Source organism: Salmo salar, unplaced genomic scaffold (genome assembly GCF_965601325.2).
Source record: "Salmo salar unplaced genomic scaffold, fSalSal1 ptg000257l, whole genome shotgun sequence".
Lineage (NCBI taxonomy): Eukaryota > Metazoa > Chordata > Actinopteri > Salmoniformes > Salmonidae > Salmo > Salmo salar.
Genome location: NW_027675339.1, coordinates 2,163,754 through 2,232,500, shown reverse-complemented (window position 1 = coordinate 2,232,500; position 68,747 = coordinate 2,163,754). Strand labels below are relative to the sequence as shown.

The window sequence follows — 68,747 nt, the reverse complement described above, 5'->3', positions numbered from 1 at the left end:
TGTATTTGTCCTGTGTGTGTGTATTTGTCCTGTGTGTGTGTATTTGTCCTGTGTGTGTCCGTGTGTTTGTGTGTCCTGTGTGTGTGTGTGTGTCCTGTGTGTGTGTGTGTTCTGTGTGTGTGTGTGTCCTGTGTGTGTGTGTGTGTCCTGTGTGTGTGTGTGTGTGTCCTGTGTGTGTGTGTGTGTGTGTCCTGTGTGTGTGTGTGTGTGTGTCCTGTGTGTGTGTGTGTGTGTGTGTGTGTGTGTGTGTCCTGTGTGTGTGTGTGTATGTCCTGTGTGTCCGTGTGTGTATGTCCTGTGTGTGTGTGTGTTTCACACTTGGACACACACAGGACATACACACACACACAGGACATACACACACGGACACACAGACAGGACACACACACACACACACACACAGTCACCATATAACTTTGTCCAAGTGGTGGTCAGAAGCCTGAAAAGTCAAACATGTCTGATATGAACATTGACATAAACCCTCTACATACTTGAGTTTCTCCAGTCTGCAGTGTGGATCCTCCAGTCCAGCAGAGAGCAGTCTGACTCCTGAGTCTCCTGGGTGATTGTAGCTCAGGTCCAGCTCTCTCAGGTGTGAGGGGTTTGACCTCAGAGCTGAGACCAGAGAAGCACAGCCTTCCTCTGTGACTAGACAGCCTGACAGCCTGCAAAGAGTCAAATCATATTAAAATCACACTGCTATTCTTTGGTGGTGAAAATAGTGGCAGTATATTTTTTCAACATATTCAGAAATATCAGTGTCCTGAAACCTGACATATCTATTCATAAATGTTTCATTATTATAAATGACACATTTTCCAAGTATTGCTTGTAGATAGAAAGATGCATATTATCAAATATTTGAGTAGACTGACCAGACCAGTTTAAAAGCAGTATCAGTCAAAAGACAGACAGTGAGGTATCAGATTTAGATTGTATTGAGTATACAGTCCACACCATATCTATTTTGACAGTGAAGATAACATTTTAAATGTGGCTCTAAACTCCAACATTTTACATTTCAGATCAAATGTTTCATATGAGGTGACAGTATATAATGTCACCTTTTATTTGAGGTTATTTTAATACATATCTGTTTTAACATTTAGAAAATGAAAAGCACTTTATGTATCTAGTCCCCCTATTTAAAGAAGTCATATGTTTTCTGACTAATTCACTCATAGTGTATTAAAGTAGTCAAAAGTTTAGTATTTGGTCCGATATTCCTTGAATGCAGCGACTACATCAAGTCTGTGTCACGCCCTGACCTTAGAGATCCTTTTATGTCTCTATTTTGGTTGGTCAGGGTGTGGGTGTGGGTGGGCATTCTATGTCCCTTTTTCTATGTTTGGTATTTCTTTGTTTTGGCCGGGTATGGCTCTCAATCAGGGACAGCTGTATATCGTTGTTGCTGATTGGGAGCCATACTTAGGCAGCCTGTTTTCCTTTGGGTTTTGTGGGTAGATGTTATTTTCTGTTTAGTTAATGTTCCTGACAGAACTGTTTAGCTGTTGCACTTTATTTTTTTGTTCATTCAAATAAGTTTCATGATGAGCACTAAACATGCTGCGCCTTGGTCCAATCCTTACGACACCCGTTACAGCCTGTGACTCAAACTCGTTGGTTACAATGCAGTTTGTTTTGGTTGTGTTTTGGGTTATATTTTGCTCATCAATAAAATGGTGGATGATGACTGGAGTAATTTTCTGTCTAAGTGATTTGGTAACATGTTTCTAAACACTACTAAATTAATCCTGATGATATCATGATTAAGAAAAATCATGAATGAATCATGAATAATAATGAGTGTGAAAGTTACAGAGGCTACAACAAAACACGCTAACCTCTCACCATTACCAATAACAGAGGCTACAACAAAACATGCTAACCTCTCACCATTACCAATAACAGAGGATACAACAAAACATGCTAACCTCTCACCATTACCAATAACAGAGGATACAACAAAACATGCTAACCTCTCACCATTACCAATAACAGAGGCTACAACAAAACATGCTAACTTCTCACCATTACCAATGTATTTATTTATAAGCACCTCACATTGTGGTTACTCACTACTTGGTGGATATTCCCTCAGCGAAGTATGGCAGTTCCATGCTGGTTTCCTCACCAAGTCCAAGGCAAGCACAGCTACCCATGCAGACAGTACTCCTTAGCCGTAACCGATATCCCCATGGCAACACGAACTCTTTAAGCTTCCCAAGCAATTATCTCCCGGTGTGACACGATGCTAGGCTAACCTCAATGCTGGCTAATACCTCCACAACGAGACGGTAGATTCAGTCTTTACTAAGTTTTAACTAAATTATAACAACTCTTTTATTAAATAAAACATGTATTTCCCTTCATGTCTTAGTAGCTATGGGTTTTGTTGTAGTTCTGTCGTCTTCTTTTATAATTTTTCTTCACCAACCGTCCTGAGGTAAAACGTCCATCCTTTCATCAACGTCTTTTTCCCTCCCGTTAACCAGGTCAACTCCCATTGGCCACAACTTAACAAGCGACCTTATTGGTCAAAACTTAAACTTCAAAGTAAAACAAACTATTCACTTATACATTAAATAAATATTTCTTCAAAAAGCATAATGCATTAACAACATTACAGTTTAGGAGCAATTCAATCATCTTTTAAATATAATACCAATTAATTATAACAAATAAACTCAATACTTGGTTCAAACAAGGGTATTACACAAACATACAGTCAATAATACAGTAGAAAAATAAGTCTATATACAATGTGAGCAAATTAAGTGAAATAAGGGAGGTAAAGGCAAAAAAAGGCCATGGTGGCAAAGTAAATACAATATAGCAAGTAAAACACTGGAATGGTAGATATGCAGTGGAAGAAAGTGCAAAGTAGAAATAATGGGGTGCAAAGGAGCTAAATAAATAAATAAATACAGTAGGGGAAGAAGTAGTTGGGCTAAGTTATAGATGGGCTATGTACAGGTGCAGTAATCTGTGAGCTGCTCTGACAGCTGGTGCTTAAAGCTAGTGAGGGAGATAAGTGTTTCCAGTTTTAGAGATTTTTGTAGTTCGTTCCAGTCATTGGCAGCAGAGAACTGGAAGAAGTGGCGGCCAAAGGAGGTGTTGGCTTTGGGGGTGACCAGAGAGATATACCTGCTGGAGCGCGTGCTACAGGTGGGTGCTGCTATGATGACCAGTGAGCTGAGATAAGGGGGGACTTTACCTAGCAGGGTCTTGTAGATGACCTGGAGCCAGTGGGTTTGGCGACGAGTATGAAGCGAGGGTCAACCAACGAGAGCGTACAGGTCGCAGTGGTGGGTAGTATATGGGGCTTTGGTGACAAAACGAATGGCACTGTGATAGACTGCATCCAATTTATTGAGTAGGGTATTGGAGGCTATTTTGTAAATGACATCGCAGAAGTCGAGGATCGGTAGGATGGTCAGTTTTATAAGGGTATGTTTGGCAGCATGAGTGAAGGATGCTATGTTGCGAAATAGGAAGCCAATTCTAGATTTATTTTTGGATTGGAGATGCTTATAGTGAGTCTGGAAGGAGAGTTTACAGTCTAACCAGACACCTAGGTATTTGTAGTTGTCCACATATTCTAAGTCACAACCTTCCAGAGTAGTGATGCTGGACAGGCGTGCAGGTGCAGGCAGCGATCGGTTGAAGAGCATGCATTTAGTTTTACTTGTATTTAAGAGCAGTTGGTGGCCACGGAAGGAGAGCTGTATGGCATTGAAGCTCGTCTAGAGGTTAGTTAACACCGTGTCCAAAGAAGGGCCAGAAGTATACAGAATAACACCAATAACAGAGGGGGTCTGATCTTTGTGCCTCTGTAAATTTCTCATTATTCACGATTCATTCATGATTATTCATAATCATGGTAGCATCCACATGAATGTAGAAGTGTTCAGAAACATCTTCTATTCTTACTGACAATACAAGTAAAGTGACTCCAAAATGACAGGACATTATTCACCAATCAGTTTCTATTTGGAAAAACATCATCCAAAACACAACCAAAACAAACTGAAAAATGAATTCAACAAGTTTGTAGAATCACAAGCTTGATGTAATCACTGCAGGCATGGAACATGGGACTAAATACTAAACTTACGACTACTTTAATACAATATAAGTGAATTTGTCCAAATAATTAAGACTTCTTCAAATGGGAGAACTACGTACAGAAAGTGCTTTAATTTCTAAATGGTAAAACAGATATGTATGAAAATACCCTCAAATAAAAGGTGACATTCTGTACTGTCACCTAATATGAAACATCTCAAATCCAAAAGGCTGGAGCATAGCACCACATTTAAAACTGTAAGCTTCACTGTCCAAACACATATGGTGTGGACTATGTGTGTCTGGTAAACACATGTGGATCTGGTGAACAGTTATCACTTGTTGACCAACTACAGGAATACTGACCTCAGAGTCTCCAGTTTACAGTGGGGATTCCCCAGTCCAGCAGAGAGCAGCTTCACTCCTGAATCCTTCAGGTCATTGTTACTCAGGTCCAGCTCTCTCAGGTGTGAGGGGTTTGACCTCAGAGCTGAGACCAGAGAAGCACAGCCTTCCTCTGTGACTAGACAGCCTGACAGCCTGCAAAGAGTCAAATCAAATTAAAATCACACTGCTATGCTTTGGTGGTGAAAATAGTGGCAGTATAATTTTTCAACATTTTTCAGATATCAGTGTCCTGAAACCTGCCATATCTATTCGTAAATTAATGTATCATCATTAAAAATGACAAATGATCAAAGTATTGCCTGCAGATAGAAACATGTATAGTACAAATATTTGAGTAGACTGCCCAGACCAGTTTAAAATCAATATCAGTCAAAAGACAGACAGTGAGGTATCAGATTTAGATTGTATTGAGTATACAGTCCACACATATCTATTTTGACAGTGAAGATAACATTTTAAATGTGGCTCTGTACTCCAACATTTTGGATTTCAGATCAAATGTTTCATATGAGGTGACAGTATATAATGTCACCTTTTATTTGAGGGTATTTTAATACATACAGTTGAAGTCAGAAGTTTACATACACCTTAGCCAAATACATTTAAACTCCATTTTTACAATTCCTGACATTTAATCCTAGTAAAAGTCCCCTGTCTTAAGTCAGTTAGGATCACCACTTTATTTTAAGAATGTGAAATGTTAGAATAATAGTAGAGAGAATGATTAATTTCAGCTTTTATTTCTTTCATCACATTCCCAGTGGGTCAGAAGTTTACATACACTCAATTAGTATTTGGTAGCATTGCCTTTAAATGGTTTAACTTGGGTTAAACGTTTCGGGTAGCCTTCTACAAGCTTCCCACAATAAGTTGGGTGAATTTTGGCCCATTCCTCCTGAAAGAGCTGGTGTAACTGAGTCAGGTTTGTAGGCCTCTTGCTCGCACACGCTTTTTCAGTTCTGCCCACAAATTTTCTATAGGATTGAGGTCAAGGTTTTGTGATGGCCACTCCAATACCTTGACTTTGTTGTCCTTAATCCATTTTGCCACAACTTTGGAAGTATGCTTGGGGTCATTGTCCATTTGGAAGACCCATTTGTGACCAAGCTTTAACTTCCTGACTGATGTCTCGAGATGTTGCTTCAATATATCCACAATTTTCCTGCCTCATGATGCCATCTATTTTGTGAAGTGCGCCAGTCCCTCCTGCAGCAAAGCACCCCCACAACATGATGCTGCCACCGCCGTGCTTCACAGTTGGGATGGTATGATGGCTGTGTGGTCCCATGGTGTTTAGACTTGCGTACTATTGATTTAACGTGTTACCTTCAGGCGTTTGGAAATTGCTCCCAAGGATGAAGCAGACTTGTGGAGGTCTACAATTTTTTTTCTGAGATTTTGGCTGATTCCTTTTCATTTTCCCATGATGTCAAGCAAAGAGGCACTGAGTTTGAAGGTAGGCCTTGAAATACATCCAAATTATGTCAATTAGTCTATCAGATGCTTCTAAAGCCATGACATAATTTTCTGGAATTTTCCAAGCTGTTTAAAGGCACAGTCAACTTAGTGTATGTAAACTTCTGACCCACTGGAATTGTGATACAGTGAATTATAAGTGAAATAATCTGTCTGTAATCAATTGTTTCAAAAATTACTTGTGTCATGCACAAAGTAGATGTCCTAAACGACTTGCCAAAACTATATAGTTTGTTAACAAGAAATTTGTGGAGAGGTTCAAAAACACGTTTTAATAACTCCAACCTAAGTGTATGTACACTTCCGACTTCAACTGTATGTGATTGACGATTAAAAATTAAATTCTGATGATGCCATGATTAAGAAAAATCATGAATAAATCATGAATCAGAATGAGTGAGAAAGTTACAGAGGCCACAACAGAACATGCTAACCTCTCACCATTACCAATAACAGAGGCTACAACAAAACATGCTAACCTCTCACCATTACCAATACCAGAGGCTACAACAAAACATGCTAACCTCTCACCATTACCAATAACAGAGGATACAACAAAACATGCTAACCTCTCACCATTACCAATAACAGAGGATACAACAAAACATGCTAACCTCTCACCATTACCAATAACAGAGTCTACAACAAAACAGCTAACCTCTCACCATTACCAATAACAGAGGCTACAACAAAACATGCTAACCTCTCACTATTACCAATAACAGAGGCTACAACAAAACATGCTAACCTCTCACCATTACCAATAACAGAGGATACAACAAAACATGCTAACCTCTCACCATTACCAATAACAGAGGCTACAACAAAACATGCTAACCTCTCACCATTACCAATAACAGAGGCTACAACAAAACATGCTAACCTCTCACCATTACCAATAACAGAGGCTACAACAAAACATGCTAACCTCTCACCATTACCAATAACAGAGGATACAACAAAACATGCTAACCTCTCACAATTACCAATAACAGAGGGGGTTTGATCTTTGTTAGTAGAATCACAAGCTTGATGTAATCACTGCAGGTGTCAGGAATCCCGCTTCCTGAGTCTGTTTCTGCCTGAGCTGACTGTTTTCTGTTTGGAGTCTAAGGGTGCGTTCAGAAACCTATCTGGTTGCTAGGCAACGAAGTTAGGCGGGAGATCTAGTGATATTATTACCCTGTCTGGTTGCCAGGCGACGAAGTTAGGCGGGAGATCTAGTGATTACCCTACACCTGCATCTCATCAACCTTCTGCACACCTGGTCCTGATCATCACCTCTTCATAAGCCCTGAGCTGACATCCATTCCCTGCTGGATCGTTAGCAACGAACAGCCTCATGTTTCCTGAGCTAGTCTTGTTGTTTTGTTCTTGTTACTGGTTACTCCCCCCCCCCGTTTACTCTGTCTACAGTCATCCTCCCGGAACATTCAACTCCCTTGCCTGGCCGTCGGTGGATACAGTGACGTCATTGAATCCTCCCATCTACTCTCATCAACTCACCTCCGCTTCGTCTCCTGGATCACTCAAATTACACATCAAGACTACCAATAAATACTCACCTTCATTTTACTCACCTTGTCCTGGTCTGCTTCTGGGTTCTGTCTTAGAGAAACGTGACAGCAGGCATGGAATATGGGACAACATGCTAAACTTATGACTACTTTAATACACTATAAGTAATATGTCCGAATAAACGACTTTTTCAAATGGGAGAACTACATGCATAAAGTACTTTCATATCTGATAATACTGACCTCAGAGTCTCCAGTTTACAGTGGGGATTCCCCAGTACAGCAGAGAGCAGCTTCACTCCTGAATCCTTCAGGTCATTGTTACTCAGGTCCAGCTCTCTCAGGTGTGAGGGGTTTGACCTCAGAGCTGAGACCAGAGAATCACAGCCTTCCTCTGTGACTCCACAGCCTGACAGCCTGCAAAGAGTCTAATCATATTAAAACCACACTGCTATTCTTTGGAGACAAAGAGATCATGACTTCAAACACATTGTTAATTTAGTGTAGAAGGACAATGGCAGATGCATTTGGTTAATTCTCCCAAACAACATATAGATTCTTCTTCTGTCTCCTAGAATTGTATGGTCATATTGTTATACTATACTAATGTGAAAATCAATGCATTTATTCAATGTTTTCAATATAATATTATACACATATTATAATGCATATTTTTCTTTAACCTGAATATTTCTTCCTGATGAATACTTCTTATATGTCATTTTATGTACTCACAGAACAGCTCTGGAGGCTTTGACCACTGGCAGCATGCTCAGAAGACCTTTCTCTGATCTGGAGTATTTCTTCAGGTCAAACACATCCAGCTCCTTTTCTGAAGTCAGCAACACAAAGACCAGAGCTGACCACTGTGCAGGTGACAGGTTGGGTTTTGAGACACTTCCTGAGCTCAGGTAGCTTTGGATCTCCTCCACTAGAGAATGGTCATTCAGTTCATTCAGACAGTGGAACAGATTTATGCTCCTCTCTGGAGAGAGATTCTCCCTGATCTTCTCCTTGATGTACTTGACTGTTTTTTCATGGGTCTTTGAGCTACTTCTTGTCTTTGTCAGTAGACCTCGTAAGTGCTTCTGATTGGACTTCAGTGAGAGTCCCAGAAGGAAGCGGAGGAACAGGTCCAGGTTTCCCGTCTCACTGTGTAAGGCTTTATCCACAGCACTTTTGTAGAAAGAAACTTCAGACTTGTCTCTGAACAGCGCAGAAAGGTTCCTGGACGTTGATTGCGGTTCGGCCATTAGATTCTCATTGTTGTTGATGAATGAGAGGAACACATATACAGCAGCCAGAAACTCCTGAATGCTCAGATGAACGAAGCAGTACACCTTGTCCTGGTACAGCGAAAATTCCTCTTTAAAGAGCTGTGTGCACAATCCTGAGTACACCGAGGCTTCATTGACATCAATGCCAGCCTCTTTCAGGTCTTCTTCATAGAAAATCAGATTGCCATTCACAAGCTGTTGAAAAGCCAGTTTTCCCAGTGACAGAATGCTCTCTTTATTCCAGTGTGGACCTGTCTCTTCTTTCCCAAGATACTTTTCATTCTTCTGTTTGGTATGAAACACCACAAGGTGTGTGTACATCTCAGTCAGAGTCTTGGGCATCTCTTCTCTCTTAAGTTTCAGCAGGTTTTCAAGGACTGTTGCAGAAATCCAACAGAAGACTGGAATGTGGCACATGATGTGGAGGCTCCTTGATGTCTTTATGTGTGAGATGATTCTGTTGGCCAGGTCCTCATCGCTGAATCTCTTCCTGAAGTACTCCTCCTTCTGTGGGTCATTGAACCCTCGTACCTCTGTCACCTGGTCAACACACTCTGAAGGGATCCTATTGGCTGCTGCAGGTCGGGTAGTTATCCAGAGGAGAGCAGAGGAAAGCAGATTTCCCTTGATGAGATTTGTCAGCAGAACATCCACTGAGGTTGACTCTGTGACGTCACAACAGATCTCGTTCTTCTGGAAGTCTAGGGGCAGTCGGCACTCATCCAGACCATCAAAGATGAACAGAACTTTGTACTTGTTGTAGATGGAGATTCTTGATTGTTTGGTTTCCATTGAGAAGTGATTAAGAAGTTCAATGAAAGTGTGTTTGTCCTCTTTCATCAAATTCAGCTCCCGAAAAGGGAATGAAAACACAAATTGAACATCCTGATTTGCTTTTCCTTCAGCCCAGTCCAGAATGAACTTCTGCACAGAGACTGTTTTTCCAATGCCAGCAACTCCCTTTGTCAGCACAGTTCTGATACGTTTGTCTTGTCCAGTTAAGGGTTTGAAGATGTCGTTACATTTGATTGCAGTCTCTGGTCTTGCTTGTTTCCTGGTTGTTGTCTCAATCTGTCTCAGCTCATGTTCATTATTGACCTGTCCTGTTCCACCCTCTGTGATGTAGAGCTCTGTGTAGATCTGATTGAGAAGTGTTGGGTTTCCTTGTTTAGCGATTCCCTCAAATACACATTGAAACTTCTTCTTTAGATTAGATTTGAGTTCACGTTGGCAAATCACAGCAAGCTCATCTGAATCTAGAAATAACACAGAGGATATTAATATTACATCTGTTTTAATGTCTACAGTATTGAAGGACTGTTAAAGTTTTTAAATAATAATTTATTCTCTTAACTGACTGTATAAATGTGTAAATGTTTTCTTAATGCATTCCAGACTGGTGTGACTGATTATATTATTATTGGTGTTATTGATGGTATTATTAATGTTGTCTCACTGTCTCTGTCTCTCTCTCTCTAAATTAATCAACACAACACATCCCTTCTGCTACTTGATGAGGCCACTAGGTGTTGTGTTAAGGCTGATACAATATCATTGAGTTACACAGCTACTTTAGCTGTACTTTAGCCACAGCTTTTAAATGTTATAAAACATCATTCAACATGAGGCAGACAGATCTTACATTTCTCCAGTGTGTCAGCGAGCTCCTTCTGGTTCATTTTCCTCAGGACGTGCAGTGTGATCTTCAGAGCTCCCTCTCTGGCACTGCTCTCCTGCTTCTCATCTTCAGCATCCACCACTTCCTCATCCTGCTTCTGACTCTCAAAGCATTCTGGGAGTTCTGGACTAAGAATCCTCTTGAACATCTTCAGCTCGTTCTTCACAAATGTCATAATTTTCTCTTCAAGCAACTAAAATAAATCAAGTAAATAAGTTAAGCAAGAGAAGAAATGCTTTCTCATTAACACATTAATGAATAATTGACAGATCAACTTTACTTGAGGTAAACAAAAACAAAAGTACATAACAGGATCACATACACTGAATATAGAGTCCAGGTCTGTTTGATGACTCTGGGAAGACTGACCACTGAGAATCTCTGACTCTGATCTCTCATGTTGGTTTCTGTGGACAGAACATGAGATTACATCTCCTCATCCAGGGAGTACACACACACACACACACACACACACACACACACACACACACACACACACACACACACACACAAAGGGAATGTTGTGTTTGTTTAACATTATTTTAGGACTATGAAAATGGACAGTATTAGCCTATGGATTATGAAAACAACCAAAAGAAAATGTGAAAATGGGAGAGGAGAAATGACTAGAGACAGTGTTGTTTAACTCACTGACCATGACCCATGAGTTCTTCTTACCTTTGTTCAGTAGAAAAGTCTCCCTCTCTAAAGGATATAGGAAGATTCATAGACAGGTCACTCTTCATGGACACACAGCTGGGTATAGGGGAGGCTGGTCTCTCCTGCTTGATTGGACTTCAACACAACAGAGACAAACATTACATCTCTCATCTACTCTGATCTCAGATGGGAAACATAAGAAGAGTTCCAAAACGCAACATATCACTTTACAGAAATGAGCTTTTATTGTTTAATGAAATTATGTATTAATTATTACATCTCTCACAGACAAGGATTTGTTTAAAATCTATCACTTGATGGTTTCATTTCAGAGAGACAAAAATCATGTTTTTTCTTGCAAAATGCTATATACCTCACTCTCAAATGTGACCGACCGGCTCAATTTGGTAATTAACTAAATAACTACATATATAGTGATTTTGGTTTATGTCAGTTTAATTGTTTGTTATGGTATAAGTTGTTATTTTATGATTGTAAGTGATACAATTAACTAGTAATTCTCAGTAATTACTACTTTAGTAAGGAATAACACATTTTTTCAGTACTACTGCAGTTGCTAAATAATTCCAATAGATGGGAACATAAGACCACAATGACATTTCAGAATATTAGTTTAGTTTTCTCCCTGGATACACCACCACTCCCCGCGCTTCCTGCAGAACCCCTGCAGTACCTCTGCAGACCCCGGATTGAGAACCCCTGATTTAGCAGATGCTCTTATCCAGAGAGATTTACAGTAAGTGCATTCACCTTAAGATAGCTATTTATTTAGGAAATAAACTTAATGAATTATTCATAAAATTGTTATCTCACCTCTTAGCTTTGGTGTCATGTCCCCCAGAGAGATGCATTTTGGAGGCAGGGGCCCCCTCCTCTCTCTCCCCAGAGAGACTCATTTTAGAGCACTGACCCCTGTAAACAGAGATCCAGCATGTTGGTTGTGGTTAACACAGTGACAACTAAACAGAGATCCAGCATGTTGGTTGTGGTTAACACAGTGACAACTAAACAGAGATCCAGCATGTTGGTTGTGGTTAACACAGTAACAACTAAACAGAGATCCAGCATGTTGGTTGTGGTTTACACAGTGACAACTAAACAGAGATCCAGCATGTTGGTTGTGGTTAACACAGTGACAACTAAACAGAGATCCAGCATGTTGGTTGTGGTTAACACAGTAACAACTAAACAGAGATCCAGCATGTTGGTTGTGGTTTACACAGTGACAACTAAACAGAGATCCAGCATGTTGGTTGTGGTTAACACAGTGACAACTAAACAGAGATCCAGCATGTTGGTTGTGGTTAACACAGTAACAACTAAACAGAGATCCAGCATGTTGGTTGTGGTTAACACAGAGACAACTAAACAGAGATCCAGCATGTTGGTTGTGGTTAACACAGTGACAACTAAACAGAGATCCAGCATGTTGGTTGTGCTTAACACAGTGACAACTAAACAGAGATCCAGCATGTTGGTTGTGGTTAACACAGTGACAACTAAACAGAGATCCAGCATGTTGGTTGTGGTTAACTCAGTGACAACTAAACAGAGATCCAGCATGTTGGTTGTGGTTAACACAGTGACAACTAAACAGAGATCCAGCATGTTGGTTGTGGTTAACACAGTGACAACTAAACAGAGATCCAGCATGTTGGTTGTGGTCAACACTGTGAAAACTAAACAGAGATCCAGCATGTTGGTTGTGGTTAACACAGTGACAACTAATAATTGTATTCATTATCTCTTAGAAATAAAACAGTTTACTAACAGACACATCCAAACAGTCAGGTGATTTAATGTAATTACTTTTTCTAGCCCAATGACTACTCAAAACCCTCCCACAAGGCCTGAAAACTAACTAATAGCCCCTGATAGGCCTACATCTTATTCTGGGGCGGCAGGTAGCCTTGTGGTTAGAGCGTTGGGGCGGCAGGTAGCCTAGTGGTTAGAGCGATAGGTAGCCTAGTGGTGAGAGCGTTAGGTAGCCTAGTGGTTAGAGCGTTAGGTAACCTAGTGGTTAGAGCGTTAGGTAGCCTAGTGGTTAGAGCGTTAGGTAGCCTAGTGGTTAGAGCGTTGGGGCGGTAGGTAGCCTAGTGGTTAGAGCGTTAGGGAGCCTAGTGGTTAGAGTGTAGGGGCGGCAGGTAGTCTAGTGGTTAGAGGGTTGGGGTGGCAGGTAGCCTAGTGGTTAGAGGGGGGGGGGCGGCAGGTAGCCTAGTGGTTAGAGCGTTGAGGCGGCAGGTAGCCTAGTGGTTAGAGCGTTGGAGCGGCAGGTAGCCTAGTGGTTAGAGCGTTGGGGCGGCAGGTAGCCTAGTGGTTAGAGCGTTGGGGCGTCAGTTTGCCTAGTGGTTAGAGTGGAGGGGCGGCAGGTAGCCTAGTGGTTAGAACGTTGGAGCGGCAGGTAGCCTAGTGGTTAGAGCGTTGGAGCGGCAGGTAGCCTAGTGGTTAGAGCGTTGGAGCGGCAGGTAGCCTAGTGGTTAGATCGTTGGAGCGGCAGGTAGCCTAGTGGTTAGAGGGGGGGGACGGCAGGTAGCCTAGTGGTTAGAGCGTTGGGGTGGCAGGTAGCCTAGTGGTTAGAGCGTTGGGGCGGCAGGTAGCCTAGTGGTTAGAGCGTTGGGGCGGCAGGTAGCCTAGTGGTTAGAGCGTTGGGGTGGCAGGTAGCCTAGTGGTTAGAGTGTTGGGGTGGCAGGTAGCCTAGTGGTTAGAGCGTTGGGGCGGCAGGTAGCCTAGTGGTTAGAGCGTTGGGGCGGCAGGTAGCCTAGTGGTTAGAGCGTTGGGGTGGCAGGTAGCCTAGTGGTTAGAGTGTTGGGGTGGCAGGTAGCCTAGTGGTTAGAGCGTTGGGGCGGCAGGTAGCCTAGTGGCTAGAGCGTTGGAGCGGCAGGTAGCCTAGTGGTTAGAGCGTTGGAGCGGCAGGTTGCCTAGTGGTTAGAGCGTTGGGGAGGCAGGTAGCCTAGTGGTTAGAGCGTTGGGGCGGCAGGTAGCCTAGTGGTTAGAGCGTTGGAGCGGCAGGTAGCCTAGTGGTTAGAGCGTTGGAGCGGCAGGTAGCCTAGTGGTTAGAGCGTTGGGGCGGCAGGTAGCATAGTGGTTAGAGCGTTGGAGCGGCAGGTTGCCTAGTGGTTAGAGCGTTGGGGTGGCAGGTAGCCTAGTGGTTAGAGCGTTGGGGCGGCAGGTAGTCTAGTGGTTAGAGCGTTGGAGCGGCAGGTAGCCTAGTGGTTAGAGCGTTGGAGCGGGAGGTAGCCTAGTGGTTAGAGCGTTGGGGCGGCAGGTAGCCGGACGCACGCGCGCACACGCACGCACACAGGGAGGAAATGTTGTGTTTGTTTACTGTTTTAGGACTGTGAAAATGGACATAAGGAAAAGCCTATGGATTATGAAAACAACAACAATAAATGGGAAAAGGGGAGAGGAGAAATGACTAGAGACAGTGTTGTTTAACTCACTGACCAATGAGTTCTTCTTACCTTTGTTCAGTAGAAAAGTCTCCCTCTCTAAACTCTATAGGTAGACCCATAGACTTGTCACTCTTCATGGACACACAGCAGGGAACAGGGGAGGCTGGTCTCTCCTGCTTGTTTGGGCTTCAACAGAACAGAGACAAACATAACATCTCTCATCTACTCTGAGCTCAGATGGGGAAACATAAGAGTTTCATTACAAAACGCTATAAATCACTTTTCAGAAATGTTGGTAAATTATCTCATTGTTTAAAGAAATGATTAAACCACTACAAGGCTTTATATAGACTTTTAAAGTGGGTAATTTCCACAACAAATGCACATTTGCTGTTATTTTCCCAACGTGAGAAACTGGGTCAAATTAACATGGCATCTGCAAGTGAATTCATCTTTAGATATCTAGGTGGGACAACCACATATCACAGTTAAATATACTGGATACCAACATTCCACTCCTGATAAACAATGGATATATAGATATCTAGGTGGATATATAGATATCTAGGTGGATATATAGATATCTAGGTGGATATATAGATATCTAGGTGGATATATATAAATCTAGGTGGATATATAGATATCTAGGTGGATATATAGATATCTAGGTGGATATATAGATATCTAGGTGGATATATAGATATCTAGTTGGATATATAGATATCTAGGTAGATATATAGATATCTAGGTGGATATATAGATATCTAGGTGGATATATAGATATCTAGGTGGATATATAGATATCTAGGTGGATATATAGATGTATAGGTGGATATATAGATGTCTAGGTGGATATATAGATATCTAGGTGGATATATAGATATCTAGGTGGATATATAGATGTCTAGGTGGATATATAGATATCTAGGTGTATATATAGATATCTAGGTGGATATAGCGTTTTGCAAAGAAACACAGTTTCATACACATCTAAAATCTAGAACAGTTATATAGAATGTACCCATAAGCAATCATTTCTGAATAAAAAGCATTTTAGAATATACATTCTTAAACAATATTGTCAGCTCACCTCTTAGTTTTTGTGTCATGTCCCCCAGAGATGCTCATTTTAGAGGCAGGACCCCCCTCCTCTCTCTCCCCAGAGAGTCTAATTTTAGAGGCAGGGCCCCCCTCCTCTCTCTCCCCAGGGAGACACATTTTAGAGGCAGGACCCCCCTCCTCTCTCTCCCCAGAGAGATTCATTTTAGAGCACTGAGCCCTAAACAGAGATACATGTTGGTTGTGGTTAACAAAGTAACAACTAAACAGAGATCCAACATGTTGGTTGTGGTTAACACAGTGACAACTAAACAGAGATCCAGCATGTTGGTTGTGGTTAACACAGTAACAACTAAACAGAGATCCAACATGTTGGTTGTGTTTAACACAGTGACAACTAAACAGAGATCCAGCATGTTGGTTGTGGTTCACACAGTGACAACTAATAATTTTATTCATTATCTCTTAGAAATAAAACAGTTTACTAACAGACACATCCAAACAGTCAGGTGATTTAATGTAATTTCTTTTTCTAGCCCAATGACTACTCAAAACCCTCCCACAAGGCCTGAAAACTAACTAATAGCCCCTGATAGGCCTACATCTTATTCTGGGGCGGCAGGTAGCCTAGTGGTTAGAGCGTTGGGGCGGCAGGTAGCCTAGTGGTTAGAGCGTTGGGGCGGCAAGTAGCCTAGTGGTTAGAGCGTTAGGTAGCCTAGTGGTTAGAGCGTTGGGGCAGCAGGTAGCCTGGTGGTTAGAGCGTTGAGGCGGCAGGTAGCCTAGTGGTTAGAGCGTTGGGGCGGCAAGTAGCCTAGTGGTTAGAGCGTTGGGGCGGCAGGTAGCCTAGTGGTTAGAGCGTTAGGTAGCCTAGTGGTTAAAGCGTTAGGTAGCCTAGTGGTTAGAGCGTTAGGTAGCCTAGTGGTTAGAGCGTTGGGGCGGTAGGTAGCCTAGTGGTTAGAGCGTTGGGGCGGCAGGTAGCCTAGTGGTTAGAGCGTTAGGTAGCCTAGTGGTTAGAGCGATAGGTAGTGGTTAGAGCGTTAGGTAGCCTAGTGGTTAGAGCGTTAGGTAGCCTAGTGGTTAGAGCGTTAGGTAGCCTAGTGGTTAGAGCGTTAGGTAGCCTAGTGGTTAGAGCGTTGGGGCGGTAGGTAGCCTAGTGGTTAGAGCGCTAGGTAGCCTAGTGGTTAGAGTGTAGGGGCGGCAGGTAGCCTAGTGGTTAGAGCATTGGGGTGGCAGGTAGCCTAGTGGTTAGAGCGTTGGGGTGGCAGGTAGCCTAGTGGTTAGAGCGTTGGGGTGGCAGGTAGCCTAGTGGTTAGAGCGTTTGGGCGGCAGGTAGCCTAGTGGTTAGAGCATTGGTGCGGCAGGTAGCCTAGTGGTTAGAGCGTTGGAGCGGCAGGTAGCCTAGTGGTTAGAGCATTGGTGCGGCAGGTAGCCTAGTGGTTAGAGCGTTGGGGCAGCAGGTAGCCTAGTGGTTAGAGCGTTGGGGCGGCAGGTAGCCTAGTGGTTAGAGTGTTGGGGCAGTAACCGTTAGGTTGCAGGATTGAATCCCAGAGCTGCCAAGGTAAAAATCTGTCGTTCTGCCCCTGAACAAGGCAGTTAACCCACTGTGTTCCCCGGTAGGCCATCATTGTAAATAAGAATTTGTTATCAACTGACTTGCCAAGTTAAATAAAGGTTTAAAAAAAATAATGTGTTAACCTTCAGTAGCTGTAGTATAATACTATGGTAATGAACTGAACAGGTCTATCTAATATTAATACTATGGTAATGAACTGAACAGGTCTATCTAATATTAATACTATGGTAATGAACAGAACAGGTCTATCTAATATTAATACTATGGTAATGAACTGAACAGGTCTATCTAATATTAATACTATGGTAATGAACTGAACAGGTCTATCTAATATTAATACTATGGTAATGAACTGAACAGGTCTATCTAATATTAATACTATGGTAATGAACTGAACAGGTCTATCTAATATTAATACTATGGTAATGAACTGAACAGGTCGATGAATCTAATATTAATACTATGGTAATGAACTGAACAGGTCTATGAATCTAATATTAATACTATGGTAATGAACTGAACAGGTCTATGAATCTAATATTAATACTATGGTAATGAACTGAACAGGTCTATGAATCTAATATTAATACTATGGTAATGAACTGAACAGGTCTATCTAATATTAATACTATGGTAATGAACTGAACAGGTCTATGAATCTAATATTAATACTATGGTTATAAACTGAACAGGTCTATGAATCTAATATTAATACTATGGTAATGAACTGAACAGGTCTATCTAATATGAATACTATGGTAATGAACTGAACAGGTCTATGAATCTAATATTATTACTATGGTAATGAACTGAACAGGTCTATCTAATATTAATACTATGGTAATGAACTGAACAGGTCTATCTAATATTAATACTATGGTAATGAACTGAACAGGTCTATGAATCTAATATTAATACTATGGTTATGAACTGAACAGGTCTATGAATCTAATATTAATACTATGGTAATGAACTGAACAGGTCTATCTAATATTAATACTATGGTAATGAACTGAACAGGTCTATCTAATATTAATACTATGGTAATGAACTGAACAGGTCTATCTAATATTAATACTATGGTAATGAACTGAACAGGTCTATCTAATATTAATACTATGGTAATGAACTGAACAGGTCTATCTAATATTAATACTATGGTTATGAACTGAACAGGTCTATGAATCTAATATTAATACTATGGTAATGAACTGAACAGGTCTATCTAATATTAATACTATGGTAATGAACTGAACAGGTCTATCTAATATTAATACTATGGTAATGAAAAGAACAGGTCTATCTAATATTAATACTATGGTAATGAACTGAACAGGTCTATGAATCTAATATTAATACTATGGTAATGAACTGAACAGGTCTATCTAATATTAATACTATGGTAATGAACTGAACAGGTCTATCTAATATTAGTACTATGGTAATGAACTGAACAGGTCTATGAATCTAATATTAATACTATGGTAATGAACTGAACAGGTCTATGAATCTAATATTAATACTATGGTAATGAACTGAACAGGTCTATTTAATATTAATACTATGGTAATGAACTGAACAGGTCTATGAATCTAATATTAATACTATGGTAATGAACTGAACAGGTCTATAAATCTAATATTAATACTATGGTTATGAACTGAACAGGTCTATCTAATATTAATACTATGGTAATGAACTGAACAGGTCTATAAATCTAATATTAATACTATGGTAATGAACTGAACAGGTCTATCTAATATTAATACTATGGTAATGAACTGAACAGGTCTATCTATTATTAATGCTATGGTAATGAACTGAACAGGTCTATCTAATATTAATACTATGGTAATGAACTGAACAGGTCTATGAATCTAATATTGATACTATGGTAATGAACTGAACAGGTCTATGAATCTAATATTAATACTATGGTAATGAACTGAACAGGTCTATGAATCTAATATTAATACTATGGTAATGAACTGAACAGGTCTATGAATCTAATATTAATACTATGGTAACGAACTGAACAGGTCTATGCATCTAATACTATGGTAATGAACTGAACAGGTCTATGAATCTAATATTAATACTATGGTAATGAACTGAACAAGTCTATGAAGCTAACATTAATACTATGGTAATGAACTGAACAGGTCGATGAATCTAATATTAATACTATGGTAATGAACTGAACAGGTCGATGAATCTAATATTAATACTATGGTAATGAACTGAACAGGTCGATGAATCTAATATTAATACTATGGTAATGAACTGAACAGGTCAATGAAGCTAATATTAATACTATGGTAATGATCTGAACAGGTCTATGAAGCTAATATTAATACTATGGTAATGAACTGAACAGGTCGATGCTTGTCAACAACAGCCAGTGTTTTATTACCTGTAGCCTAATCTGACTGTTACCTTCAATCTAATGCATTCTAACATCTGATCAGCCATTGAGACAGAACTGTTACCTTCAATCTAATGCATTCTAACATCTGATCAGCCATTGAGATAGAACTGTTACCTTCAATCTAATGCATTCTAACATCTGATCAGCCATTGAGATAGAACTGTTACCTTCAATCTAATGTATTCTAACATCTGATCAGCCATTGAGATAGAACTGTAACCTTCAATCTAATGTATTCTAACATCTGATCAGCCATTGAGATAGAACTGTTACCTTCAATCTAATGCATTCTAACATCTGATCAGCCATTTAGACAGAACTGTTACCATGGTCACACTTGATAACTTCCAATTGAATTAACTAAACTTGGACATTAATAGTTGCATAATAACACAAGGCTACAACAACAATAAACTGAAGTTACAGGCTATTTATTCAATCATTTTACCAGCTCCAGGTAGGCTACACAAGTGACACAAAATGATTTGCAACGACTCCAGTCATTTCAACATATTTATAGTATTAAATGGTACAGTAGCCTAGGTAGGCATAAAGATTAATAGGCTACAGTAGCCTAGGTAGGCATAAAGTTTAATAGGTTACAGTAGCCTAGGTAGGCATAAAGATTAATAGGCTACAGTAGCCTAGATAGGCATAAAGATTAATAGGCTACAGTAGCCTAGATAGGCATACAGATTAATAGGCTACAGTAGCCTAGATAGGCATACAGATTAATAGGCTACAGTAGCCTAGATAGGCATAAAGATTAATAGGCTACAGTAGCCTAGATAGGCATAAAGATTAATAGGCTACAGTAGCCTAGATAGGCATACAGATTAATAGGCTACAGTAGCCTAGATAGGCATAAAGATTAATAGGCTACAGTAGCCTAGATAGGCATACAGATTAATAAGCTACAGTAGCCTAGATAGGCATACAGATTAATAGGCTACAGTAGCCTAGATAGGCATACAGATTAATAGGCTACAGTAGCCTAGATAGGCATAAAGATTAATAGGCTACATTAGCCTAGGTAGGCATAAAGATTAATAGGTTACAGTAGCCTAGGTAGGCATAAAGATTAATAGGCTACAGTAGCCTAGGTAGGCATAAAGTTTAATAGGTTACAGTAGCCTAGGTAGGCATAAAGATTAATAGGCTACAGTAGCCTAGATAGGCATAAAGATTAATAGGCTACAGTAGCCTAGATAGGCATAAAGATTAATAGGCTACAGTAGCCTAGATAGGCATACAGATTAATAGGCTACAGTAGCCTAGATAGGCATACAGATTAATAGGCTACAGTAGCCTAGATAGGCATACAGATTAATAGGCTACAGTAGCCTAGATAGGCATAAAGATTAATAGGCTACATTAGCCTAGATAGGCATACAGATTAATAGGCTACAGTAGCCTAGATAGGCATAAAGATTAATAGGCTACAGTAGCCTAGATAGGCATACAGATTAATAGGCTACAATAGCCTAGATAGGCATACAGATTAATAGGCTACAGTAGCCTAGATAGGCATACAGATTAATAGGCTACAGTAGCCTAGATAGGCATACAGATTAATAGGCTACTTGATGTTCAACAGATGTTTAATTCTCCACATTTAATGTCAGTTTCATTGTGGAGTTTTTCTCATAACAGAAGCACATGATGGAGTTCCAGAACTTTCATTTCACATTTCCACTCCAGAGACCCAAGAACTGAGCATGCGTAGAAACCTTAGTTGATAGGTAATCGACTAGCTGGGCTGTTCTCCAGACTCCGTGTGTAGGGACTTGTACAATGCTTGAACAAGGCTAGTGAAATTGACATTTGTGTCTGTCTGTATTCTTGGTATCTTTCACTAGATGGCAGTAAACACCTGCTGTAACTAGACTTTACAACAACAGTGACCACGTTAACATGCACACCAATATCCCGTTATTATTCTACATACTCTGAAGTATTCTGTTTTTAAATTGATGCATGTACACATCTTATCCAATTTACTGTTGTTTCTGCTGTCTCCTCAGGCTGTTTCACATATTATGTTTTCATCTGATTGTCGAAAAAAATCTAACTCAAAAAACAGGCTACCTGTGCGGTTTGATACTCTGTACTGGACTGTATAGCCTACTGGCTACAATTTAGACACATTTCTGCCTATAATTTTCAACATTTGGTAGGCCATTTGTTTGTCAAATATAGTTTGATACATGCAGCTTCTCTTCTGTCATAAATTGTTGCCCCAGAAGACTAAATAAAGTAGTTCTCTCCAGAATAATAATTTACATTGATAGAATGAATGCATTAGTAATCCACTAAAGTTGACCTTTAGTTTAGGGACCGGGGAGAAAACGCAATAACTCCAGAACAGTGGAAAGATTGGTCCTGTGCAAAATGTCATCAGTCTGAAGGGTTTAGTTTAGGGACCGGGGAGAAAACTCAATAACTCCAGAACAGTGGAAAGATTGGTCCTGTGCAAAATGTCCATATGTCATCCGTCTGAAGGGTTTTAAGGAAATGAAAAGCTGAGAAAAAGATGAAACACGTTTCTGATAAGGTTGAAAGTACCGTCTGCTTGCATCATAGTGTCAAAGATAACACCTTACACTCTCATTCACATTATCTCAAGAGATACTGAAATAAATAATATTTCTCCACGCCTAAATTAACATTTGTTGTTTCATTTAAATGCAAAAAATGCATAATTCTGCATTTCATATTATATTCGTTTATAGGCCTACAGTCAGTGTCCAGATTTCAGTTAATATTATATTAGTTTATAGGCCTACAGTCAGTGTCCAGATTTCAGTTAATATTATATTAGATTATAGGCCTACAGTCACTACAGTCAGTGTCCAGATTTCAGTTAATATTATATTAGATTATAGGCCTACAGTCAGTGTCCAGATTTCAGTTAACGTTACTATTTAATTTAACCCATTTGAATTGAAATGAGGAATATTCTGTTTATTTATGGCTACAGGGATACTCGTGAACGGGATATCAGAGAACACCGCAGTTCCGGGAGAGTAGTGGGGGAAACCATTCACCTCAGAAAGAGGGGTGATATTAATAACGTTTCCTTTCATTATGTGTTGTCGAATTCATAAAAATATATTTTCTGCCATTGTAGTAAGGTTGTTAATACGAGAGGTCTTCAGACTTACCATTTTTGTATTATTTTCCTTGAAAGAACAAGTAGAGGGTTTTGAGTGCTTCTCCCCTATTTGGAAAGTTGGTCTGCCTGCTGTTCAGTCAGAGATATTCTGACAGGACGTCTCCTTCTGCTGGACATAAAAACTGTTTAAAACTCTAAAACACTATAGTGTATCTGGAACACTGGTTCATATATCACAAAGTCAATAGCGAATGTGACTATGTATATATTTATGTTGTATTTAAAGCATATTTCTGCAAGTTTATCAGGTGTCTGCTAGCTTAGCTAGCCATGATAATGACGAGCTAACTAGCACCGTCAATCAGTGCACTGTAATGTCACGCTACTTGTTGCTAGCAGGTGATTTATTTGTAATTCAAGACTTCTTTATTGAAATATTAAGTCAATGTTTATTTTCTTACTACCTTAAAAGGTTTATATAAAAATGGTTGTACTTGTGCTCTGTATTTATGGTTTAATGTCACTTCACATTGAGGGCATGTATCATTACTGTTGTTCCTATCTAACAGTTATCTTGTGTTCTACCTAACCATGTATCATTACTGTTGTTCCTATCTAACAGTTATATTGTGTCCTACCTCACCATGTATCATTACTGTTGTTCCTATCTAACAGTTATCTTGTGTCCTATCTAACCATGTATCATTACTGTTGTTCCTATCTAACAGTTATATTGTGTCCTACCTAACCATGTATCATTACTGTTGTTCCTATCTAACAGTTATCTTGTGTCCTACCTAACCATGTATCATTACTGTTGTTCCTATCTAACAGTTATCTTGTGTCCTACCTAACCATGTATCATTACTGTTGTTCCTATCTAACAGTTATCTTGTGTCCTACCTAACCATGTATCATTACTGTTGTTCCTATCTAACAGTTATCTTGTGTCCTACCTAACCATGTATCATTACTGTTGTTCCTATCTAACAGTTATCTTGTGTCCTACCTAACCATGTATCATTACTGTTGTTCCTATCTAACAGTTATCTTGTGTCCTACCTCACCATGTATCATTACTGTTGTTCCTATCTAACAGTTATCTTGTGTTCTACCTAACCATGTATCATTACTGTTGTTCCTATCTATCAGTTATCTTGTGTCCTACCTAACCATGTATCATTACTGTTGTTCCTATCTATCAGTTATCTTGTGTCCTACCTAACCATGTATCACTACTGTTGTTCCTATCTAACAGTTATCTTGTATCCTACCTAACCATGTATCATTACTGTTGTTCCTATCTAACAGTTATCTTGTGTCCTACCTAACCATGTATCATTACTGTTGTTCCTATCTAACAGTTATCTTGTGTCCTACCTAACCATGTATCATTACTGTTGTTCCTATCTATCAGTTATCTTGTGTCCTACCTCACCAGTGAACGTGTGGCTGTGACCGTCCTGTCAATGCCTGTCCTGGTGACTCATTTTACATTTTAGTCATTGAGCAGACGCTCTTATCCAGAGCAATTTAAAGTTGGTCCTGGTGACTCCTGGGGCCTAATTCGTAAAGGAAGTGTCTCAGAGCTGATCTAGGATCAGGTCCTCCCTCTCCATGTAATCTGATTCATTATGATCTAGGATCAGGTCCCCTTCTCCATGTAATCTGATTCATTATGATCTAGGATCAGGTCCCCTCCTCTCCATGTAATCTGATTCATTATGATCTAGGATCGGGCCCCCCTCTCCATGTAATCTGATTAATTATGATCTAGGATCAGGTCCCCACTCTCCATGTAATCTGATTCATTATGATCTAGGATCAGGTCCCTCCTCTCCATGTAATCTGATTCATTATGATCTAGGATCAGGTCCCCCCTCTCCATGTAATCTGATTCATTATGATCTAGTTGTCAGAGCTAGAGTGGTGTTTGTCAGACTATGAGACATCCCGGTTTGGCCAACAAACTATTATGATACCTCTCTATTGTAAACTGTGACTTGTACAAACAAGCTGGTGTTCTACGTGTTGCTCTAGGAATTACAACAAACTAACAGGGTGGAAAGTGATATTAGGGGGACACAGAAAAACTTAAATTAAATAATATGAATGAACAAATGAATGAATGATATTTTATTTCCGTGTCAAATCGCCAACTGGCAACCCATCCCTTATGGGGTTAATTGCCACATAAACAAACATTACAATAATTCACTGTGGTAATTAAATGATAATTCTCCTTCCGGTGTTCTCTGCATTGAGCATCGCATGAATAGTGAAAAAAATAAGGTAAAAATCAATACATAATAGTAAATAAGGTGATGCAAACAATAATTATATCCCTAGAGCAGAACAATAATATACATATATACACACACTGTATATATGCACATACATACATATATACATACTGTATATATATACATACATAACATATACAGATAAATAAATACAGAAAAAAATAAACAGAAGGAATTTGAACCCAGTCTGACACAAAGAGAAGATTCATATGGGAGACAAGCCTATACACAATCTATATACACATACCATTTACCACATAGAAGATTCATATGGGAGACAAGTCTATACACAATCTATATACACATGTACCATTTACCACATAGAAGACTCATATGGGAGACAAGTCTATACACAATCTATATATACACATACCATTTACCACATAGAAGACTCATATGGGAGACAAGTCTATACACAATCTATATACACATGTACCATTTACCACATAGAAGACTCATATGGGAGACAAGTCTATACACAATCTATATATACACATACCATTTACCACATAGAAGACTCATATGGGAGACAAGTCTATACACAATCTATATACACATGTACCATTTACCACATAGAAGACTCATATGGGAGACAAGTCTATACACAATCTATATACACACATACCATTTACCACATAGAAGACTCATATGGGAGACAAGTCTATACACAATCTATATACACATGTACCATTTACCACATAGAAGACTCATATGGGAGACAAGTCTATACACAATCTATATATACACATACCATTTACCACATAGAAGACTCATATGGGAGACAAGTCTATACACAATCTATATATACACGTACCATTTACCACATAGAAGAGTCATATGGGAGACAAGTCTATACACAATCTATATACACATGTACCATTTACCACGCAGAAGCTAAATATTTTTACAATTTAATTATAGGTAAACATTTTTCTTATATTCCAGGATTTATCTAAATATTCCACAAACGGAAATACACAATGGACAAAAAAAACATTTCAATTTCTCCTCATCACTCATCACATACTGCCAGGGTATATCTGGTGGTCTTTCTGGAATAAGAGCAAGCGTATGTCATGGTAGAAAAGGAAATAGAGGATTAAATCAGTTTAATTCTCTATTTCTTTAAGGTCACAATAGTTACATAGTCTTTCCTCCATTTCACCACAATACTGACCTGTATCAATACTCAGAGAAAATATCCCTGATCTTACCTGTTTCAATACTCAGAGAAAATATCCCTGATCTTACCTGTTTCAATACTCAGAGGCAATATCCATGATCGTACCTGTTTCAATACACAGAGACAATATCCCTGAAATAACCTGTTTCAATACGCAGAGACAATATCCCTGATCTGACCTGTTTCAATACTCAGAGACAATATCCCTGATCTGACCTGTTTCAATACTCAGAGGAAATATCCCTGATCTGAACTGTTTCAATACGCAGAGACAATATCCCTGATCTGAACTGTTTCAATACGCAGATGAAATATCCCTGATCTGAACTGTTTCAATACGCAGAGACAATATCCCTGATCTGACCTGTTTCAATACGCAGAGGCAATATCCCTGATCTGACCTGTTTCAATACACAGAGACAATATCCCTGATCTTCCCTGTGCACATAGAGATCTCTTGCTTTTAGGTAGGTTATACATAATATATCTCTCACACACCAATTCACCCTGAATCAAACAAAAGGTTCTCAATTTGGATTTATGATTCATCTCCTCCACCCATCTTTTTTTCATGTCGCATCAACAGTTGTTTTTTAATCATATCTATGTCTCCCTTCATTTGGTTTTGGTACAGATGTTCATAGTTACACTGTTGAAAAAGCTCAGACATTTCAGTTGCCCAGGCTTCCCCTATGGATAGATAAATACAATAATCATGAAAAAAGTCATTGATGAAAGAGACTTCAACTAGGACTATAAAATAATGAAGAAACAGTTTAACATTTTGTTATTTTATGGCTTATATTTATTGTAGAAGTTGATAAATAACACCTGGGGACAAAAACGCCTACATCTTCTGACAAAAAGTGTTAAAATGCATAACATTCCCTTTCAGGATCCATATTTTGGTGTTTATAAGGTAAAGGACACCTGATATTTAAAGCCTTTTTGAATCCACATTTTACACTAAATAAGAACTGATATTTCCCGGGGACAGAAAAGGCACCACATGGTAGGAATGACTCAGCAGAACTCCTACACTAGTTTAGTGGATTCCAAATGTTCCCTCTACTTTATTCTACATTATTAACCTGAAATACTCACTTTACTTGGAAACTGAGTTGCAGTTTAGAGGTTAAACTATGAGCTGCTCTGTCATCTCAAAATGACCCTGTACAGATACTTTCTTATATTCAGTTTCAACTGTAGTCAAGGAGTCACCCTTCATATAACAACAGTAACCAGAGGGTGGAGCTAACAGTCAGTTTCAACTGTAGTCAAGGAGTCACCCTTCATATAACAACAGTAACCAGAGGGTGGAGCTAACAGTCAGTTTCAACTGTAGTCAAGGAGTCACCCTTCACATAACAACAGTAACCAGAGGGTGGAGCTAACAGTCAGTTTCAACTGTAGTCAAGGTGTCACCCTTCACATAACAACAGTAACCAGAGGGTGGAGCTAACAGTCAGTTTCAACTGTAGTCAAGGTGTCACCCTTCATATAACAACAGTAACCAGAGGGTGGAGCTAACAGTCAGTTTCAACTGTAGTCAAGGTGTCACCCTTCACATAACAACAGTAACCAGAGGGTGGAGCTAACAGTCAGTTTCAACTGTAGTCAAGGTGTCACCCTTCATATAACAACAGTAACCAGAGGGTGGAGCTAACAGTCAGTTTCAACTGTAGTCAAGGAGTCACCCTTCATATAACAACAGTAACCAGAGGGTGGAGCTAACAGTCAGTTTCAACTGTAGTCAAGGAGTCACCCTTCATATAACAACAGTAACCAGAGGGTGGAGCTAACAGTCAGTTTCAACTGTAGTCAAGGAGTCACCCTTCACATAACAACAGTAACCAGAGGGTGGAGCTAACAGTCAGTTTCAACTGTAGTCAAGGAGTCACCCTTCACATAACAACAGTAACCAGAGGGTGGGGCTAACAGTCAGTTTCAACTGTAGTCAAGGTGTCACCCTTCACATAACAACAGTAACCAGAGGGTGGGGCTAACAGTCAGTTTCAACTGTAGTCAAGGAGTCACCCTTCACATAACAACAGTAACCAGAGGGTGGAGCTAACAGTCAGTTACATGAGACAGCAGTAACGTGACACTGTTCTGAATCTTGCTTAAAAAATGTTATAGTCCTTCTTCAAGACATCTCTCTTACATTATTTTAGCTAAACTTATAATTTACTGGAAATCAGGTTTAGTTGTGTTTTTCCCCTGTAAGGTGTGTACGTGCTGGATAAGAACCAAAGGATGAGAAACCCTGAGATAAACATTAAACCATATAATGTAAAAGCTCCTCCACCATCTTTACCAGACGTTTTACTGATAACATGTAGACCTACTGATTAGTTTCCACTTTGAAAACTGCTGTCAGCAAGTCAGCTCAACAGTTCTTCTAACTAGTAATATCTCATTCCAGGTATTCATTCACATACTCTGTCATTTAGAATGAATTATTGTTCATAAATACTTACTTTATTTGTCAGTATTGTCCATATAGTGTTTTCTGCTCTGTCATCTCAAAATGGATCCTGTACAAAATCACATATTTACTTTCAGTCACCTCCTGGGTGGTGCAGTGGTCTAAACCACCCCATCTGAACAGTTTCTCACCAACTGGCCACCTGGTCTATAGAGACTAAATGACTATACACTCTACGCTGCACACCACATCAACGGGGATGTAGTGGAGGGTAAACCCACGTAAACGCGCTTAAGCACCTTTTTATTTGTAAAATAGCGTTTACTCAACTTTGTATTTTGTTAATTATCGTTTACCACTTCTTATGCGTTTCCAGCGTTAAGCCTAAATTCCATCGTGGAAAACGGGCCCAGGTTGGTCAGCATGATAAAGAATCATATCTCAAGCCTACTCTGTCTATTGAATGTCTGACTACGACCTAACTTTATAATAGTTATATGTAGCCAAGACTTACCAGAGTCTGTACGTCTGTCCTTCAAATCAACACATTTATCCTACTTCTAATGTTGCAGAGAAATGTGCGCTACATTTTCTACAGTCATTTTGTAACGGTGTAGACTACACAGTTACTTTCACTTTCATATGAGGAAATCACGTCCCTTCTGACGTCACCGGTGTATGGTTAAATAATGATGACAGAAGAGATCTACTAACTAGTAATAATATGTAATTCCAGGTATTCATTATCTTAATCTGTTCTTTATTGTTCAGAAATACTTTATTTGTACTTCTCTCCATATAGTGTGTTTTCCTCTTTTGTCATCTCACCATGGATCCTGCACTCAGCCGTCTCCCCACCCTGATAATAGAGTGTTTTATTGGTATCTTCCACTAGATGGCAGTAAACACCTGCTGTAACTAGACTTTACAACAGCATTCCTTATTCATAAAGGCAGTGTCTCAAAGGAGGAGTGCTGAATCAGGATCAGGTCCCCCTGTCCATGTAATCTGATTCATTATGATCTAGGATCAGGTCCTCCTCTCCATGTAATCTGATTCATTATGATCTAGGATCAGGTCCCCCCTCTCCATGTAATCTTATTCATTATGATCTAGGATCAGGTCCCCCCTCTCCATGTAATCTGATTCATTATGATCTAGGATCAGGTCCCCCTCTCCATGTAATCTGATTCATTATGATCTAGGATCAGGTCCCCCCTCTCCATGTAATCTGATTCATTATGATCTAGGATCAGGTCCCCCCTCTCCATGTAATCTGATTCATTATGATCTAGGATCAGGTCCTCCTCTCCATGTAATCTGATTCATTATGACATAGGATCAGGTCCCCCTCTCCATGTAATCTGATTCATTATGATCTAGGATCAGGTCCCCCCTCTCCATGTAATCTGATTCATTATGATCTAGGATCAGGTCCTCCTCTCCATGTAATCTGATTCATTATGACATAGGATCAGGTCCCCCCTCTCCATGTAATCTGATTCATTATGATCTAGGATCAGGTCCCCCCCTCTCCATGTAATCTGATTCATTATGATCTAGGATCAGGTCCCCCCTCTCCATGTAATCTGATTCATTATGATCTAGGATCAGGTCCCCCCCTCTCCATGTAATCTGATTCATTATGATCTAGGATCAGGTCCCCCCTCTCCATGTAATCTGATTCATTATGATTGTTTTGTCTCATGTCTCTTTATATTCATATAGCCTGGGGGTATTGCTTATTGTATTGCTTACATCTTAATATATAGACTTTTATATCAACCCTCTATCCCAGAAACACCCAGCTATGTTCAGGGTACTGATGAATGAAGGGTTTATTACTATTGTAGTACTGACTTTAATATCAACCCTCTATCCCAGAAACACCCAGCTTTGTTCAGGGTACTGATGAATGAAGGGTTTATTACTATTGTAGTACTCTTTTTATTAACTTAGCTACTGACTTGTTCTATTGTTGTTGTATTGTCAAGAGGTTAACCTGCAAGGAAGCATTTCAGTACATAATACTTGTATTGTGCTTTATATTATTATAGATATTTTAGGGTTGCCATGGATTTCAAGCAGGCAATGCCATCAGGTCCAAACCCAAAACAAGGAAATTGTAGGAGACAGGCGTGTTGGGGTTTCCTGCCAGCATGACCACCCGCTTCACTTCCTGAACATGAAAAAGGGTGAAAGGTGGGATGCAGTAATAAGGAGTTTTTTTCAGTTTCTTTTTCAGTATTTTATTTCAGTGTTGATTAATTGAGTTAATTTAGTAAATTGTATTTAGTTATTTAGTGCAGATAATGATGTACTTCTTCTGTAGTTTGTCAAATGCAGTGAACCTGCTGAGAGATGAAGGAGGGGATGAGAGGCCAGAACATCAACCTCATCTTCATGGAGGACATTGATGCCAGATGCAGTGAACCTGCTGAGAGATGAAGGAGGGGATGAGAGGCCAGAACTTCAACCTCATCTTCATGGAGGACATTGATGCCAGATGCAGTGAACCTGCTGAGAGATGAAGGAGGGGATGAGAGGCCAGAACATCAACCTCATCTTCATGGAGGACATTGATGCCAGATGCAGTGAACCTGCTGAGAGATGAAGGAGGGGATGAGAGGCCAGAACATCAACCTCATCTTCATGGAGGACATTGATGCCAGATGCAGTGAACCTGCTGAGAGATGAAGGAGGGGATGAGAGGCCAGAACATCAGTCTCATCTTCATGGAGGACATTGATTCCAGATGCAGCTACATGTGCAAGTAATTAACCTTTTTAATTCAAGATCTCATTGACTTTAACATTTGAAAAGCAGTTTCTCCAACAATAGTTTTAACATGAACATTTTGTCCATAACTTTTTAGAGAAAGTTTCCTGAATTGAATCATGGGAACAGATTGGTTGTTCCAGTTTTCCATGCTGATGGACATGACTTGCCATGTCAGGTACTTGAACAGGATCATTAATATTATCAGTAGGTATTTATTCATATTTTATAAGGTTTAACCAAATAACCCTTTTACCATGGTATGACATGATTTTATATTTCTAGATGAAATTCAACACCCGATATGTGGAAGGTGCTGGACTGGCAGATGGGGAGCAGATGGAGAGGCTGTGGTCGTATCTGAGGCGCTTTGGGAAGGTCACCAAAGAAATGAGGCCGTCCCATCTTATTGACCTCCTGACTGATGCACTTCTCCACCATGGGAAAACGCCAGAGGCTACGTTAGTACACTTGGAAGTGTTCTTAATTTACTTAATGCTGGTTGACTCTAGTGATGTTCCTAACATTTCCTGTTGTTTTGATGTAGTGGACTCTCTGCCATAGAGGGTTTCCCCAGCAACAGACGTTGCAACAGAGGCAAAAAGGGAAATGGAAGAAATTGCACAGTCTCTTCCAGGTAAACCATTGTATCAATAATCTAAGCATAGAATTTCAGTATTGATTAGAAATGTTGTCACATCTGTCACTGTTGTTATGTTTTAGGAATTTTAGGCCAGTAGGCCAGTGACTCAGCCCCTGTAAAAGGGTTAGAGGCAGAGAATCCCAGTGGAAAGAGAGGAACCGGCAAGGCAGAGACAGCAAGGGCGGTTCGTTGCTCCAGCCTTTCCGTTCACCTTCACACTCCTGGGCCAGACTATACTTAATCATAGGACCTACTGAAGAGATAAGTCTTCAGTAAAGACTTAAAGGTTGAGACTGAGTCTGCGTCTCTCACATGGGTAGGCAGACCATTCCATAAAAATGGAGCTCTATAGGAGAAAGCCCTACCTCCAGCCGTTTGCTTCGAAATTCTAGGGACAATTAGGAGGCCTGCGTCTTGTGACCGTAGCGTACGTGTAGGTATGTACGGCAGGACCAAATCGGAAAGATAGGTAGGAGCAAGCCCATGTAATGCTTTGTAGGTTAGCAGTAAAACCTTGAAATCAGCCCTTGCCTTAACAGGAAGCCAGTGTAGGGAGGCTAGCACTGGAGTAATATGATCAAACTTTTTGGTTCTAGTCAGGATTCTAGCAGCCGTATTTAGCACTAACTGAAGTTTATTTAGTGCTTTATCCGGGTAGCCGGAAAGTAGAGCATTGCAGTAGTCCAGCCTAGAAGTAACAAAAGCATGGATTAATTTTTCTGCGTCATTTTTGGACAGAAAATTTCTGATTTTTGCAATGTTACGTAGATGGAAAAAAGCTGTCCTTGAAACAGTCTTGATATGTTCTTCAAAAGAGAGATCAGGGTCCAGAGTAACGCCGAGGTCCTTCACAGTTTTATTTGAGACGACTGTACAACCATCCAGATTAATTGTCAGATTCAACAGAAGATCTCTTTGTTTCTTGGGACCTAGAACAAGCATCTCTGTTTTGTCCGAGTTTAAAAGTAGAAAGTGATATTGATGGAGGAACAGATGAATGAGGCTGAGGGTGATGACTACAACAACGATGGTGATATTGATGGAGGAACAGATGAATGAGGCTGAGGGTGATGACTACAACAACGATGGTGATATTGATGGAGGAATAGATGAATGAGGCTGAGGGTGATGACTACAACAACGATGGTGATATTGATGGAGGAATAGATTAATGAGGCTGAGGGTGATGACTACAACAACGATGGTGATATTGATGGAGGAATAGATGAATGAGGCTGATGGTGTGTTGTTTTTAACATGTCCATTGCTTTTTAATTGATGTCATTGTATTCCTGAACCTTTGTTTATAATGGTATGTTTTATTGCTCTTTTGGGGTTGAAAGAAGCACATTTCTGTTTAATTGTTAGATGTGATACAGGCCATTGTTGCAGGTCATTTACTATTGGTGTCATGGTGAGGAGAACCTGACTTGAGCCTGATATACCCCAAGAGTCTAATGGAATAGACAGGTTTGCTTCCTCTAAAGTATTGTCTTTTTATTGACCTGTTAGTTGTGGAGTTTGTAAATATATTTTATTTAACCTTTATTTAACTAGGCAACTCAATGTAGATTATTGTGTAAATATTGTCATGTGAATATCTAGATCACCATTATCAATGTAGATTATTGTGTAAATATTGTCATGTGAATATCTAGATCACCATTGTCATCTTTAAATAAATTAATAACTTCTGCAGCTGATGCCGCCTGGCTCCTTGTAATATGGCCTGTGTGTAGCTGGTGTAGAGGAGTCAGGCGCAGGACAGCAGATGTGAGTAATAAAACGTAATTTACTCAAAATCATCACAAACACAATGCAATAAACGAGCCCACAATAACGGACCGTATTACAAACAAACAATCACTCACAAACCAACATGGGGGAACAGAGGGTTAAATAATGAACAAGTCATTGAGATACTAGAGATACTCTCAATGATCTGCTATGAAAAGCCAACTGACATTTACTCCTGAGGTGCTGACCTGTTGCTGCACCCTCGACAACCACTGTGATTATTATTATCTGACCCTGCTGGTCATCTATGAACATTTGAACATCTTGGCCATGTTCTGTTATAATCTCCACCCGGCACAGCCAGCAGAGGACTGACCACCCCTCATAGCCTGGTTCCTCTCTAGGTTTCTTCCTAGGTTTTGGCCTTTCTAGGGAGTTTTTCCTAGCCACCCCTCATAGCCTGGTTCCTCTCTAGGTTTCTTCCTAGGTTCTGGCCTTTCTAGGGAGTTTTTCCTAGCCACCCCTCATAGCCTGGTTCCTCTCTAGGTTTCTTCCTAGGTTCTGGCCTTTCTAGGGAGTTTTTCCTAGCCACCCCTCATAGCCTGGTTCCTCTCCAGGTTTCTTCCTAGGTTCTGGCCTTTCTAGGGAGTTTTTCCTAGCCACCGTGCTTCTACACCTGCATTGCTTGCTGTTTGGGGTTTTAGGCTGGGTTTCTGTACAGCACTTTGAGATATCAGCTGATGTACGAAGGGCTTTATAAATAAATTTGATTTGATTTGATTTGATTGGGGAATTGAAACCAGGTGTGTAAGAAAAAGACAAAGCAAATGGAAAATGAAAAGTGGATCGGTGACGTCGAACGCTGCCCGAACTTCGGCGGAAGTCGTGACCCTCCTGCAACATTTAATGGTCCAATAATGGGTTTAGGAACTAAGGATTGTAGCTTTAAGGTTTCAGTATGTAGCCTACAGAGAAACACATTCAGAGATCAAGCCTTGTCATTTCAGATAAATTCACTTTGCAGGAGAGGGGAGACTGGAGGCCATGGTGGGGTCAAAGTAGCACATTTAATAAATAATTATTCTAAACAAAAACATTGTTTCTATTGAACATGCCATACTAATAAAGGCATTTTAATCAATTATATGAAGAGTGTCTTGGTCCTCCTTTCTTTTTGATGACCTACTCACCCCTTTTACCAAAGAGCACCTTCTGTCTACCAACATTTACTATTGTGTACCTTAGTAGCGCTTCCCTTCCTCCTCTTTCTACTAAACCACAAAGGGGTTAGAACTACAATTCCGGCGCCATTTCCGGTTGCTGGACACGATGCAACGTGAAACAGGGAGTTGTAGTTCTTCACAGAAAGCCCAGGTGTATTCAAACCATTACAGTTTTACATTTACATTTTAGTCATTTAGCAGACGCTCTTATCCAGAGCGACTTACAGTAGTGAATGCATACATTTCATACATTTTTATTTTCCCGTACTGGGAAAAAAATGACACACAGTTCCTCAGCATTGGAACATTTTGGAATCACAGTCATGAAACCCCCCTTAAACATATGACACAATGTTCTCACTACAACTGAGGACTCTTACAGTGGTGGACTTTATGTTAATAAATAGGTCTCAAATCAAATCAAAGTTTATTTGTCACGTGCGCCGAATGCAACAGACCTTAGAGTGAAATGCTTACTTACAGGCTCTAACCAATAGTGCGAAAAAAGGTATGTGTGTGTGTGTGTGTGTGTGTGTGTGTGTGTGTGTGTGTGTGTGTGTGTGTGTGTGTGTGTGTGTGTGTGTGTGTGTGTGTGTGTGGGGGGGGGGGGGTAAGTAAAGAAATAAAACAACAGTAAAAATACATTTGAAAATAAGAGTAGCAAGGCTATATAAAGACATCGGTTAGTCAGGCTTAAGAGTTGTGAACTACAAATATGGCGTCTTTTTGTAGTTTTCTCCCTAACTCTAACCCTAGCTCAGTTGATCTGCTTTATCAATGGTGCAACATTCAACCCCTCCAAAATGCCTTAATTCATCTGATGCATCCCTCACGCAGATCCACTGACGTCCGAATCACTATTTCAATTTGTCTACAGACTCAATAGTATTTGCATTTCAAAATGCAATATTCTCATTCATTTTGATAATTCTTTCTTATTAAGAGACATTCACTAAGAGGATTTGTTCAGATCAATGGGCTGCTCTAACATTTTAACACTGAGCCATGTGACTATACAGTAGCCTACATCTATAGTCTACTGTAAAATCATATGCTGCTTTAGGCTAAATACTATAGTTTTCTGTGTGTTTCAAAGGGACAAATGGAAAGAGGTCCTACTGTATTCTAGATGGTGGTGTAGAGTATCTACAATGTGACCTCCCTAAATAATGGTGGTGTAGTGTATCTACAATGTGACCTCCCTAAATAATGGTGGTGTAGAGTATCTACAATGTGACCTCCCTAAATAATGGTGGTGTAGAGTATCTACAATGTTACCTCCCTAAATAATGGTGGTGTAGAGTATCTACAATGTGACCTCCCTAAATAATGGTGGTGTAGAGTATCTACAATGTGATCTCCCTAAATAATGGTGGAGTAGAGTATCTACAATGTGACCTCCCTAAATAATGGTGGTGTAGTGTATCTACAATGTGACCTCCCTAAATAATGGTGGTGTAGAGTATCTACAATGTTACCTCCCTAAATAATGGTGGTGTAGTGACTCTACAATGTGACCTCCCTAAATAATGCACAAGTTACATTTTAACTTCATTCAAGAGGAGAGAATGTAGGAGACTAATAAAGCAGGTAGAGGACCATTTTATGGGGCTGAAACCTAAAGCGGCAACTGCAGCGCAATCAATAGGAGGTGAACAGCACCTGGTGCTGAAAATATAGCAGCACAATCAATAGGAGGTGAACAGCACCTGGTGCTGATATTATAGCAGCACAATCAATAGGAGGTGAACAGCGCCTGGTGCTGAAAATATAGCAGCACAATCAATAGGAGGTGAACAGCACCTGGTGCTGATATTATAGCAGCACAATCAATAGGAGGTGAACAGCACCTGGTGCTGAAAATATAGCAGCACAATCAATAGGAGGTGAACAGCACCTGGTGCTGAAAATATAGCAGCACAATCAATAGGAGGTGAACAGCACCTGGTGCTGAAAATATAGCAGCACAATCAATAGGAGGTGAACAGCACCTGGTGCTGATAATATAGCAGCACAATCAATAGGAGGTGAACAGCACCTGGTGCTGAAAATATAGCAGCACAATCAATAGGAGGTGAACAGCGCCTGGTGCTGATAATATAGCAGCACAATCAATAGGAGGTGAACAGCACCTGGTGCTGAAAATATAGCAGCACAATCAATAGGAGGTGAACAGCACCTGGTGCTGATAATATAGCAGCACAATCAATAGGAGGTGAACAGCACCTGGTGCTGAAAATATAGCTAACTTGTTATGCAAGTGGCGCCAATCAACAGGTGGAGAAAACTACACCAGTCAAGTAATTCATTTCAACAATAATCTTCCTTTTAATTTGACTTTAAAAACAACAAGAGGGCTTAATTGGAGTCTATTTCTTCAGAGTGAAGGCACATATAAATTAACTTAACTGTCTGAGCTAGGCTGTGTGGGGGCGCAGGCCCATATAAATAACTTAACTGTCTGAGCTAGGCTGTGTGGGGGCGAAGGCCCATATAAATAACTTAACTGGCTGTGCTAGGCTGTGTGGGGGCGCAGGCCCATATAAATAACTTAACTGGCTGAGCTAGGCTATGTGGCTTAACAGCATCTTTCACAAGAAAATAAAATGGCCTGATAGAAGAGGGATTTGTATTTATTTATTAGGCCGACTTACAACTGCAACATGGCCAAAAAGGCAGCATCCTACATAAAACAATAATTTAAGAAAAACAGGTGATGTCTGTGTCTGAGTGTCTGTAGCCCTGTATCAGGAGTCTGGGATTACCTGAGTGTCTGTAGCCCTGTATCAGAGTGACCAGAGTAACCTGAGTGTCTGTAGCCCTGTACCAGAGTGACCATAGTAACCTGAGTGTCTGTAGCCCTGTACCAGGAGTCTGGGATAACCTGAGTGTCTGTAGCCCTGTATCAGGAGTCTGGGATAACCTGAGTGTCTGTAGCCCTGTATCAGGAGTCTGGGATAACCTGAGTGTCTGTAGCCCTGTATCAGAGTGACCAGAGTAACCTGAGTGTCTGTAGCCCTGTATCAGGAGTCTGGGATAACCTGAGTGTCTGTAGCCCTGTATCAGAGTGACCAGAGTAACCTGAGTGTCTGTAGCCCTGTACCAGAGTGACCAGAGTAACCTGAGTGTCTGTAGCCCTGTACCAGGAGTCTGGGATAACCTGAGTGTCTGTAGCCCTGTATCAGGAGTCTGGGATAACCTGAGTGTCTGTAGCCCTGTATCAGGAGTCTGGGATAACCTGAGTGTCTGTAGCCCTGTATCAGAGTGACCAGAGTAACCTGAGTGTCTGTAGCCCTGTATCAGAGTGACCAGAGTAACCTGAGTGTCTGTAGCCCTGTACCAGAGTGACCAGAGTAACCTGAGTGTCTGTAGCCCTGTACCAGAGTGACCAGAGTAACCTGAGTGTCTGTAGCCCTGTACCAGAGTGACCAGAGTAACCTGAGTGTCTGTAGCCCTGTATCAGAGTAACCTGAGTGTCTGTAGCCCTGTATCAGAGTGACCAGAGTAACCTGAGTGTCTGTAGCCCTGTATCAGAGTGACCAGAGTAACCTGAGTGTCTGTAGCCCTGTATCAGAGTGACCAGAGTAACCTGAGTGTCTGTAGCCCTGTATCAGAGTGACCAGAGTAACCTGAGTGTCTGTAGCCCTGTATCAGAGTGACCATAGTAACCTGAGTGTCTGTAGCCCTGTATCAGGAGTCTGGGGATAACCTGAGTGTCTGTAGCCCTGTATCAGAGTGACCAGAGTAACCTGAGTGTCTGTAGCCCTGTACCAGAGTGACCAGAGTAACCTGAGTGTCTGTAGCCCTGTATCAGGAGTCTGGGATAACCTGAGTGTCTGTAGCCCTGTACCAGAGTGACCAGAGTAACCTGAGTGTCTGTATCCCTGTATCAGAGTGACCAGAGTAACCTGAGTGTCTGTAGCCCTGTACCAGAGTGATCATAGTAACCTGAGTGTCTGTAGCCCTGTATCAGAGTAACCTGAGTGTCTGTAGCCCTGTACCAGAGTAACCTGAGTGTCTGTAGCCCTGTATCAGAGTGACCAGAGTAACCTGAGTGTCTGTAGCCCTGTACCAGGAGTCTGGGGATAACCTGAGTGTCTGTAGCCCTGTACCAGGAGTCTGGGGATAACCTGAGTGTCTGTAGCCCTGTATCAGGAGTCTGGGATAACCTGAGTGTCTGTAGCCCTGTATCAGAGTAACCTGAGTGTCTGTAGCCCTGTATCAGAGTGACCAGAGTAACCTGAGTGTCTGTAGCCCTGTATCAGGAGTCTGGGGATAACCTGAGTGTCTGTAGCCCTGTATCAGAGTGACCAGAGTAACCTGAGTGTCTGTAGCCCTGTATCAGGAGTGACCAGAGTAACCTGAGTGTCTGTAGCCCTGTATCAGGAGTCTGGGATAACCTGAGTGTCTGTAGCCCTGTATCAGGAGTCTGGGATAACCTGAGTGTCTGTAGCCCTGTACCAGAGTGACCATAGTAACCTGAGAGTCTGTAGCCCTGTATCAGAGTGACCAGAGTAACCTGAGTGTCTATAGCCCTGTATCAGGAGTCTGGGATGACCTGCTCCTGTAACGATAAAACAAACAGAAAATACTGTCAGCATGACACCTAAAATAGCCATTGATCAGCACTAATAATCACAATAATAATAATAACAATTATAATAATAATAATAATAATAATAATAATAATAATTACAATAATGTTAGTAGCCTATATGACTATTTATTAAATACTAAGTTATTTACTTAATGGGAAAAGTTGCATTTCCCCTTGGACACGATCTTGTGGATGTCAGGTGAGAGGGATGTGATGTTGATGAGCAGGCAGTCCTCGGTTGCCTTATGTGAAAGCCGGTTCCTGTCGTGAGTCGATTGCATTCATAGAGGAAAAGGAGGACTCACAGGTGGAAGTTGATCCAAACATAGTTAGCACATAAAAGGAATGGTGATGACTACAACAACGAAGGTGGTCAGCTGCTGCCCTCATTGGGTATAGCGAGCACCATCCCCCTCTCTCTCCCTCCATCCCCCTCTGTCTCCCTCCATCCCCCTCTCTCCCCCTCCATCCCCCTCTCTCTCCCTCCATCCCCCTCTCTCTCCCTCCATCCCCCTCTCTCTCCCTCCATCCCCCTCTCTCTCCCTCCATCCCCCTCTCTCTCCCTCCATCCCCCTCTCTCTCCCTCCATCCCCCTCTCTCTCCCTCCATCCCCCTCTTTCTCCCTCCGTCCCCCTCTCTCTCCCTCCATCCCCCTCTGTCTCCCTCCATCCCCCTCTCTCCCCCTCCATCCCCCTCTCTCTCCCTCCATCCCCCTCTTTCTCCCTCCGTCCCCCTCTCTCTCCCTCCATCCCCCTCTGTCTCCCTCCATCCCCCTCTCTCCCCCTCCATCCCCCTCTCTCTCCCTCCATTCCCCTCTCTCTCCCTCCATCCCCCTCTCTCTCACCCAGGTTCTGTTATCTCAGGTCATCAAATCAAATTTATTTTTATATAGCCCTTCGTACATCAGCTGATATTCTCAAAGTGCTGTACAGAAACCCAGCCTAAAACCCCAAACAGCAAGCAAAGCATGTGAAAGAAGCACGGTGGCTAGGAAAAACTCCCTAGGAAAAACTCCCTAGAAAGGCCAAAAACCTAGGAAGAAACCTAGAGAGGAACCAGGCTATGAGGGGTGGCCAGTCCTCTTCTGGCTGTGCAGGGTGGATATTATAACAGAACATGGTCAAAATGTTAAAATGTTAAAATGTTCATAAATGACCAGCATGGTCAAATAATAATAATCATAGTAGTTGTCGAGGGTGCAACAAGCACGTCCGGTGAACAGGTCAGGGTTCCATAGCCGCAGGCAGAACAGTTGAAACTGGAGCAGCAGCACGGCCAGGTGGACTGGGGACAGCAAGGAGTCATCATACCAGGTAGTCCTGAGGCATGGTCCTAGGGCTCAGGTCCTCCGAGAGAAAGACAGAAAGAGAGAAAGAGAGAATTAGAGAGAGCATATTTAAATACACACAGGACACCGGATAAGACAAGAGAAATACTCCAGATGTAACAGGTCATAAATTCCTGGAGGAGACTCTCTCCCTCGTGCAGTATAGAGAGAGGGTTTCACACTCTGATGGATGAGACAATGCAAGCCATTCATTTGTGGGGCGATTTCCTTCAACCTGCTGACCAGGCCCCTGTGTCTGTCCACCATAGCAGGAGCCCTGACGGTGATCACAAAGTTGACTTTTTCGAATGACAGGCCATGCTACGTAAACAATTGTTCCAGCTTTGTGAATAGGATGTCCCCGGCGGTGTGTCCTTCCAGGGGAACGTCCCCGGCGGTGTGTCCTTCCAGGGGAACGTCCCCGGCGGTGTGTCCTTCCAGGGGAACGTCCCCGGTGGTGTGTCCTTCCAGGGGAACGTCCCCGGTGGTGTGTCCTTCCAGGGGAACGTCCCCGGTGGTGTGTCCTTCCAGGGGAACGTCCCCGGTGGTGTGTCCATCCAGGGAAACGTCTACGGTGGTGTGTCCTTCCAGGGGACCGTCCCCGGTGGTGTGTCCTTCCAGGGGGATGTCCCCGGTGGTGTGTCCTTCCAGGGAAACGTCCACGGTGGTGTGTCCTTCCAGGGGACCGTCCCCGGAGGTGTGTCCTTCCAGGGGAACGTCCCCGGTGGTGTGTCCTTCCAGGGGAACATCCCCGGCGGTGTGTCCTTCCAGGGGAACGTCCCCGGCGGTGTGTCCTTCCAGGGGAACGTCCCCGGCGGTGTGTCCTTCCAGGGGAACGTCCCCGGTGGTGTGTCCTTCCCATGAAAATAACGGACATATACACACAACTGTGCTACATCGGTGTTGTCAGTACTCTCATCAATAGCCAGGGGAAAATGCTCAGCCTGACTGAGCCCCTCCAGAACAATCCTATGCACATCATCCGCCAGAGCACAGACACGGCGTCCGGCTGATGTCACAGACAGGGGCACCTGTTTGACAGACGCAATTATGCTATCCATAGACTTGTCTGTAGCCAATTCCTCCAAAACTGTCACCATGCATTTTTGTTACTTTTTGAGAACGACATGTTCTCTTGCTATCAAGCTCATTGTTCTGAATGAATGTTGATATTAATAAAGTAGTGTAGACTACAGTAGGCTACGTAGACCTGTTTTTCCCCACCAATCAACACACAGAGAAATAAACAAAAAGTTATAATTGAATAGAGATATTGGTGATTTTATGATTTTATCAGATCTAAATTATTTTATTGTCACTGAATGTACTATGTACTAATCAAATGTGTTAAACATGTTGTTAAATTTGTAGTGTAGGCCTATTAATTGTGCTAATATTATACGCTAATTATGTTCTGGCCCGCCCACTTTAACTCAGAAAAACATTCTCCCGATGTCACGTCCTGACCAGAGAAAGCTGTTATTTTCTATGGTAGAGTAGGTCAGGGCGTGACAGGGGGGTTTCTAGTTTAGTTTTTCTATGTTGTTTTCTAGTTTTGTATTTCTATGTTGGGTTTTGTTTGGGATGATCTCCAATTAGAGGCAGCTGGTCATCGTTGTCTCTAATTGGAGATCATACTTAAGTAGGTGTTTTTCCCACCTGGGTTTGTGGGAGATTGTTTTTGAGTAGTGTATGTTTCACCTCTGCATCACGGTTTGTTGTTTTTTTGTTCTTTAGTTTATGTGTATGTATTGCATAGTTTCACAGTTCAATAAAATATGTGGAACGATAATCACACTGCACTTTGGTCCGCTCCTCTCTATGACAACCGTGACACCCGAAGCCAAATCTAGTTGACAAACCCTGTTTTATAGTATGTCATGGCCTTTACTGGCCAACTGCTGTTATGTTTATGATATACTATGGTGTTGTGTCACTAGACTTTGACCAGATATTATTGCATCCAAAGATCAACTGTACCTAGAACATAGATACAGAGCCACTTGTTATCAGGAAGCTGCTCTCTCAGCACAACGGAAAATATCTCAATGACTTGACATGTTCTGGTTGTGAATTCAGGCTACAAGGTAAGAATCTTCCCAGGGATTATTGTAAAGTGTGTAGAGAAATTAAATGTATGGTGTTATTTTAGTATAGTGAATGACAGTAAAACACTCAGATCTAACAGTCCATTTCACCTGGGACAGTTATGTGACAGTTCAATCATACAAAATGGTGCTAACTGGGCGTAGGCGAGTCAAATTCAAAAACATATTGTTCATATATTCATATATTGTGGTTATTTTACAATTTGTATATTTTTATGTATAAGTTGTAAATCGTCTTTCAAAATATCGTAAAATTTGTTTTCAAACTTACAATGAGCTCCTCTTTCCTGTGTAATCTGGTATGAAACCACTGAACATACTTTTCTTAACATTGTTATTATGAACTGAATTCAGTAACAGCATAATAATATCATACCTGTTAAACAAAGCAACACACTAGAATGAGAGAAATTATTAAAAGAGAAAGTGAGACATTAATATTATTATTAGTTATTATCTATTATTATCTATTAATTAAATCACCTGACTGTTTCTATGTATGTTAGTAAATGTTTTATTTCTAAGAGATAATGAATATAAGAGAACAATTGACATTCAATAATTAGTTGTCACTGTGTTAACCACAACCAACATGCTGGATCTCTGTTTAGTTGTCACTGTGTTAACCACAACGAACATGCTGGATCTCTGTTTAGTTGTCACTGTGTTAACCACAACCAACATGCTGGATCTCTGTTTAGTTGTTACTGTGTTAACCACAACCAACATGCTGGATCTCTGTTTAGTTGTCACTGTGTTGACCACAACCAACATGCTGGATCTCTGTTTAGTTGTTACTGTGTTAACCACAACCAACATGCTGGATCTCTGTTTAGTTGTCACTGTGTTAACCAACATGCTGGATCTCTGTTTAGTTGTCACTGTGTTAACCACAACCAACATGCTGGATCTCTGTTTACAGGGGTCAGTGCTCTAAAATGAGTCTCTCTGGGGAGAGAGAGGAGGGGGGCCCTGCCTCTAAAATGAGTCTCTCTGGGGAGAGAGAGGAGGGGGCCCCTGCCTCCAAAATGCATCTCTCTGGGGGACATGACACCAAAGCTAAGAGGTAAGATGACAATTTTATGAAGAATTGATTAAGTTTATTTCCTAAATAAATAACTATCTTAAGGTGAATGCACTTACTGTAAATCTCTCTGGATAAGAGCATCTGCTAAATCAGGGGTTCTCAATCCGGGGTCTGTGGAGGTACTGCAGGGGTTCTGCAGGAAGCTCGGGGAGTGGTGGTGTATCCAGGGAGAAAACTAAACTAATATTCTGAAATGTCATTGTGGTCTTATGCTCCCATCTATTGAAATTATTTAGCAACTGCAGTAGTGCTTAAAAAATGTGTTATTCCTTACTAAAGTAGTAATTACTGAGAATTACTAGTTAATTTTATCACTTACAATAAAATAACAACTTATACCATAACAAACAATTAAACTGACATGAACCAAAATCACTATATATGTAGTTATTTAGTTAATTACCAAATTGAGCCGGTCGGTCACATTTGAGAGTGAGGGAGATATATAGCATTTTGCATAAAAAAACATGATTTTTGTCTCTGAAATGAAACCATCAAGTGATAGATTTTAAACAAATCCTTGTCTGTGAGAGATGTAATAATTAATACATCATTTCTTTAAACAATAAAAGCTCATTTCTGTAAAGTGATATGTTGCGTTTTGGAACTCTTCTTATGTTTCCCATCTGAGATCAGAGTAGATGAGAGATGTAATGTTTGTCTTTGTTGTGTTGAAGTCCAATCAAGCAGGAGAGACCAGCCTCCCCTGTACCCAGCTGTGTGTCCATGAAGAGTGACCTGTCTATGAATCATCCTATAGTGTTTAGAGAGGGAGACTTTTCTACTGAACAAAGGTAAGAAGAACTCATGGGTCATGGTCAGTGAGTTAAACAACACTGTCTCTAGTCATTTCTCCTCTCCCATTTTCACATTTCTTTTGGTTGTTTTCATAATCCATAGGCTAATCCTTTAGTCCATTTTCATAGTCCTAAAACTCTGTCTGTGTGTGTGTGTCTGTGTCTGTGTCTGTGTGTGTGTGTGTGTGTGTGTGTGTGTGTGTGTGTGTGTGTGTGTGTGTGTGTACACTCCCTGGATGAGGAGATGTAATCTCATGTTTTGTCCACAGAAACCAACAGGAGAAATCAGAGTCAGAGATTCTCAGTGGTCAGTCTTCCCAGAGTCATCAAACAGACCTGGACTCTGTATTCAGTGTATGTGATCCTGTTATGAACTTTTGTTTTCCTCAAGTAAAGTTTCTTTCAATTATTCATTAATGTGTTAATGAGAAAGCATTTCTTCTCTTGCTTAACTTATTTACTGGATTTATTTTAGTTGCTTGAAGAGAAAATGATGACATTTGTGAAGAACGAGCTGAAGATGTTCAAGAGGATTCTTAGTCCTGAACTCCCAGAAGGCTTTGAGAGTCAGAAGCAGGATGAGGAAGTGGTGGATGCTGAAGATGAGAAGCAGGAGAGCAGTGCCAGAGAGGGAGCTCTGAAGATCACACTGCACGTCCTGAGGAAAATGAACCAGAAGGAGCTCGCTGACACACTGGAGAAATGTAAGATCTGTCTGCCTCATGTTGAATGCTGTTTTATAACATTTAAAAGCTGTAGCTAAAGTACAGCTAAAGTAGCTGTGTAACTCAATGATATTGTCGCAGCCTTAACACAACACCTAGTGACCTCATCAAGTAGCAGCAGCGATGTATTGTGGTTATTAGTTTAGAGAGAGAGAGACAACATTAATAATACCATCAATAATACCAATAATAATATAATTAGTCAAACCAGTCTGTAATGTATTATGAAAACATTTACACATTTATACAGTCAGTTAAGAGAATACATTATTACAATAGAAAACTTTATAACAGTCCTTCAATAATGTAGGCATTAAAACAGATGTAATATTAATATCCTCTGTGTTATTTCTAGATTCAGATGATCCTGCTGTGATTTGCCAACGTGAACTCAAATCTAATCTAAAGAAGAAGTTTCAATGTGTATTTGAGGGGATCGCTAAACAAGGAAACCCAACACTTCTCAATAAGATCTACACAGAGCTCTACATCACAGAGGGTGGAACAGGAGAGGTCAATAATGAACATGAACTGAGACAAATTGAGACAACAACCAGGAAACAAGCAAGACCAGAGACTGCAATGAAATGTAACAACATCTTCAAACCCTTAACTGGACAAGACAAACTTATCAGAACTGTGCTGACAAAGGGAGTCGCTGGCATTGGAAAAACAGTCTCTGTGCAGAAGTTCATTCTGGACTGGGCTGAAGGAAAAGCAAATCAGGATGTCCAATTTATATTTTCATTCCCTTTCCGTGAGCTGAATTTGATGAAAGGTGAAAAACTCACTTTGATTGAACTTCTCAATCACTTCTCAATGGAAACCAAACAATCAAGAATCTCCAACTACGACAAGTACAAAGTTCTGTTCATCTTTGATGGTCTGGATGAGTGCCGACTGCCCCTAGACTTCCAGAAGAACAAGATCTGTTGTGACGTTACAGAGTCAAACTCAGTAGATGTTCTGCTGACAAATCTCATCAAGGGAAATCTGCTTCCCTCTGCTCTCCTCTGGATAACTACCCGACCTGCAGCAGCCAATAAGATCCCTTCAGTGTGTGTTGACCAGGTGACAGAGGTACGAGGGTTCAATGACCCACAGAAGGAGGAGTACTTCAGGAAGAGATTCAGCAATGAGGACCTGGCCAGCAGAATCATCTCACACATAAAGACATCAAGGAGCCTCCACATCATGTGCCACGTTCCAGTCTTCTGTTGGATTTCTGCAGTAGTCCTTGAACACATGCTGATACACAAGAGAGAAGAGACGCCCAAGACTCTGACTGAGATGTACACACACCTTGTGGTGTTTCATACCAAACAGAAGAATGAAAAGTATCTTGGGAACGAAGAGACAGGTCCACAATGGAATAAAGAGAGCATTCTGTCACTGGGAAAACTGGCTTTTCAACAGCTTGTGAATGGCAATCTGATTTTCTATGAAGAAGACCTGAAAGAGGCTGGCATTGATGTCAATGAAGCCTCCGTGTACTCAGGATTGTGCACACAGCTCTTTAAAGAGGAATGTGGGCTGTACCAGGACAAGGTGTACTGCTTTGTTCATCTGAGCATTCAGGAGTTTCTGGCTGCTTTATATGTGTTCCTCTCATTCATCAACAACAATGAGAATCTAATGGCCGAACCGCAAACAAAAGATGAGCCTAAAGTTACTTTCTACAAGAGTGCTGTGGATAAAGCCTTACAAAGTGAGACGGGAAACCTGGACCTGTTCCTCCGCTTCCTTCTGGGCCTCTCACTGGAGTCCAATCAGAAGCACTTACAAAATCTACTGACAAAGACAAGAAGCAGCTCAAAGACCCATGAAAAAACAGTCCAGTACATCAAGGAGAAGATCAGGGAGAATCCCTCTCCAGAGAGGAGCATCAATCTGTTCCACTGTCTGAATGAACTGAATGACCATTCTCTGGTGGAGGAGATCCAAAGCTACCTGAGATCAGGAAGTCTCTCTAGAGCCAAACTGTCACCTGCACAGTGGTCAGCTCTGGTCTTTGTGTTGCTGACTTCAGAAAAGGAGCTGGATGTGTTTGACCTGAAGAAATACTCTGGATCGGAGGAAGGTCTTCTGAGGCTGCTGCCAGTGGTCAAAGCCTCCAGAGCTGTTCTGTGAGTAAATAAAATGACATTTGAGAACTAATCATCTGGAACAAATATTCCGTTTAGAGAAAATATATGTATTAAAATATAATATTAATATGAAATATATTAATATGAAAAAATTACTGAATCAGTGCATTGGTGTTCACATTAGTATAACAATATGTCCATACAAATCTAGGAGATGGAAGATTAATCTATATGTTGTTTGGAAGAATAAACCAAATGCATCTGCCATTGTCCTTCCACACTACTCGTTAAATTAACAGTGTGTTTGTGAAGTCATGATGATCTCTTTGTCAGGCTGTCAGGCTGTGGAGTAACAGAGAAAGGCTGTGCTTCTCTGGTCTCAGCTCTGAAGTCAAACCCCTCACACCTGAGAGAGCTGGATCTTAGCGACAATGACCTGAAGGATTCAGGAGTGAAGCTGCTCTCTGCTGTACTGGGGAATCCCCACTGTAAACTGGAGACTCTGAGGTCAGTATTCCTGTAGTTGGTCAACAAGTGATAACGCTTTAAGATTGCTTCGATCACGTGGGATATGTTCCGCATTGCGGCGAACAACAACATTGACGAATATGCTGATTCGGTGTGCGAGTTTATAGCTTCGGCGATGTCGTACCCACAGCGTCTATTAACCTCTCTAGGCTAGGCGGGACGAATTCGTCCCACCTACGTAACAGCCACGGCTATCCTGTGGCGCGATTTTCAAAACCTTAAAAAATCCTATTACTTCAATTTCTCAAACATATGACTATTTTACAGCCATTTAAAGATAAGACTCTCGTTAATCTAACCACACTGTCCGATTTCAAAAAGGCTTTACAACGAAAGCAAAACATTAGATTATGTCAGCAGAGTACCAAGCCAGAAATAATCAGACACCCATTTTTCAAGCCAGCATATAATGTCACCAAAACCCAGAAGACAGCTAAATGCAGCACTCACCTTTGATGATCTTCATCAGATGACAACCCTAGGACATTATGTTATACAATACATGCATGTTTTGTTCAATCAAGTTCATATTTATATCAAAAACCAGCTTTTTACATTAGCATGTGACGTTCAGAACTAGCATACCCCCCGCAAACTTCCGGGGAATTCGCTAACATTTTACTAAATTACTCATGATAAACGTTCACAAAAAGCATAACAATTATTTTAAGAATTATAGATACAGACCTCCTCTATGCACTCGATATGTCCGATTTTAAAATAGCTTTTTGGTGAAAGCACATTTTGCAATATACTAAGTACATAGCCCAGGCATCACGGGCTCGCTATTTAGACACCCGGCAAGTTTAGCACTCACCATAATCATATTTACTATTATAAAAGTTTGATTACCTTTTGTTGTCTTCGTCAGAATGCACTCCCAGGACGTCTACTTCAATAACAAATGTTGGTTTGGTCCAAAATAATCCATCGTTATATCCGAATAGCGGCGTTTTGTTCGTGCGTTCCAGACACTATCCGAAATGGTAAAGAAGTGTCGCGCGCATGGCACAATTCGTAACAATAAAATTCTAAATATTCCATTACCGTACTTCGAAGCATGTCAACCGCTGTTTAAAATCAATTTTTACGCCATTTTTCTCGTAGAAAAGCGATAATATTCCGACAGGGAATCTCCTTTTCGGCAAACAGAGGAAAAAATCATAAAGGCGGGGGCGGTCGGGGTCACGCGCATAAGCTAGTGTCTCTTGATCGGCCACTTGAGAAAGGCGATAATGTGTTTCAGCCTGGGGCTGGAATGACGACATTCTGTTTTTTCCCGGGCTCTGAGCGCCTATGGACGACGTGGGAAGTGTCACGTTAGAGCAGAGATCCTTAGTAAAAGATAGAGATGGAAAAGAAGTTCAAGAAATGGTCAGACAGGCCACTTCCTGTAAAGGAATCTCTCAGGTTTTGACCTGCCATTTGAGTTCTGTTATACTCACAGACACAATTCAAACAGTTTTAGAAACTTTAGGGAGTTTTCTATCCATATGTAATAAGTATATGCATATTCTAGTTACTGGGTAGGAGTGGTAACCAGATTAAATCGGGTATGTTTTTTATCCTGCCGTGTCAATACTGCCCCCTAGCCCTAACAGGCTAACATAATTGCAAAAGGGTTTTCTAATGATCAATTAGCCTTTTAAAATGATGAACTTGGATTAGCTAACACAACGTGGCATTGGAACACAGGAGTGATGGTTGCTGATAATGGGCCTCTGTACGCCTATGTAGATATTCCATAAACAATCAGCTGTTTCCAGCTACAATAGTCATTTACAACATTAACAATGTCTACACTGTATTTCAGATCAATTTGATGTTATTTTAATAGACAAAAAATGTGCTTTTCTTTCAAAAACAATGACATTTCTAAGTGACCATAAACTATTGAACGGTAGTGCATGTATTAAAATACCCTCAAATAAAAGGTGACATTATATACTGTCACCTTATATGAAACATTTGATCTCAAATCCAAAATGCTGGAGTATAAAGCCACATTTAAAATGTTATCTTCACTGTCAACATAGATATGATGTGGACTGTATACTCAATACAATCTAAATCTGATACCTCACTGTCTGTCTTTTGACTGATACTGCTTTTAAACTGGTCTGGTCAGTCTACTCAAATATTTGTAATATGCATTTTTCTATCTACAAGAAATACTTTGATAATTTTTCATTTATAATAATGATACATTAATTTATTATTAGATATGGCAGGTTTCAGGACACTGATATATCTGAATATGTTGAAGAAATATACTGCCACTTTTTTCACCACCAAAGAATAGCAGTGTGATTTTAATGATTTGACTCTTTGCAGGCTGTCAGGCTGTCTAATCACAGAGGAAGGCTGTGATTCTCTGGTCTCAGCTCTGAGGTCAAACCCCTCACACCTGAGAGAGCTGGACCTGAGTAACAATGACCTGAAGGATTCAGGAGTGAAGCTGCTCTCTGCTGGACTAGAGGATCAACACTGCAGACTGGAAACTCTGAGGTCAGTATTCCTGTAGTTGGTCAACAAGTGATAACTGTTCACCAGATCCACATGTTTTTACCAGACACACATAGTCCACACAATATGTGTTTGGACAGTGAAGCTTACAGTTCTAAATGTGGTGCTATGCTCCAGCATTTTGGATTTGAGATGTTTCATATTAGGTCACAGTACAGAATGTCACCTTTTATTTGAGGGTATTTTCATACATATCTGTTTTACCGTTTAGAAATGAAAGCACTTTCTGTACGTAGTTCTCCCATTTGAAGAAGTCTTAATTATTTGGACAAATTCACTTATATTGTATTAAAGTAGCCATAAGTTTAGTATTTAGTCCCATATTCCATGCCTGCAGTGATTACATCAAGCTTGTGATTCTACTAACTTGTTGAATGCATTTGTAGTTTGTCTTGGTTGTGTTTTGGATTATGTTTTTCCTAATAGAAACTGAACGGTGAATAATGTCCTGTCATTATGGAGTCACTTCACTTGTATTGTCAGTAAGAATAGAAGATGTTTCTGAACACTTCTACATTCATGTGGATGCTACCATAATTATGAATAATCATGAATGAATCGTGAATGATGATGAATGAGAAAGTTACAGAGACACAAAGATCAGACCTCCTTTGTTATTGGTGTTATTCTGTATACTTCTGGCCCTTCTTTGGACACTGTGTTAACTAACCTCTAGACGAGCTTCAATGGTATTGGTAATGGTGAGATTTGACTCTTTGTAGGCTGTCAGGCTGTCAAGTCACAGAGGAAGGCTGTGCTTCTCTGGTCTCAGCTCTGAGGTCAAACCCCTCACACCTGAGAGAGCTGGACCTGAGCTACAATCACCCAGGAGACTCAGGAGTCAGACTGCTCTCTGCTGGACTGGAGGATCCACACTGCAGACTGGAGAAACTCAAGTATGTAGAGGGTTTATGTCAATGTTCATATCAGACATGTTTGACTTATCAGGCTATTTAAGACAAACATTCTGACCACCACTTGGACAAAGTTATATGCTGACTGTGTGTGTGTGTGTGTGTGTGTGTGTGTGTGTGTGTGTGTGTGTGTGTGTGTGTGTGTGTGTGTGTGTGTGTGTGTGTGAGAGAGTTCAGTGTGTGTGAGAGAGTTCAGTGTGTGTGTGTGTGTGTCGTCTGTGTGTATGGGTCCAGTGTGTGTGCAGTGTGTGTGTGTCCAGTGACAATCTCTCAATGACATACACACACACACAAACAGGACACGCACACAAACTGGACACACACACACTGGACAAACACACACAAAGGACACAGACACACACACACACACACACACACTCACACACACACACACACACAGGAAATACAAACACACACACACAGGACACACACAAACACAAACATTCGCTTGAAGTTATCTGCTGACCGTGTGTGTGTCCAGTCTGTGTGTTAGTTCAGGTGTACTTATTGACTGTCTGTTCTTCTGCTTACCGCTACAGTGTGGAACATGGTGGAGAGTACACAATGAGACCTGGGCTTAGACAATGTGAGTGTTGACTGCTGTGAAGATTATGACTAAGAATAAGTCTTAATTCAAGTTAAGTCAAAGTCAAAGACCACCATCATTACTGACTTGGTCATATTAAATATCAGCTGTAGTTCTACAGAAACAGAAATCAGGGACACCAAAGTTTACAAAGAGTTGCTTTGACAATGTGTGTGTGTGTGTGTGTGTGTGTGTGTGTGTGTGTGTGTGTAATTAATGTGAATAAGTGTGTATTATATTACCATACAGTATAACATATGATCATTCAACAAGTCTCAAGTTACCTTAACTTCTCCTTTTGATACCTAGAAACATCTACATTAAATGAATTAGTGAAAAGTGAGTTAACATTCTAATGTGAATGATGATGATTTCTAATATTGTGTCTGGTTTCATCCATCAGATGTCTGTGATCTCACATTGGACCTAAACACAGTAAACAGACACCTCTCTCTGTCTGAGGAGAACAGAAAGGTGACATGTAGGACAGAGGAGCAGCCGTATCCTGATCACCCAGAGAGATTTGAGGACTGTGGACAGGTGCTGTGTAGAGAGGGTCTGACTGGGCGCTGTTACTGGGAGGTAGAGTGGAGTGGGAGAGGGGCTGTTATAGGAGTGACATATAAAGGAATCAGCAGGAGAGGAAGGGTTGAGGACTGTGTGATTGGATGGAATGACAAGTCCTGGAGTCTGTTCTGCTCTGACAACAATTACTCTGCCTGTCACAATAATAATCCCACTACCATAGACGTCCCCTCCTCCAGCTTCCACAGAGTAGGAGTGTATCTGGACTGGCCAGCTGGCACTCTGTCCTTCTATAGAGCCTCCTCTGACACACTGACCCACCTGATCACATTCACCTCCACATTCACTGAGCCCCTCTATCCAGGGTTTAGGGTTTGGTATGATGACTCCTCAGTGTCCCTGTAAATAATAATCTGACACACACACACACACCCACACAATGGACACACACACACACACACACACACACACACACACACACACACACACACACACACACACACACACACACACACACTTGCCTTTGGAGCATTTACGCCAATCAGGAGTTCGACGTCGGCATCAATCTCCTTCAACTGAACCTCTTTCAGGTATGGCTTTTGAGTTCTTTCTGAGTGGGAATGCTCTCTTTTGTCACTGGGATCTTACTCTGGGTGTAGATGTAATGCAAGAAATGTGACGCCCTCCACATTGCCAATCTCTAATCTCAAAGCTCCTGCCCCATTGTGTGTAGCAGAATTTCCATCTCATTGCCTTGAGCTGCCTCATGAGTCTCTCTGTACAAAATGTTGCTGAGCTACCAGATTCGAGAAACGCATAGGTTAACACAGACTTGCTTCCATTTGCCATCTTTACTTGAACTGGCACAATTGCAAGGGCACACACACTGACACACCAACACACACACACACACACACACACACACTGGACTCACAAACATCCTGGACTCACACACACACACACACACTGACACACCAACACACTGGACTCATACACACACGCACTGACACACACACTGGACACACACACACTGGACTCACACGCACTGACACACACACACACTGGACACACACAAACTGGACACACACAAACTGGACACACACATGCTGGACACACACACACACGACTGGACACATTCAGACATACGCATCTTCCTATAATTGGACCTTGACCCTCAAATTGGGAACAAACAGACACCTCATTCCAGCAATAACTTCCACCACAAACACAGAGGTGAAAATATTACCGGAATATTCTGCAAAATGTTGATGAAGACGTCACTCAATCCACCCAAAACAACATGCAGTCTTTCCACAAGACTCCCATGAAGTTATAGTGTGACGTTATGAGTCGACGTTAAAGTAACATTCTCACAACATACTGCACTTGTTTTATCCTGTTTTAGATGTATCCTCTGTTTAAACATTTAAACTCTTACAATAACACTGTTAAAATACCAATGTGATCATTTCTTGTCTTTTATGTTGGAAAAACAAATTGTACAATTATATGTAGACATACGCTCCATAGTTGTACAAGTATACATGGATATATTGTACTTTTCATAATAAAACATACTTGAAACAAGAAAAAGCATGTTAATAGTGGAAAACAATTTTGTTATTGATTTTTACATTGCTTCTCCCTGTCTCATGTTGACGTTTGTCATGAATCTTGACCTGGAGGCAGAACTGTGCGATTTCCTCTAGATATGTCAGCTGCAATGTCAGAATTGGCTGTGGAAAATGTTGTTTTATGGTCTTAATTTAAGGGAGGGATTAGCAGTGTGGTTAGGGTTGAGGTTAGGATTAAAATCGGATTGTATTACTTTGTGCCTGTGCCAGCTAGTAACCACTTTGCTGAACTGCCTCCAGGGCAAGATTCATGACAATAAATGCCAACCTGCCTCCAGGGCAAGATTCATGACAATAAATGCCAACCTGCCTCCAGGGCAAGATTCATGACAATAAATGCCAACCTGCCTCCAGGGCAAGATTCATGACAATAAATGCCAACCTACCTCCAGGGCAAGTCTTACCTGTGGCTCCGTTTGTAGAGCATGGTGTGTGCAACGCCAGGGTTGTGGGTTCGATTCCCACGGGGGGCCAGAACAATTTTTTTTTTTTTTAAATGTATGAAATGTATACATTCACGACTGTAAGTCGCTCTGGATAAGAGCGTCTGCTAAATGACTAAAATGTAAATGTAAAATGTAATTCATGACAATAAATGCCAACCTGCCTCCCAGTCGTCCCCTCCTTATCTTTACAAGGCTGCAGAACATGAAAGCTAGTGATGTGGGGGTTCTCTCATAACCCTCAGTCCCCAGGTGGGTAGATGGCAGGTTGAATAAAGAGAAGCTAGTGATGTGGGGGTTCTCTCATAACCCTCAGTCCCCAGGTGGGTAGATGGCAGGTTGAATAAAGAGAAGCTAGTGATGTGGGGGGGTTCTCTCATAACCCTCAGTCCCCAGGTGGGTAGATGGCAGGTTGAATAAAGAGAAGCTAGTGATGTGGGGGTTCTCTCATAACCCTCAGTCCCCAGGTGGGTAGATGGCAGGTTGAATAAAGAGAAGCTAGTGATGTGGGGGTTCTCTCATAACCCTCAGTCCCCAGGTGGGTAGATGGCAGGTTGAATAAAGAGAAGCTAGTGATGTGGGGGTTCTCTCATAACCCTCGATCCCCAGGTGGGTAGATGGCAGGTTGAATAAAGAGAAGCTAGTGATGTGGGGGTTCTCTCATAACCCTCGGTCCCCAGGTGGGTAGATGGCAGGTTGAATAAAGAGAAGCTATGATGTGGGGGTTCTCTCATAACCCTCAGTCCCCAGGTGGGTAGATGGCAGGTTGTATAAAGAGAAGCTAGTGATGTGGGGGTTCTCTCATAACCCTCAGTCCCCAGGTGGGTAGATGGCAGGTTGAATAAAGAGAAGCTAGTGATGAGGGGGTTCTCTCATAACCCTCAGTCCCCAGGTGGGTAGATGGCAGGTTGAATAAAGAGAAGCTAGTGATGTGGGGGTTCTCTCATAACCCTCAGTCCCCAGGTGGGTAGATGGCAGGTTGAATAAAGAGAAGCTAGTGATGTGGGGGGGTTCTCTCATAACCCTCAGTCCCCAGGTGGGTAGATGGCAGGTTGAATAAAGAGAAGCTAGTGATGTGGGGGTTCTCTCATAACCCTCAGTCCCCAGGTGGGTAGATGGCAGGTTGTATATAGAGAAGCTAGTGATGTGGGGGGGTTCTCTCATAACCCTCAGTCCCCAGGTGGGTAGATGGCAGGTTGAATAAAGAGAAGCTAGTGATGTGGGGGGGTTCTCTCATAACCCTCAGTCCCCAGGTGGGTAGATGGCAGGTTGAATAAAGATAAGCTATGATGTGGGAGTTCTCTCATAACCCCCCTCTCCATGTAATCTGATTCATTATGATCTAGGATCAGGTCCCTCCTCTCCATGTAATCTGATTCATTATGATATAGGATCAGGTCCCCCCTCTCCATGTAATCTGATTCATTATGATCTAGGATCAGGTCCCTCCTCTCCATGTAATCTGATTCATTATGATCTAGGATCAGGTCCCCTCCTCTCCATGTAATCTGATTCATTATGATCTAGGATCAGGTCCCCCTCTCCATGTAATCTGATTCATTATGATCTAGGATCAGGTCCCTCCTCTCCATGTAATCTGATTCATTATGATCTAGGATCAGGTCCCCCTCTCCATGTAATCTGATTCATTATGATCTAGGATCAGGTCCCCCCTCTCCATGTAATCTGATTCATTATGATCTAGGATCAGGTCCCCCCTCTCCATGTAATCTGATTCATTATGATATAGGATCAGGTCCCCCCTCTCCGTGTAATCTGATTCATTATAATCTAGGATCAGGTTCCCCCTCTCCATGTAATCTGATTCATTATGATCTAGGATCAGGTCCCCCCTCTCCATGTAATCTGATTCATTATGATCTAGGATCAGGTCCTCCTTTCCATGTAATCTGATTCATTATAATCTAGGATCAGGTCCCCCCTCTCCATGTAATCTGATTCATTATGATCTAGGATCAGGTCCCCCCTCTCCATGTAATCTGATTCATTATGATCTAGGATCAGGTTCCCCCTCTCCATGTAATCTGATTCATTATGATCTAGGATCAGGTCCCCCACTCCATGTAATCTAATACATTATGATCTAAAATACTTAACTGATCCTAGATCAGCTGTCCTACTCTTTATGAATACTGTCACAGAATCAATTAGTATCATTCATTGAACTGCTTTGCCATGAACAGATCTGTGAGGTCTTAACTTAAAGGTTCTATATTGACCTTATGGTCATTTTAATGGGGTTGAACATCCATCCCATCAGATTGTGTAAAGGATTTTATGAGTTCAGAAAAACAGTGACTTGGAAGCATCTCTCTGACCTCACCCTGCTGAAACACACTCAAGTAAAGACCACATAGCTACAGTTATATGCTTTTCTGTTTTTATACACTTTTACAGACAATGTATGGACAGGTATCCATATGAATCAGTACAATATACAAACTAGTAAGCCACCTCCCAATAAGGGGTCAGCAATATCAAGCATGCAGCACTAAACAGACAGACATCTCAGGCAACAAAATCTCACACTCAATACCTGCAAATATTTACAAAAAGTATTGTAGCAGATTTTATTTTGACTTCATGAGAAAAGACCCACATTTTTGGGTGAAATTAACAGAAGCCTTTGCAACAACAATCTAAAATAAGTTTTGCTAGCGTTATGAATATACACTGTCTTTATTAATATATATGTTTTAATTGTAGTTGTATGCCTATATGTACAGTTTTTTTTAACACTTGTTAACAACCACACACTTTTAATGGGGGTGGCAGGTAGCCTAGTTGTTAGAGTATTGGGCTAGTAACTGAAATGTTGCTGCATCGAATCTCCAAGCTGACAAGGTAAAATTCGGTTGTTCTGCCCCTGAACAAGGCAGGTTACCCACTGTTCCCCGGTAGGCCATCACAGGGGCGGAAATGCCGGGGGGGACGGGGGGGACACAACCCCCCCATCCTGGGAAAAATATGATTTGTCCCCCCCAATATATCACTGAAACATAACTATGTAATTTAAATAATATTAATAATATGCAATGAAAGCAATTGTGCTGATTATAGACACTTAATAGCTTGTTCTTAAGTTTCAAAAGATTGCGACCCCCCCCACCCTTTGCCTCACAATGGTTTGATCCACTGCCAGTTCCTTAGCTTGCGAGGTAACGTAGAGGTCGTATCTACTGTCTGAAAGGCACTCAATACACGTAACTGACGTGAGGTTAATCCAGTCAATCGCGCACACACACTAGCTGAATATGCAGAGCTAGCGCGCAAATATTAACTATTAAGCTAGCTAGTACCTATTCCATGTATGTGGCGTCGTCAAAGATGGAATCTTTGCTATCGTCAATTTATTCCAAGATCAGCATGCATGTAAGTTAGTGCTTCAAAGTCCCTGTGATAAGGTTAGCGATAAACTGAACAGAACTTCACTCTCTTCTACCATTGTTTTAAATATATTTAATGGTCTCGTTGCAAAAGCTAAATTGTCGCAAGGGAACTTTTATTAATATATTTTATTTCACCTTTATTTAACCTGGGTAGCAAAGATTATAGCAAACACCACTGAATTGGTGCTCGCTAGCTTTGCAAATTCAGCTATTGTTAGAAGCCAGCCAATATGAAACAAACGATTAAAATTACAAAAGGTTGCAGCATATGTTGTGTAAATGGTGAACTCATACAGCTGTCAACTCTTGTCACTGCAATCCGTTTCACATTTGCTAGCTACCTTTTAGATCGAAGCCCATATAGAATGATAGAAGATAAGATGATAGAAGCCCATCTCCTACTGTAAATAACCTACATACTGTGTGTGTGTAGCCAACCAGGTAGAAAAATGGCAGAAAAATGGCAGAAAAAAGACGGACATCAGAGTATTTTTCAGTACACCAAAACGCAAAGTAAGAACCCTCGTAGCCTAATATCTCAAAGACTAGTTGATAAAATGTTCATAAGAAAGAAATGAAATTCTAATGGAAATGTTTCACAATGATGTCATTAGGCAGAGCAGGCAACAGATGGCACACAGACAGCAGAGTTGGGGACAGATATGCAGGGACAGACTGGCAGAGACAGGGAGTCTCAGGTAAGTTTGTTGAATCTTTGTTTGGCAACATTATGAAAGGTTCTCAATTTTTTTAACTTGTAAAATAGGAACATAATTGGAAAATGCCATGGATACCCCCACTCTCAACTTAAACTGGTGACTGAACTAAGATTTGTTAAAGGCAATGGTATTGCTGTTGTGATTAGTTGTGTAGTTTTGGGTACCGGTAGTTAGGAGTACGGCAAACACCTTATTTCTTTGGTTCCTCAATATACATTTACCATATTAAACGTAGGCTATGTGTTACAGCACTACTTTTGGTGTCCCCCTCAGGAATTGCTCTTGAGAAAATGTAATGTAATTGTCCCCTCCAAAGTTGATATCAGATTTTCGCCCCTGGGCCATCATTGTAAATAAGAATTTGTTCTTAACTGACTTGCCTAGTTAAATAAAGGTTAAATAAAATAAAATAAAAATGTATTCTCATATAGTTCTATGCTCACTCTACCTAGCTGTGTATAATGTTATAACTCTTCTGTCTGTATTCTGCCTCTAAATGTTGTCTATCAAATATATTCACATTTTATTTATTTACATTTTATTTGCCACATGCACCGAATACCACAGTTGTAGACCTTACAGTGAAATGCTTACTTACAAGCTCTTAACCAACAAGTTTTAAGAAAAATAGGTGTTAAATAAAAAACACATAAGAAAAAAATAGACATAAAAAGTAACAAAAATTAAACAGCAGCAGTAAAATAACAATAGTTGAGGCTATATACACATACATACAAATATACATAAACCGCCACCCCTTGTCTTACCAGAGATCGGTGTACTATCGAAAAAGCGTAAAACCTGCCAGCTGTATGTTATTCACCATGTAAAATTATGTGTACAGATGTAGGATCTTATTTTGATCACTCCCTACTGCAGAAGAACGTTCCTGCAATGCAGGAAATGTAAAACTTGTAGTGTATTTGAGGATTAAAAAGGCTTCTGAAGTTTGTAATTTCCACTTAGAGATATCAGACTTAAGTATCAACCCCTACAAAAATGTCCATTAATTATAATCCCCATGATAATTCACATTTCTTGTTGCTGCAGGAATATTTTCCTGCTGTAGTAAACTGGCTCAAATGAAGATCCTACGTGCAAATGTACTTGGTGAATAAAGGTGATTGTGATTCTACAAAGGTTGAGTCTCCAGATTCCCTTGCTGCTCTGGAGAAATAATGACATGGTTGTCATGGTGATTTAAACAGGGACCTGGTTACCTCCCAACTCTGATGTCATTTGTTACATTTCACCCTGTTGATAAAGGCGGCTACAAGGATGAACCCAGAAGACAACTCTAAATCAACACTCACTGATATTATCCTAAAATCCTTTCACTCATATTATTGTGTCTCTTCGTTTAACAGGTAGTCTATGATATTAATATTGTAGCAAACAGCAGGGCAGAGCAGTGAACCCAGGTCGCTAGTGAACAAGGAAAACACCCTATGCATCACAGCGATAGGGTTAACCCAGTATCAGCATCAATAGGGTTAACCCAGTATCAGTATAAACAGGGTTAACCCAGTATCAGCATCAATAGGGTTAACCCAGTATCAATATCAATAGTGTTAACCCAGTATCAGCATCAATAGGGTTAACCCAGTATCAGTATCAATAGGGTTAACCCAGTATCAGTATCAATAGGGTTAACCCAGTATCAGTATCAATAGTGTTAACCCAGTATCAGTATAAATAGGTTAACCCAGTATCAGTATAGATAGTGTTAACCCAGTATCAGTATAAACAGGGTTAACCCAGTATCAGTATAAACAGGGTTAACCCAGTATCAGTATAAATAGTGTTAACCCAGTATCAGTATCAATAGGGTTAACCCAGTATCAGTATTAATAGGGTTAACCCAGTATCAGTATCAATAGGGTTAACCCAGTATCAGTATCAATAGTGTTAACCCAGTATCAGTATCAATATTGTTAACCCAGTATCAGTATTAATAGGGTTAACCCAGTATCAGTATAAACAGGGTTAACCCAGTATCAGTATAAATAGTGTTAACCCAGTATCAGTATAAATACTGTTAACCCAGTATCAGTATAAATACTGTTAACCCAGTAGCAGTATAAACAGGGTTAACCCAGTATCAGTATAAATAGGGTTAACCCAGTATCAGTATCAATAGGGTTAACCCAGTATCAGTATCAATAGGGTTAACCCAGTATCAGTATCAATAGGGTTAACCCAGTATCAGTATAAACAGGGTTAACCCAGTATCAGTATCAATAGGGTTAACCCAGTATCAGTATCAATAGGGTTAACCCAGTATCAGTATCAATAGGGTTAACCCAGTATCAGTATCAATAGTGTTAACCCAGTATCAGTATAAACAGGGTTAACCCAGTATCAGTATAAATAGTGTTGACCCAGTATCAGTATAAATAGTATTAACCCAGTATCAGTATAAACAGGGTTAACCCAGTATCAGTATAAATAGTGTTGACCCAGTATCAGTATAAATAGTATTAACCCAGTATCAGTATCAATAGTGTTAACCCAGTATCAGTATAAATAGGGTTAACCCAGTATCAGTATCAATAGGGTTAACCCAGTATCAGTATAAATAGGGTTAACCCAGTATCAGTATCAACAGGGTTAACCCAGTATCAGTATCAATAGGGTTAACCCAGTATCAGTATAAATACTGTTAACCCAGTATCAGTATCAACAGGGTTAACCCAGTATCAGTATCAATAGTGTTAATCCAGTATCAGTATAAATAGGGTTAACCCAGTATCAGTATAAACAGGGTTAACCCAGTATCAGTATCAATAGTGTTAATCCAGTATCAGTATAAATAGGGTTAACCCAGTATCAGTATAAATAGGGTTAACCCAGTATCAGTATAAACAGGGTTAACCCAGTATCAGTATAAACAGGGTTAACCCAGTATCAGTATCAATAGGGTTAACCCAGAATCAGTATTAATAGTGTTAATCCAGTATCAGTATAAACAGGGTTAACCCAGTATCAGTATTAATAGTGTTAATCCAGTATCAGTATAAATATGGTTAACCCAGTATCAGTATAAACAGGGTTAACCCAGTATCAGTATAAACAGGGTTAACCCAGTATCAGTATAAACAGGGTTAACCCAGTATCAGTATCAATAGGGTTAACCCAGTATCAGTATTAATAGTGTTAATCCAGTATCAGTATAAACAGGGTTAACCCAGTATCAGTATTAATAGTGTTAATCCAGTATCAGTATAAACAGGGTTAACCCAGTATCAGTATAAACAGGGTTAACCCAGTATCAGTATAAATACTGTTAACCCAGTATCAGTATAAACAGGGTTAACCCAGTATCAGTATAAATACTGTTAACCCAGTATCAGTATAAACAGGGTTAACCCAGTATCAGTATAAACAGGGTTAACCCAGTATCAGTATAAACAGGGTTAACCCAGTATCAGTATCAATAGGGTTAACCCAGTATCAGTATTAATAGTGTTAACCCAGTATCAGTATAAACAGTGTTAACCCAGTATCAGTATCAATAGGGTTAAACCAGTATCAGTATAAACAGTGTTAACCCAGTATCAGTATCAATAGGGTTAAACCAGTATCAGTATAAACAGGGTTAACCCAGTATCAGTATTAATAGTGTTAACCCAGTATCAGTATAAACAGGGTTAACCCAGTGTCAGTATAAATAGGGTTAAACCAGTATCAGTATAAATAGGGTTAACCCAGTATCAGTATAAACAGGGTTAACCCAGTATCAGTATAAACAGGGTTAACCCAGTATCAGTATAAATAGGGTTAAACCAGTATCAGTATAAACAGGGTTAACCCAGTATCAGTATCAATAGGGTTAACCCAGTATCAGTATCAATAGTGTTAACCCAGTATCAGTATCAATAGGGTTAACCCAGTATCAGTATCAATAGGGTTAACCCAGTATCAGTATAAATAGGGTTAACCCAGTATCAGTATCAATAGTGTTAACCCAGTATCAGTATCAATAGTGTTAACCCAGTATCAGTGTTAATTAGTCCCGTGCTTCGACTACTCAGACCCCTCACACATCCGGTCCATTCTGATGTTCTCACAGACACCATACCACTTCTGACACCAATGTAGCAAACAGCTGGGCAGGGAAGCAAACCCAGGTTGCACGTGTAAAAGGCCAACAACCTACGCATCGCGACATTGGCACCAATTGGGTCACTTAGTTGGAATTGTGATGTGGGTCATATAGCGAGGATCACTACACTATAGTGGAACTATGATACAATTACATTATCATATGAAATGTAGAGGATCACTACACTATAGTGGAACTATGATACAATTACATTATCATATGAAATGTAGAGGATCACTACACTATAGTGGAACTATGATACAATTACATTATCATATGAAATGTAGAGGATCACTACACTATAGTGGAACTATGATACAATTACATTATCATATGAAATGTAGAGGATCACTACACTATAGAGGAACTATGATACAATTACATTATCATATGAAATGTAGAGGATCACTACACTATAGAGGAACTATGATACAATTACATTATCATATGAAATGTAGAGAATCACTACACTATAGTGGAACTATGATACAATTACATTATCATATGAAATGTAGAGGATCACTGCACTTTAGAGGAACTATGATACAATTACATTATCATATGAAATGTAGAGGATCACTACACTATAGAGGCACTATGATACAATTACATTATCATATGAAATGTAGAGGATCACTACATTATAGAGGAACTATGATACAATTACATTATCATATGAAATGTAGAGGATAACTACACTATAGTGGAACTATGATACAATTACATTATCATATGAAATGTAGAGGATCACTGCACTTTAGAGGAACTATGATACAATTACATTATCATATGAAATGTAGAGGATCACTACATTATAGAGGAACTATGATACAATTACATTATCATATGAAATGTAGAGGATAACTACACTATAGTGGAACTATGATACCATTACATTATCATATGACATGTTAAATGTAGAACTATAATATCTGAATATTGATATATTGAATTTGACTTGACCACGTCCAGTCAGCTCCATTTATATGATTAAACTGACACCAACCTGTCTCAGTAGTAGTAGACTGTTAGGAGTGTTTTACTGTCATTCACTATACTAACATTACACCAACCTGTCTCAGTAGTAGTAGACTGTTAGGAGTGTTTTACTGTCATTCACTATACTAACATTACACCATACATTTAAGTTATCTACACACTTGTCGTGTCTTTGGGGTACCATTAAATTGAAAACGTGTTTATCAATTAACTCCCTGTAATTATTATCACGCGATTAAACTGATTAATCGTTTAATTGTAATTAAATAGGAGATCGGGGCACCAAGGAGAATATTCAGATTACAAAGCTATAATTTTCCTAATATAACTTTCCTATATTATAATATTCTATTCTATTATAGTATAGGCCGATTATAGGCCGATTATCTTCTGGTTTCCTAATATAACTTTCCTATATTATAATATTCTATTCTATTATAGTATAGGCCGATTATCTTCTGGTTTAAATGGTGTATTTTACCTCGAGTCCAGTCTCATTCCAAATGTCGTAAATTGTTGTATCTGCACGAACCCAGTCTTTACTAAAATCATCCATACATCAATTGTCTTAAAATCATTTATTTATTACACTAAGTAATTGACAGAAAACATACAAACAGTAATTATCATCACAAAGGATTGGTATAGTAATGTGCCCTAATGGCTAACAGGCATGGCTGGTCTGTTAGACAATGGGTCATAAACGGTCAGCTGAGAAGGTACACAGAGTTCATTAATATTAACAATTGACAATTGAAGGCTCGCTCATTCGGGAACAATTGCAATCAATATATATTTACGCTCATGTGTCGTAGGGATCCTTGTTCGAGCGTCGTTCTGATGGAGAGTTCTCTCTCTCTCTCTCTCTCTCTCTCTCTCTCTCTCTCTCTCTCTCTCTCTCTCTCTCTCTCTCTCTCTCTCTCTCTCTCTCTCTCTCTCCTCTCTCTCTCTCTCTCTCTCGGTTAGAATGGATCTTTCAAAGCGACATTCATTAATGTCGTTATAGAATGGATGTTTCGTTGGTCTTCGCGTTCGATGATATAATTTACTTAGCTGCAGACTAATAATTAATATCAAAGACTTGTTCTTATTCTGTCGGTATCAATAGTCTAAAAGTTAACCACGTGGTATAGTTCACTTTCAGTAGAGGAATTGGATGGTAAAACCTATTGGCCATGGAGTGGAGGCCTGGTCTAGAAAAATGTAGCTCAGGGTATAGTTTTATAGTGACCCTTGAACAGGCTTGTCAAATGACGCCTGGTCCTGTCTGTGTCCCTTGGGGGCGTGCCGATGGCTGAGTGAAGCTTGGTACAGAAATCCAATTCTATCACATTAACATCAGTACATAGCATCTCAATGTATTACAAATAGCTTTATCCTTATTAATACATTTTATACAACCATTATGATGAAAGTCTCAAGCTGAGGCTATTATATAAACAGTTTTATGGTAATATGGCTATATTGTCTCTTCTGAGTATCACAAAATTGTACCAAGCGGACCAGTTCGTAGCTGGATTCTTCACCAATCTTCCATACCTTCTCCAGAACACAAATGTCACTTGGCTCCCCAATTCTGTGAGTTGGAAGAATTTCCTGTGTCTCTCTATGGGCCATGTGGCCAGAGACTCTCCTGGAATTTTACCACTCCTTCACACAGGGACTGGGTGGGGGAAGGTAGGTTGGGGGATGGTGCAAAAGGGGGGGGAGGGGGTCAACTGTCCTCCCTGTACTCAAAGAGGCCAACGTCATGACATACCCCCCTGGTGGTTTGGATCCTGTTTATCCTGCAAGTTACAAATCAACATAAAATCATGACCACGTGATGTCCCGTTGGTAGATCATTGTTGCAGTCCCCTCTGGTGGTTGAACTGTTATAGGCTCTCTGGAAGCGGAGCAGTCCACCACAAGGATGGGCAGTTGATGTCCGGTTGGTGATCGCCGTTGCGGTCTCCTCTAGTGGTGTACCTTGGTAGGTTCCCTGGAAGCTGCAAAATACCCCAGGAAGGGCCAGGGGATGTCCTGGTTGGTGATCGCCGTTGCGGTCCCCCCCTCTGGTGGTTTACCTTGGTAGGCTCTCTGACAGCGGGCATGCCGCCACAAGGATAGGCAGTGGGTGTCCGGATTTGGGGTTGCCGTTCTGGACCCGTCGTCCAGACTGGAAGATCTGGGCAGTAACTTAGGCAGATGTTAACAACGCACACAAACTCATGAAATATATATAATTACATTCATTCCCCAATGAGCGGCGTTGTGGCACTAAGTGATGGTTGTATGGGGACTTTGTTTATGGCTCTATCACTTCCTAAGTGTCAAAGGAACTGAACCGAAAAGGAATGAAAGCATAAACAAAACAAAAATATACAAAATATAGTTCTCACACAAAAAATCATCTAATTGAACTGTATTCTATATACGTCCAATGTTCTGGCAAAATGATTATCATGGCATTGTCTCTAATGCCATATCTAGAATTTTTCCTACTGGGTTTGTTGCTTAGGCGCTATCCTAAGTTTAACTATATGATAAATCTACAGCTGTAATGCACTAGTTTTGGGCAGTCTACAGGGATGACCTATGGACTTCTGGGAAGAAAACTGGTGAGTGCTGTAGAGTCAAAGGCCTAGAAGTAAATGTTCAACTTTACTAAGGCTGGTATATTGCTTGGGCCCTTAACCTCTTGGGGCTAGGTGGGACGCTAGCGTGCCACCCGTGGTGCACTCCATCAACAGCAGGTGCATTTCAAGAGCGGCAAATTTGAATCCAAATAAATGTCAAAATTCAAATTTTTCAAAAATACAACTATGTTACACCATTTGAAAGATAAACATCTCCTTAATCTAACCACGTTTTACGATTTCAAAAAGGTTTTACGGCGAAAGCATAAATTTAGAGTATGTTAGGACAGTACATTTACAAGAGTTGTGTGTAATGTTTTGTCAAGTCAAAGACAGGGTCACCAAAACCATAAAACCAGCTAAAATGATGCACTAACCTTTTACAATCTCCATCAGATGACACTCCTAGGACATTATGTTAGACAATGCATGCATTTTTAGTTCTATCAAGTTCATATTTATATACAAAAACAGCGTTTTACTATGGCATTGATGTTGAGGAAATCGTTTCCCTCCAATAACCGGCAGTCAAGTCAGCGTCACAAATTAAATAATTAAAATTAGAAAACATTGGTAAAATATTATATTGTCATTTAAAGAATTATAGATTTACATCTCTTGAACGCAATCAACTTGCCAGATTTAAAAATAACCTTACTGGGAAATCACACTTTGCAATAATCTGAGCACTGCGCCCAGAAAAATACGCGTTGCGATACAGACTAGACGTCATGTTGGGGAGATCTAAAATCGAAAATACTATGTAAATAATCCATTACCTTTGATTCTCTTCATCAGATGTCACTTCCAGGTATCACAGGTCCATAACGAATGTAGTTTTGTTCAAAAAAGCTCATCATTTATGTCCAAAAATCTCCGTCTCGTTAGCACATGATGTAAGCCAGCCGGACTTCTCGTCATGAACGAGGGGAAAAAATATATTTCCGTTCGTTCAAACATGTCAAACGTTGTATAGCATAAATCATTAGGGCCTTTTTTAACCAGAACATGAATAATATTCAAGGTGGACGAATGCATACTCTTTTATAACGTATTGGAACGAGGGTACCCAACATGAACTAGCGCGCCAGGTGTCTAATGGGACATCACCGTTCCATGGCTCTTGTTCGGTCAGATCTCCCTCCAGAAGACTCAAAACACTTTGTAAAGGCTGGTGACATCTAGTGGAAGCAATAGGAAGTGCCAAAATATTCCTAAACCCCTGTGTTTTTCAATGGGATAGGTTTAAAGTCAATACAACACATCAGGTATCCACTTCCTGTCAGAAAATGTCTCAGGGTTTTGCCTGCCAAATGAGTTCTGTTATACTCACAGACACCATTCAAACAGTTTTGGAAACTTTAGAGTGTTTTCTATCCATATATAATAAGTATATGCATATTCTAGTTACTGGGTAGGATTAGTAACCAGATTAAATCGGGTACATTTTTTTTATCCAGACGTGCAAATGCTGCCCCCTAGACCCAACAGGTTAAGTGATCCTAGCATAAATCCTAATTGGATGTTCCGTTGTGCATGTGCGCTTATGCTTACACAAGCGCGCATGTCAAGGGAAGAAAACCAAGTATCCGGGCAGATTACAACTTGTTCAGAATGAGTCTGACGTAGTCAGGTAATTTTCAGGTCAATGCCTGGAGGTCAGTCAGAATTGGTGTCAAGGGAGTCTGTAGTAGTTTTTCTACAAGTCACTGTTTCTTCCACTTTTGTAGTGGCGATAGGTTTGAAGTCTATTTCATAGCTATGTTATCCACGGAGGAGCTAACCTCACGACGGAAGTACTCTTTAAGTATTAGACCAGTCATACGTGGTGTGATCATTGTTCATGACTTCTAATAATTTTACTCCTGAATGGAGGGTCCTATTTATTAGTGACATGTGTGTTAACCATTGGAAGAGTGCACTGGAGATTCCCCTCCACGTGTTGCACTCTGAGTGACTCCTATGTCGCTGTTGTCAATGGTAATTTGATTGGTTAGGTCTCTAACCTTCTTACTGATTGACTGTTGCTAGTATTGGTACTGGCA

General features: G+C 40.6%; 2 protein-coding genes and 1 long non-coding RNA gene across 5 annotated transcripts; 1 reads left to right on the top strand and 2 right to left on the bottom strand.

Annotated features, from left to right (window-relative positions):
* Positions 1–8,241: 8,241 nt before the first annotated feature.
* On the bottom strand, positions 8,242–10,684 carry LOC123732651 (NLR family CARD domain-containing protein 3-like). Its single transcript, XM_082971306.1, has 3 exons — positions 10,389–10,684; positions 8,431–10,002; positions 8,242–8,261 (listed from the first exon to the last, which is right to left on the bottom strand). Exons 1-3 carry the CDS (start codon positions 10,597–10,599, stop codon positions 8,242–8,244), a joined length of 1,803 nt encoding a protein of 600 aa, XP_082827432.1. The 5' UTR covers positions 10,600–10,684.
* Positions 10,685–24,781: 14,097 nt separating this feature from the next.
* On the bottom strand, positions 24,782–29,489 carry LOC145867293 (uncharacterized). 2 transcript variants are annotated; one of them, XR_014383291.1, is made up of 3 exons: positions 29,101–29,437; positions 28,639–28,695; positions 24,782–26,848 (listed from the first exon to the last, which is right to left on the bottom strand). It is a non-coding gene; the product is annotated as an uncharacterized LOC145867293 (long non-coding RNA). The 2 variants fall into 2 exon arrangements; XR_014383290.1 differs by having other exon boundaries at positions 28,639–29,489.
* A 13,213-nt stretch (positions 29,490–42,702) lies between these two features.
* Positions 42,703–55,021, top strand: LOC123738347 (NLR family CARD domain-containing protein 3-like). 2 transcript variants are annotated; one of them, XM_082971347.1, is made up of 11 exons: positions 42,703–42,978; positions 43,922–44,065; positions 44,764–44,880; positions 45,153–45,237; positions 45,359–45,587; positions 45,964–47,734; positions 48,029–48,202; positions 50,558–50,731; positions 51,472–51,645; positions 52,203–52,249; positions 52,653–55,021. In XM_082971347.1, the coding sequence occupies exons 2-11, from the start codon at positions 43,938–43,940 to the stop codon at positions 53,177–53,179; spliced, it is 3,426 nt and encodes a 1,141-aa protein (XP_082827473.1). In that variant the 5' UTR covers positions 42,703–42,978; positions 43,922–43,937; the 3' UTR covers positions 53,180–55,021. The 2 variants fall into 2 exon arrangements, with proteins under 2 accessions (XP_082827473.1, XP_082827474.1); XM_082971348.1 differs by having other exon boundaries at positions 42,705–42,978; positions 45,128–45,237.
* The last annotated feature ends 13,726 nt before the right edge of the window (positions 55,022–68,747 follow it).

Coding starts and splice junctions, on each gene's coding strand:
- LOC123732651 (XM_082971306.1), bottom strand. CDS start 10,599: ATGACATTTGTGAAGAACGAGCTGAAGATGTTCAAGAGGATTCTTAGT. Junction 10,003..10,388: donor CGCTGACACACTGGAGAAAT/GTAAGATCTGTC, acceptor TGTTATTTCTAG/ATTCAGATGAGCTTGCTGTG. Junction 8,262..8,430: donor GAGCATAAATCTGTTCCACT/GTCTGAATGAAC, acceptor GAAATACTCCAG/ATCAGAGAAAGGTCTTCTGA.
- LOC123738347 (XM_082971347.1), top strand. CDS start 43,938: ATGAGTCTCTCTGGGGAGAGAGAGGAGGGGGGCCCTGCCTCTAAAATG. Junction 44,066..44,763: donor CATGACACCAAAGCTAAGAG/GTAAGATGACAA, acceptor GTTGTGTTGAAG/TCCAATCAAGCAGGAGAGAC. Junction 47,735..48,028: donor AAAGCCTCCAGAGCTGTTCT/GTGAGTAAATAA, acceptor TCTCTTTGTCAG/GCTGTCAGGCTGTGGAGTAA.